A 70,358-nucleotide genomic window follows, 5' to 3' on the forward strand; every position below is an offset into this window, starting at 1 on the left:
GGAGTAATGACAGTGGACATCTTTGCATTGGACCTGTTAGGAAGACATTCACCATGATGTCTGCTGGAGATTTTTTTGTAGAGGTGGCTTCTCAAACTGAGGAAATTCCCTTTATTTGTTTTAATGTTTATTTTGAGAGAGAGAGAGAGAGAGACAGACAGACAGACATCGAGCAAGCAGGGGAGGGACAGAGAGAGAGAGAGGGGGAGACACAGAATCTGAAGCAGGCTCCAGGCTCTGAGCTGTCAGCACAGAGCCTGATGAGGGGCTCAAACTCACAAACCACTAGATCATGACCTGAACGGAAGTCGGATGCTTAACCAACTGAGCCACCCCATTACCCCAAATTCAACTTTAAATTCTAATTTGCACGTGTTATAATTCATTCACTCATCCATGTTTGGAACTACTTATGTAGGTCATATTATTGGTCATACTTAGGCTTAATGAGAGCGAGAGAGGTAGAGTTGAAGATGAGACAAAAAAAATTCTAATTTGCTTAGAACTTTTATTGTGAATTAGTGTTGAATTGTCAATGTACTTTCTGCATCCATTAATCACATGGTTTCCTCCTGTATTAATATGAAAATTACATTAGTTGACTTTCGAATGTTAAACCTACATTATATTCTTGGGGTAAACCCTATTTGGCTAAGATGTATTATCCTTTTTACATAACTTGTTGGATTTGTTATGAGTTTGCTAAGATTTTGTATTGAGGTTCATGACAGATAATTGTCTAATTGTCCTTTCTTGCAGTGGGTTTGTTTGGTTTGGGGTCAGGGCAATGTTTGTCTCGTAGATGCAGTGGAAAAGTATTCTTTCCTCTTTAATTTCCTGCGAGAGGTTACATAGAATTGGTATTATGTCTTTCTTGAATATGTGGTTGCATTTACCACTAACGTGATCTAGGCCTAGAGTATTCGTGAGATTTAAACTACAAACTCAATTTCTTTCAACAATAAATAGGGCTATTTACGTTTTCTGTTTCTTGTTGAGTGAACTGCAAGAAGTTGGATCTTCCAAGGAATTTGTGTTCATGTCAATTGTCCAATTTATTACCAGAAGTTGCTCATAATAATCTTACTCTTTTCTTAATGCCAGTAGGATCTATAGTGGCATTACCTCTTTCATTCCTGACACTGGCCATTTGTTTCTTCTTTTTCTCCTTATCAAGCTAGAGATGAATTTTTTGAGCTTCCCAAAGAATCAGCTTTTGGTTTAAATTTTCCCTATTATTTTTCTCTCTCCAAAGTCATTGATTCCTGCTCTGTTTTGGTCATTTCCCTTCTTCTGCTCGTACTTTTATTTGCTCTTCTTTTTCCAGTTTTTAATGTTTGTTTATTTATTTATTTATTTATTTACTTCATTTTGTGAGAGGAAGACAGAGCAGGAGTGGGGGAGGAGCAGAGCAAGAGAGGGAGACGCAGAATCCGAAGCAGGCTCCAGGTTGAGCCATCAGCACTGAGGCCAACGTAGGGCTCGAACCCATGAACTGCGAGATCATGACCTGAGCCAAAGGTGGACGTTCAACTGACTGAGCCACCCAGGCGCCCCTCTAGTTTCTTCAAGTGGAAGCTGAAGCCATTGATTTAACACCTTTTATCAAACACAGGCATTTTAGTCTCTAAATTTCCCTCTACGTACTGCTTTAGTTGCAGCACAAGATACAAGGTCAACGCACAAAAATCAACTGTGTTTCTACATACCAGCAATGAACTACTGGAAACCAAAATTAGAAAAACAATAGTATTTACAATAGCTCCAAGAAAATAAATGCTTAGCTATAAATCCAACAAAACCTGTACAGGATGTGTATGCTGAGACGTATGTGAAGAACTTAGCTATAGATTTAAAGCAATCCCCCAAACTTATCTATACATTTAACACAATCCCAATCAAAATCCCAGCAAGGTTTTTGTATAAACAAGCTGGTTCTGAAATTTATATGGAGAGGCAAATTGATAGAAAAGTCAGAATGATTTTGAAAAAGAAGACTAAAGTTGGAGGAATCACACTAACAGATTTTTCAGATGGATACAAACTACAGTAACCTTGATGATGTGGTATTGGTAAAAGGAGAGACTCACAGATCAATGGAAGAGAACACAAAGTCCAGACATAGGGGTGCCGGAATGGCTCAGTCTGTTAAGCTGCTGACTCTTGATTTTAGCTCAGGTCATGATCTCATGGTTGTGAGATAGAGCCCCTGCTTAAGAGTCTCTCTCCCACTCCCTCTGCCCTCCCCCACTCACTCACTCTCTCTCGAAGACAACAACAACAAAAAAACAAAGTCCAGATGTAGACCCATACAAATATGGCTGACTGATGGACAGAGTTGCCAAGGAAACCCACTGCAAAACAGCTTTTTCAACAAATGGTCCTGGAACAATTGGATATATATCCATATGCCCCCCCAAACCAAACAGACGAAAAACAGAAATCTCACACTTTAAAAAAATTAACTCAAGTAGATCACAAACATAAATGTAGTATTTATAAGACTCTAAAACATTTCGCAGAAAATATAAGAGAAAAGCTTTGAGAACCAGGGCTAGACAAAGGTTTCTTAGATGTGACACCAAAGAGTACAATCCATAAAAAAAAAAAAAGAATGATAAATTGGGACTCCACCAAAATTAAATTTTTTGCTCTATGAAAAACACCATTAAGTGAATGAAAAGGAAAGCTGCGGACCAAGAAAAAAAATACTGCCAAGCACATATTGACAGCAGATTTGCACCCGTAATACATAAGATGATAAACTCAACGGTAAGAAAACAACCCAATTGACAAATGAACAAAAGCCTTGAACAGACACTTCAACCGAGATACGCAGATGGCAAATAAGCACGTGGAAAAATGTTCACCACCATCAACCATTAGCAGAATGTGAATTAAAACAACGACGAGGGGCGCCTGGGGTGGCTCAGTCCATTGAGCGAGCGACTCTTGATGTTTGGCTCAGGTGGGCTCAAGCCTCCTGCCCCCCCTCCCCTGTCAGGCTCAGCATGGAGTGTGGGGCATGCTTGGGATTCTCTCTCTCCCTCTCCCTCTGCCCATCCCCCACTGTCTCTCTCAAAAAACAAAAACCAAAAAACAAAACCCTTTAAAACCATGATGAGATTTCACTACATATCAGAATGGCTAAAATAAGAAAATACTGCCAACACCAAGTGCTGGTGAAGGTCGCGGCAACTGTAACTACCTTTTGGCTGAACAACTTCCTCTCAAACACAAAAATGCTCAGAAAAAGTAGTATTTTGACAATGTGATTTTAGGTGGAGACACACTCACCAATGAACTCACCACAACAGATTCCAGGGCATACAGAACAAATTGGGATCGTGCACCATATATGAATGAACTGTCAAAGGTTTCGTTTTTATTTTGAGATTGTGGGGGAGGGGCAGAGAGAGAGGGAATGACAGAGAATCCTAATCAGTGAAAAGCCCCTGCGGGGCTTGAACTCCCAAACCGTGAGATCATGACCTGAGCCGATGTCAGACTTAACTGACAGAGGCACCCAGAACTCCAGATGGTTTTTTTTTTTTTATGGGTAGACTCCTCTGAACTTCAGTCTATTGTCTGTGTTCACCAGTTCCTCATTTTCAGACACTCTTGAACTTAGGCTTTATTTTGTCCTAAAGCTGGGGTCAGCAAACTTTCTGTAGGGGGTCCTAGTAAATCTTTTCAGCTCTGTGCGCCGTCAGGCTTTGCTTGCAACTACTTACTCTGCCCTCGGCAGAGCAGCCAGAGACGAGGCATTTGCTGCAATTGGGAAGGTTCCAATAAAACTTTATAAAAACACACTGAGGTTTGATTTGGCCCCTGAGGCCACGGTTCACCAACTTTCGCTCTGGGGGCTGGAGCGGATGATAAGCAACTAGCCACCGCACACTGAGAGCACAGCATGCAGCCATGGGACGGGCCCTGGGCCAGCTTCCACGGACACTAAGCATTTACTTAGCAGCTACATGGTTTTGTCGGAGAAACATTCCAACTGCTTGCAAGCACTGGTCCCAAGGTGGTTTCAGGAGACATCTTTGTAATCAGAGCTCCTGCTTCAGCAGCGTGCACGCGTTCTCAGGTCCTTTGACCGTCCATGCGGCAAGCGTGGAGCCTGCAGGGCCGAGGGACTGTCTTAGGTGGCAGAGCTGTGTCAAGAGCCCAGTCCTCCTGACCTCGACCCCACGTCTTTCCCATTGGGCAAGCTCCCTTTTACAAACAGGGAGCTCCCCCGAAAATCAGAAGTATCTTCGCTTGCCCCATCGCGCGAGCAACTCAAGTGTTTCTCAGCGTGGCCCAAAGACGGCATCACAGTCACCCGCTGCGTCAGCCAGAAGCATACTCCAGGGAGAGGAACAGCGCCTTGGTCCCCGGCCCATCGGTGGCCTGAGACACACGGCTGCGGGGCCGGGGGCCAGGGGCATCCTGCCAAGGCCCCCACCTCTACAATACCCACAGCAGGCTTAAAGGAACAGACTTTATTAATCTAGCTCTCAAACACTAGAGGCTAAAATTCAGCTGAATTCTAACAGTCTATTTACAGAGCGCTGTCTGCAGGCCAGGTGGGGCTGGGCAGGTTCTCCCCAACCACCCGCCAAGTGCAGCTTCCAAACAGGCCTGCGCGACTTGCAACCCCCGGCGCACAGAGGACATTTATATACACACAGCCAAACCCCTGGAGACGGAACACCAGGCAGGATGGCCCCAGACCAACAGAGAGGCGGACACACAGACACACGCAGGGGTGGAGACTGCTGGGAACGCCTGGGGGCCTCAGTACTTCTTCAGGCCATAGGCCAGGCTGCTGGGGACCCTGGGGCCCAGCAGGGGTGGCGAGTTCCAGACGGCAGAGCTGGTGCGCTTGTGGTAGCGAGGCTTGCTCTTCTTGAAGATGTCCTCCAAGTCCAGCGGGAGGATGGTTCCAAAGAGCTCAAGCAGGTTTGGGGGGTGGTGGTACTGGTGGATGATGGCCTGGCTTAGCTGAGTGCCTGCAGGGGACACGGAGGGTCAAGTCACTGCCTTTGGGCTCCTCAGGAGCCTCCCCATCCCCTGACCCCTTGTCCCCTTCCCCACCGCAGCCACATCAGCTCCTCTCTCAGAGCCCTCTTCCTCTCCCCATTTCCCTGAAAAGCCCTTTTTTTTTTTTGATGTTTGTTTATTTTTGAGAGAAAGAGAGAGAGAGAGCACGTATGCAGGGGAAGGGCAGAGAGAGACAGGATAGAGGATCCAAAGCAGGCTCAGCGCGGACAGCAGCAAACCTGATGCGGGGCTGAAACTCACAACCCGTGAGACTATGACCTGAGCCCAAGTCGGACGCTTAACCGAGCCGCCCAGGCGCCCTCGTGAAAATGCTCTCATTGCCTGTTCCCACTGCCATGTTCCAGCAGCTTAGGCTGAACACAGGTCCTCAAGTGCTCACCTGGGCCAGGCAACCACAACCCCACAACCACGAGGGAGGCAGCTCCTTTATTCTCCCCATTTCAGAAGGCGGGGCGGGGCGGGGGGGACTTGCTCAAAGGCACGTAGCTCGTGACTGGGGGAGCTGGGGTCTGGAGACCGTCCAGCTCCGAAACTTCATACGCTGCCATCCTTGACTGCTGGGGTTGGCTACTTCTCTCACCGGCTCCCAGGTCCCACGGCACAGGGTGCAGGCTGAGGGGATCCCTGGACCGAGGCACACAGCCCTGGCGACAAGGCCTCAGGAGGACCCTGGAGGTCAGGACGTAGGACAGGTGCCCAGCATTGCTCTGCACCAGGCCTTAGGAACGAGCACCAACTCTCTTCATCCTAAACTCTCTTCATCCTAAATAACCCTTCTCAGCTGGGTCCTAGTAACACCCCCATTTCACAGATGAGAACGCAGGGAGTTTAGGGAAGCTGGTGACGGTCAACCACCACTAGGTGGCTCTGGCCATACTGACCCCTGCCTGCTGCTACCTCCCAAATGCCCTGATGTCAATAGTTAAGGGGACTAAGATTCTGCCTAGCGTGGAGTTCAAGTGAGGTGACACCAAAGTAGCTGTCTTCTGCAGAGTGCTGCCCCCCAATGGGCCTCTGGGCCCTTCCGTCTGGGGAGTGAGTGGGCACCAAGCTGACCCCCAGCTCTGTAAACTCTATGAAGTGCCCACCGTATACGTACTGGCCCCGCTTCCTTGTCACCAGGTCTGTGGTGGCCTGCTCACACACACCCACGCTCCCGTTTAAATGCTGGGGCTTGTAAACTGGGGTCAAATCTTGCTCAAGTGGCCCTGCCTCAGGGCTTTCCTCCCCAGCTGCTGGAACCCCCAGGTCCAGCTCTCGGCGCACTGCCTAAAACCGGTGACTACTCTTGGCGGTATTCCTACTCCAAGCTGCTTACTTGGGTCCAACTCTCATCTGGCCCACTGGGTGAGGCTCCAAGGGGCGGCGTAGAGTCTGAGCTGGAACACCCAGCCCCATGCCTGTCGGCAGCCAGCCACAATTTAACACTTTTGTTGAGAACAGAGGCACCCAATACCGTAGTTCTGGTCCCCAGTTCAACCCACTGGCCACAGAGGGCCCACCCTTCCCTGGGTGCATCCCAAGGCCTAATACAAGCCCAATACAAGCTGCCAGCCCATGACGACAACAGCCTCCTGATACCCACAGCTGCCGACCCACCACCTCCAGGGTCCCAGATGTTGCAAGTGAGGAGCCAGGTCTCCCGGGGAATTCCGGGCCCTGCTTACCTCTGGCCCAGGTGGGGATGGGCTTCCGGGGATGGGCCTCGTCATCGGTGGAATCATCGCTATTCAGATCCATCCCGTAGTTATCCGGGTTGATCTTGGGGGGCGGCCTGTGCCCCTGTGGAGTCATCTGATAGGAGGTACAAGCTGGAGACTGGAGAAGATAAACATGGCTGTCAGCACAGAGCCTGACGTGGGGCTCGAACTCACAAACCGTGAGATCATAACCCATGCCAAAGTCGCTTAAATGACTGAGCCACCAAGGTGCCCCTCTTTTCTCTTTTTTTTTTTTTTTTTTTTTTTTTTTTATTTTTATTTTTAAAAAAATTTTTTTTTTTTCAACGTTTATTTATTTTTGGGACAGAGAGAGACAGAGCATGAACGGGGGAGGGGCAGAGAGAGAGGGAGACACAGAATCGGAAACAGGCTCCAGGCTCTGAGCCATCAGCCCAGAGCCCGACGCGGGGCTCGAACTCACAGACCGCGAGAGCGTGACCTGGCTGAAGTCGGACGCTTAACCGACTGCGCCACCCAGGCGCCCCCCCTCTTTTCTCTTAAATGTTTATTTACTTTTAAGAGAGAGAGACAGAGAGAAAGAGAGCACAAGCTGGGGAGGGGCAGAGAGAGAAGAAGACGCACAATCCCAAGGAGGCTCCAGGCTCTGAGCTGTCAGCACAGAGCCCAACTCAGAGCATGAACTCACAAACCGTGAGACTGTAACCCAATCCGAAGTTGGACGCTTAAATGACTAGCCACCCAGGCGCCCCTGTATCTTCCTTTTTCAAGTTAAAGTATGCTGCAAACATTCCTTCAGGTCAGTGTTTCTCCTTCAAACAGCTCCAGGGTACTCCCCTGGGCACCCCATGATTCGTACTTTAACCATCCGTTAGAGATGAACGTTCGGCTCCCTTCCGAGTTCTCAACGTCATAAACTACGTTGCCCTGAAAACTCTCCTGCATACGTTTTGTTAACAAGCGTTAAGCTGGCAGTAGCCTAAATGTTCACCAGTAAGGGCTTGTTAAAGAAATTCTGGTGTAAGTAACTGCCATCAACTGCACGGCCATCAAATATGAGATTTACAAGTGCTGGAACAGAGAGGTCCACAACTCACTAAATGAAAAGGAAAATAGGGAGAAAAAAAATCAAAATGCCAAATGGCATATGTTATAGACTAAATGTTGTGTGGGTACCCCCCACCCCTCCCAAATTCTTCTGTTAAATCCGACCCCGCAATGTGATGGTATTAGGAGGTGGAGCCTTGGGGAGGTGATTAGGTCACAAGGCTGGAGGCCCCATGAGTGAGATTAGTGCCCTTAGAACAGAGACCCCAGAGAGCCCCCTCTACCACAGGGGACACAGGGAGAAGACTGTCACCAAACACCGAATCTGCTGCTGCCTTGACCTTGGACTTCTGGCCTCCAGAACTGCTGTTTAAGCCAGCCAGTCTGTAGCAATGTGTGATGGCAGCCTGAACAGACTAAGACAGTACGTGTAGACAGTGCCCATTTAAAACTGGGCCTGTGTGTGTACGTGCGTGTGTGTAGGTTTATATGGGTAAACATACAGAAAGATCTACACCAGATTAGATTTTTCCTCTAAGGGTACCTTTCCTTTTCTTTACACTCTTTAAAAAAGTTTAGTTTCTTTTTTTTTTTTTTTTTTTAACAACAAATTCTACTTTTACAGCAAGGAAATACACCTTTCGAAAAGGGTAAAACCACTTGGGCCAATCGTATCCTTCCTTTCGCATGGTCCTCATCTGTATCTGTGGCTCCAACCAGCAGGGAGTGAATAACCAGAGCTGGAGGGGCCCTCTCCACTTGGCTGCCCAGCCTCACCTGCACGTCCACGGTCACATTCAGGCCTTTGCTGGCCGCCGCGGCCTCCCTGGCTTTCCTCTGCTGCTCCTCCAGCAGCCGCTCCTCAGCCAGGCGTTGCTGCTCTTCCTGGGGCCCCAGGGGCGGCCGGATATTAGAGATGGTGCATGTGCGAGCCCCTCGCCTCCCCCCCCCCCTCCCCCCCCACGCCAACCCCACACGGCTGGGCAGGCAAGGCTGCTCCCGGACCGGGAGCCACCAGGCTGGCCCGGAGCTCGGAGCAGACCCCGCAGGAGCCCCAGGCCCGCTCCCCTTTACCTTTTTCTTCTTCTCCTCCAGCTCCCTCTCCAGCCGCAGGGCCTTCTCCTTCTCCTGCAGCTCCCTGAGGACCAAGCAAGAGCCTGTCAGCCCAGGGAGCCGCCTCCTGGCCCAGAGCCCAAAAAGAAAAGGGCCTGTCCTTTTGCAAACCCCCAAGTGGAGGAGGGAGCTGCCTCCTGGCGACGGCTACGTGTGCCCCTTCCACGTGCTCACAGGAAGGCGGGTGTGTGACGACAGGGTGCCGCCTCGGCCAGCTGGGCAGCGGGCCCCTCACCTCTCGGCCTGGAGCCGCTCCTGCTCCCTCCTGCGTTCGTGCTCCCGCTGCTCCGCCAGCTGCCGCTCGTGCTCCCGCTGCTCCGCCAGCTGCCGCTCCTGCTCCCGCTGCTCCGCCAGCCTCTTGGCCTCGGCCGCCCTGCGCAGCCGCTCCTGCTCCTCCTCCCTCTTCTTCTGCAGCAGCTCCTGGTGCCGCCGCTCTTCCTCATCCTGTGAACGGAGCGCCAGGTCAGGGCCCTTGAGGCCAGCCCTGGGCTGGTGAAGCCAGGGAGGAGGTCTGGGAAGGAGGGAAGAGAGGCCACAGGGCCTGCTCCCTCCCAGAAGCGATGCCTGCCCCCCCTCCCCGAGCCAGGCTCCCCAAGAATCGCCATGAAAAGGCATCTCTTGAAAATTACCTTTTTTTTTTAAGCTCATTTATTTATTTTGAGAGAGACGGAGTCAGCACGGGCAGGGGAGGGGGGTGGACAGACAGAATCCCAAGCAGGCTCTGCACTGTCAGCATAGAGCCCGACGCGGGGCTCAAACCCATGAAACCGTGAGATCATGACCTGAGCCGGAATCAAGAGTCGGACGCCCAACCCACTGAACCACCTGGGCGCCCCATGAAAGAAAACTGCTTTATATGCAGCTGCAAAGCCAGTAGTCAAGGGTAGAGACTGGAGCCAGATTTCACCAGCCGGTGTGACACCAGGCAAGTGGCTTCAGCTCTCTGGCCTCAGTTTCCTCATTGATAAAACAGGAACAACAGTAACGACTACACCTCATGAAGTTACCGAGTTCGTACACAGAACATAGAACGGTATCTGACACACAGAAAACACTACGTAAATTTTGGTTATTAGTATTATAATCCCCTAATGACACATCTGTGTTCCCTACCGTCCTGAGATAGACAACTCCCAGGGAGAGGTAGGTCCCTACTCTCACAGGCAAAACATTCAACCCTCACACTGACCCTGTCAGGTAGACGCTAAGGTTCCCCGAGGGAATCAAGGCCCAGAAAGGTCAAGGAACCCGCCCAGGGTCACCCGGCTGGGAAGTGGCAGAGCTGAGACTGAAGGTCTGGCTCTGGAGTCCATCCACTTGACCCTTGAACTGCCACCTGCAGGAGGCAGGTTACGGTCGCCATTCACATCCCCAGGGTATTTGTGGAAACTCCTCAGGACTTAAAGCAACAAGAGCCGCCACAACCAACCCAACAAAGTGGGGCGTGTCTGGCGACCCTTGGGGGGCCTTCTGCGTCCTTGATATGTGAGCCCCTCTGCCCATGAACCTGTTGTAGCCGCCTGAGCCTCCGCGCCTCCTCCTCCTGCTTGCGGCGCGCCTCCACCTCCTCCATCTTCTTGGCTGCTGCCTTCTTCTTGGCTTTCTCTTCTGCCAGCCGCTCCTCCTTAACCTACAGGGCCCATCCACATGTGCCCATTAGAGCACCCTCCTCACTCAGCCCTGCAGCGCGGGGCCCGGAACTGCACCCCCTGCCCCTGCGAGCCGGGCCTGTTCCCACAGCCCGGGGAGGAGGGGGAGAGGGGAAGGGGGGGGGACACCCAGAAACCACAGCCACCGAGTGGGACCTGCTTGGGGCCCGCCAGGGTGCAGCCTACCCCGAAACCTGGCCGCCCACAAGCCTGAGGCGCGCACCTTCTCGGTCTTCTCGTCGATCTGAGCAAACTTCTGCTCGATCTGCTTCTTCTTCTCCTCCTTCATCTGCTCCACCCGCTCCCGGGCCTGCAGCACCTTGCGGAGGCGCTCCTCCCGCTTCCTGCGGACACAGGGCGGTCGTACCCGGGGGGCGGGGCCAGGGCCTGGGGGCGGGGCCAGGAGCTGGACCACTTACAGCTTCACCTCCTCCAGACGCCGCCGCTTGTCCTCCTCCACCTTCTGCCTGCGGAGCTGCTCCGCCTCCTCCTTCCTCCGCAGGTTCTCCAGGCGCTGCCGCTCCTTCTCCTGAGGCGGGCGGGGCCGGGAGGGGGGGGGGGGGGGTGAGCGAGGCCCACAGGCCCCAGCCAGACTGTTACAGAGGCAGAGTCACCCCCAAAACATGCCTTCCTTCCCAACCAGACTGTGGCCTGGGGCTTCGGTCATTCTGGTGGGCAGCCTCCCAAGCACCCTTGACTGAGCCCTGCCAAGTCGCAGCGGCACAAAAATCAGGGTTCGAAATTGGACAGATGCTCTGATTATAACTATATTGAAGTGTACTTGAGAAGAGAAGGAAGATTGACATCATAGAGGGACAGACAGCTGTAAAAGTTGTGGTTAACATCTATAAAGGGGTGCTGGGTACATGAGCGTTAATTTATTATTTCTATGCGTTGTAACTTTTATACTTCGTGTACACACACTTTTATGTTTCTCAATATATGGAAAAAAAATATGGCCAAATGCTAACATAGATTACTATAGGCTGGTGAGATATGTTAAGGATGGTATATTTTCTCAGGGTGCCTGGGTGGCTCAGCCGGGTAAGCCTCCCACTTTGGCTCAGGTCCTGCCCTCGCAGTCTATGAGTTCGAGCCCCGTATCAGGCTCTGTGCTGACAGCTCAGAGCCTGGAGCTTGCTTTGGATTCTGTGTTTCCCTCTCTGTCTGTCCCTCCCCCGCTCATGGTCTATCTCTCTCAAAAATAAACAAACATTAAAAACAAAAGGATGGTATATTTTCCTTCATTTTCCTAACTTCCTGTGATACAGGCACCTAACGTTTCTAACAACAGCTTCTTAAAAGTACTAGTTGGTTGTTTAGCAGATCAGTGCTGGAACCCTACCCCTCTGCATGCCCAGAAAGCCCCACGGGCACGGCAGCCAGAGGGCATAGGTGGGGGCTCCAAGCTTTTCTTGGCTAAGGACAAGACTGGTACTTTCGCCCTGATGGCCAGGGCATGAGGTGGGGGCTGGGACCTGGGCCAGAGCCCCCCCCCCCCCCATCACCCTCACCTGGCTCCCATCAGACTCTCATCTCTGTGCTCTGCCACCCAGAGCACCCATCTCTGTGCTCTGCTCTGTCCCTCTCCCTGCATTAGTGACTGTCCATTTCTCCTTGGCCTCTGACCTTGACTGCAGATTTCCCACCTAGAAGTCTGGCCCCAAGGGAATACAACCCTAAAGATGGAGAGAAGGGCTCCTCTGGTTGTGAGGAAGACACATCTGCTTCTGCCACTGAAGGTGGCCATAAAACTGGACTACATAGAACAGCTGTGTGAGGCCGATGTGAGCAGGCGGAGGGGAAGACCAGGCTGCGAAGCATCACTGGGCCGGCAGAAATTTACCATTGTTTTCCCCTCTAGCCTAAACTCAATGAAGTCGGAAACCCCAAAGGGATCTGAGGGGTACAGACAGACAGAACTCTGGGAAAGTCCCTTTAAATCTCACTTAAGGAGTGGGAAGGGGGAGTCTCATGCTCGGAGTATGCAAAAACCCCAATTTTTGTTTGTTCTTTTCTTCTTCCTCTCGTGCCCCAGGCCACAAACAACCCTGTGGCAATGGGACAGCAACAGTTACAAGAACTTGCAGAGGCAAAACTCTGGGGGAGGGGGGAGCTTCCTCTCCACACTACGGAGCTGTGATCCCCGAAGGTGATGAATGCTGTTGCTTTTTTCTGTCTCCCTACCAGGTGACCCCAGATGCGGTCGTGGAAACACGCGGTAGAGCAGGGTGACAGAAGCCCCAGCTTCCTGGCTGGAGGACGGAGAGCGGGAGCCCCCGGAGAAGTGAAATGTACTAGATGCGTGGAGAAAATGACACCCTGTGGTTGTTTGTGAGCTCCCAGGCTCAGCCCCAAGCTGCAGATGCATGGATCTGACCATCTAACTATTATACCAAAAACTCTGAGAATTAAACTCACAGACCACCTGCCAGATCCCATCCTGACCACTGACCAGCACACCCAGGGCAGATCCAAGAGTACCACAAAGGCTTTGAAATCGGGACACTGGAACCATGTCCCACAGAAGGAGGGGTGGGACCTGCAGCCTGAACCAAACCAGGTGGGTCGCTGTTAGAGCAAGATACCAACATTCTCTCTCTGGCAACATGCGGCCTCATAACGCAATATGCAAAATGGCCAGGATATAATCCAAAACCACTCAGCACACAAAGAACTAGGAAAATCTCAACTCCCACGTGAAGACGATCAGCAGCCACCAACATCAAGGTGACAGATTGTTAGACATATCTGACAAAGACATCAAAGCCACTATTATAGAAATACTTCAACAGTAATACATTCTTCAGACAATTGGCGAAACAGAAAATCTCACTGCAAGCCACTTCAGCGGTCGCTATCACTACCTGGGAGGCCGTTTTGTGCCTCCTGCTCTGGAAAAGAAGTAGCAGCTGAACTTGCCACCCTACCCTGACACTGAGTGCGTCTACCGTCGGCAGTGAGGGAAGACGGGCGGGCGTCCTTCCCAATAAAGACTTAGCGCCCCCTCCCAGCGCCGTGGGGTCCTGGGAGCTGTTCTGGCAATAAAGGTTACTGGGTGGCAGGAGCTGGAGAGAAAAACAAAAAAAACAGAAAATCTCAGCAAGAAGAGCTAGAAAAAAGCAAAATGGAAATTTCAGAACTCAAAAGACAATAACGGAAATAAGAAATTCAGTGCATGGGTCCAAGGGCAGAATGGAAAAGACAGACAGATGTCGGTAAACGTACAGATCGATCAATAAAATGTATCTGATCCCAACAGAGAGAAAAGGCTATGGAAGAGAAATGAACAGAGCCCAAAGGACTGTGACGACACAGGACGATCCACCACCGGCGTGGGTGTCATCGTCACCCATGATAGAGGGGAATGAATGCAACAATGAAACAGAATTTCTTAGAAATAATGGCTGAAAACGCTCCAAGTTTGGCAGAAGGTATAACTTGACTGGTCACCCAACCAGCAGGGGGCCGACTTCCACCCACTGCTCTGCGGTGGGGAAAGCACTTTGCCTTCTCTTTCTGCCCCAAGTGCCCACCAGACTCCTGCTTCCAATTGGGCTCAGCAAAATGTGTTTTACCCCCGACGTTTGGGTGCTAAAATTTCCCAGCACAGGTCAGAGAAATGATCCTGCGCATTGGAAGTTTTGTAGAAGCAAGATTTGTTCATGTCATAGAATCCAAGTTCACCCTCTGCCCCAACCCTCCAAGGTGGGCTGGGTTGACGCTGCTCCCCAGAGGCCACCCTCAAGGCCAAGGCGGTGGATGAGAAAACCAAAAGCTTATTTAGTCCCTTCGGCCTCCAGGGGCCTCGATCGAGCAGTCTCTCTACCAATCACTAAAAACCACCTCCTACTGAGTCCTGTGCTAGGTGCTTGATGGACATGACTCTGGTTCACTCGTTTCTATGAACGGACCTCTGATCTCATTCTGTAGCCAAGGAAACTCAGCCAAAAGTTAGGAAACTAGTCCAAGGTCTCAAGGTCCCTGCGATCTACTTAGGCCCCTGTCTCCTAACTAAGAACTGTCCCACTGCCACCAGATGCCCTGTGCAGGGATCTGGGTTCCCCAAAGCAGGAAAAGGCAGCTCCCTGGACCTCTTGGTCATCCCCATAAAGCCGGCCAGGCTCCCATCAGTCTGTGTGCGACATGGGAGTTCTCTGTAGGAAGAGCAAGTCGCAGTCCAGTTCACTGCTGTGGGCCCAGGTGCCTAGCAGGGGCCTAGCACACAAGTAGGTGTGTAAGGCCACACAGCCTGCTTGCTCGCATATTGGAAGGCATGCCAGTGCCTCGTTCACACAGAGGGGACCAGCCTCCTTGCAGCACAGGCAAGTTCAAGGCCTACCTGTCTAGCGGCTGAGAAGCCCCTTGACCCGCCAAGCCCCAGGCCCTCGGCTAGAGGCAGAAGCCCTCCTAATAGGAGGCCCTTCAAAGCACCAGTGGGAACAGAGGAACCCAGGGGCTGCAGCCTTGTAACCTGGGAGACCCCGGGGAGCCAAGACTGCAGGCTGAGCAAATCCCAGCCGTGTGGGGCTCCCTCCTCAGGGCCCGTGGCCTGGCTCAGCTCTGAGGTATCTGAGAAGAGAACAGCTTCTGTGGCCTTCTCTCCAGAGGCTGCTGGTGGTAGTTCTACCGCTACCCCACAGGACCCAGCCTACAACCATGGTCTCCCCCCCGCTGCTCTGCGCCTCAAGGCAGTAGCTCAGGTCTGTGACCCAATAAACCTCAGTGGCTCTGGGGACCAGAGACCACCTGTCTGTTCTCTTCGCAGCCCCAGACCCTGAGGGGAAACCCGGGGCCGGGGAGGGAGGTGCTGTGGGGAAATCCAAGCTGTGGCCCCGGTAAACAGCAGCAGGCCGCACCCCCTCTGCCTCCTCTTGCTTCAGGGAGGCTCTGAGATCGAGACTCGGCCTCCTGGGGGCAGAGACAAGGGCAGAGAGGACCGGCCCCGCAGAGGGAGGGCAGCCAGAATGGCTGCGCGCCTCCAGGCAGCCACCCCCTTTACCGCTCCCGTTTCACCTTTGGTGTTAGTGGTTCTACAGGTGCAGGTGGGTTTGCAGGAACAGGGCTACGGCAGGTAAGTGCTAGGGGGAGCTAGGTTACAAGGACAGGAGAAGGCTTTACTTACAACGAAGCTGCACTGTGGAGGAGAGGAGACAAGGAAAAAGCCAGGAGTTAATGCCAGGCTTGGGGAAGTCCGGAAAGCAGGCCACCCTCTTGGCTACGCCAGAGTCTGCGTGGGGCCTGTGCCCTCTCATCGGCAGCCCCCCACCCCCTCCCATCTCACCAGCCCTCATCCTCAGCGAGCACAGCGTCCACGGGTGTCCCTCGCCTTAACTACTCAAGCCTCCAGAGGGGGTGTGGGGAGTGTGGGGGGTGTGGGGATGGATGGTCACGGCCATGGCCAGCCACATCATTTCTACTACCAGCTCAGGGCTCAAGACCCAGGAGTCACGCTGAGCCGGCCGAGCCTCTGAGCTGCACTGCAGAGCCCAAGAAGCCAGAACAGTCCTCAAACGTTGAGGTGGCCCAAGGCCGTAGAGGCTGGAGCTGGCCCTTGACCGGTGCCAGGTCCCAGCTGCCTTGGCCCAGATCCACACCACTCCCAGCGGCCTAGGGGACAGACCGGAGCCCTCAGCCATGCTGCCCGGCTCTAGCAAAGCACGGCCAGGGGTCCGGGCTCCCTCACCTTAGGGTCCACGCGCAGGGGAGTGTTGCGCTTAATGAAGGATTTCATGACACTGCTGCGGGGGGCCGAGGTCGGCGTCATGAGCATCTGGTTCCTCTGCACGGTGTGCAGGAAGGTCCGGAGGGGCCGCACCACCTGTAGAGGAGGTAAGGGTGCAGGGTGAGGACTCCTGGGCATGGCGGGGGCCCCAAGGGGGGGGGGGGGGGGCAGAGACCCACTCACCTTGCTGGCCGGGCAGGGTGGGGAAGGGGTCTTGCTCCTGGGGGGCTGCAGCTCCTCGTCCTCCAGCTGCGGCTCCTCGTCCAGCTCACTCACGGCCTGCTTGTAGCTGCGCTTCCTCCTGCCGCAGCAGGGTGGAAGCAGCGTCACGGGGCCGACCCCGGTACCCTCCCCAGGGCCCTGGCCACACCCCATAAAAGGTCACCCTGTGAACAGAACTGGGCCCAGCTCATAGGGCACCAGACTGAGAGGCGCTGCAGAGGTGGGGCCTTCCTGACCAAGTGACCAGTCCTAGGTCACACGGCCAGGAGGATGCAGAGGGTGGGGCCTAGGATCTGGTCACCCACTCCCAGGCCCGCTTTGTCTCATAGCGGCGAGCCACCTCCAGCACTAGGCCCCGCCCCTGACCACATTCCCACCTCCCCACCCCACCACCGAACAAGGACCTGACGTTCATCCCCCACTGGGCCCCTCAGAAGAGTCGCCTATACGCCCCTACCCGGATGCAAACCTGACACTCTGGGGTGGCTCCTTGGGGCCATCTGCTTGGTCAGTCTTGGGCTCTGTGAAGAGAGGAATTTTGGTGAGGCCGCAGGAACAGCTCGGAGGAGTCGGGGGAAAGTGTCCTCCAGCGGCAGCCATGGCGGGGGGAAGGCTCTCTTCCTGGCAGATCCCAGGGTGGCCAGCGGCAGAAGCCATCAGCCTTAGCACCAATCGGCCTTGAGAAATCTGTGGAAGTCCGGAGCCCAGCATACGATCCCCAGCCCGTGGACCCCTCACCCCCATGCCTGGCCTCTGGGATGAGAACAGGAGGACGATCCCACTGAGGTGGCCCCACCGTGTCCCGCCCCACCTCTAACACTGACAGCTAGGGGGCACATTTCAGGAGCAGAAGCCCGGAAAACTGTAGACTCTAACAGACCTCTCAACAGGCTTCAAAATCCCACCCCTCCAGGCCTATCAGCTGAGGCTGCCATGACAGGAGGAGGGGAGGGCTTCCTGTACAGGGTCCACACATGGGGCATGGGGTCAGTCTGTTTTGCTTCACTGCTCGGGGGAAGCACCAGTTCGCCCCTAGCCGTTTAACCTTGCAGGGACCTTGCAGCTCGCCCGTGGGCTACGGCGCTGGAGCGGCCCTTGTCGCTGACTCCATCCCAAAGCTGGGGAAGCTGTGGACCAAGACCTCACGGCCACAGTGCTCTTCCCACTGAGGAGACGTGAGCCAGATGCTGGGCCACCCCTGGCGGCCTGGGAGTGCCAGAGCCCGTAGCTCTCCTGCTCTCTTCACACCAGGGACCCACGAAGGTGAGAAGTGAGCCAGCGGCAGAGACATCACACGAGGCCAGGTGTTCACACCCCAGCACAGACCTCCTCCCCCTGCCCCCCCGGGGAGGGGTCCAAGTCTGCGACCTGGCGCATTCAGTCACTACCCCAGTTCAAGCGCCCCACCCTCACCTCACCCGACTTCACACACCAACCGGCCTCGGCCACTCACGTGGCACTCGGCGACAGCTCCGACCAAAAGGTGGGCAATGAAACCTGCAGACCCAAAGATCCACGCCCCCCCCCCCCCCGGGTCTCGCTTACCTCTGGCTGGAGAGCCCAGGAAATGGGCCTCCCTCTCCCCCAAAAGAAAGTCAGGTCAAGGCCACCAAGGCCAGCACGACCCTGGGTATCTGCACACGGCAGGAAGACTCACCTTGCCGCCCTTTGGAGGGCGTCTCCTGGCCACCAGCCACAGGCTGCGAGCCAGGTGTGCTAATGGCGATCTTGGTGGCACTGCGGGGCCACAGGGTACTCCTGTCTTGCTTGGGGCCCTGGGGGAAGCGGGGGGTGGGGGGGAGGAACTGAGGCTTTGGGGTCTGCACCTGGGCCTCAGGGGCCCTTGAGCCCTCCCCTCCCTGGCCTGCTCGCCTTACCTCTGGCTCAGCCGCCTGTGCAGGCTCGGCCTCCTCGCTGGGCCGCTTCTGCTCAGGGCTGAAAGCAGAGCAAGAGGTATGTGGGACCCGCCCAGCCAGCCTGAGTCCTCCTCACAGGAGCACCTCCCCACCCGTCAGACGCCCTGGTCTGGGTCACAAACCCACAGCGCCACCCGGGACAAGAGGACAGCAGCCAGAGCCAGGGGCTCCCTGGAGCGTCTGCGGCCTGGGCAGACAAGGGAGGTCAGCTTCTGAATTCGGTGGCACTCCCCCCATCAGGGCTTGGTTCGGCATGTCAGCCGTTTGCCGGCTCCACCCCGACCCCTTGCGCCCCCATGGGTCACTGTCTCTGGTCCCTTGTGAGGCCTGCTCTCCATTCGCGGGAGGGCCAGCAAAGCCAGCATGCCTACCCGGTTTCCCTGTCTCCCCACCTCAAGCTCTGACCCTCTGCCCCAAAGCAGGGGCAGGAGGACCCTAGTTTTAGTGATGGCAAGATGTGGCCTCAAGGAAAAGCGGTGCTAGGGTGTGATTGGGGAGTGGGGAGCAGGGAGCACTGCCGCCCCCTTTCCACCACAATAGGCACGTGGCTCCTCAAGTTCGCAGCAGGCCTCTGGATTGGACTCCCATGGAGCCCACACCCTAGGGTAAAGCTTGGAAGAGTCAAGGCCAGGCCAGAGCTGACGCCTGTGTCGTTTGCTGCCTGGTTAGAATGGGGGGAGGGGTGGCCGCAGGACCAGGCAGTCCCCACAAAGAGGGAATGCTGGGGCACGGGAAATGCTTCCACTCCTGGGACTCACCTAGACAGGAATCCATGTGCCCTGCCCAGCCCTGGAAAGGTTCCCCAGACCCAGGAACTGAACTCACCCAACTTTCTGGGGCACCTCAATATTCAGGAGCCTCTCCAGGTAACTGTGACCTGAGGGGAAAACAAAGGAATGGATGATGCCTCAGAAACTGGCCAGGTGTCACTGCTAGTGGTGCCGGGAGCCATGTGCTGGTTGGAGCTTGGCCACTCTTCATCTACAGCCAGACCTCTCCTCCCCAGAGACCACCCTTCCCTTCACCGGGTACAGAGACCCTGCCTGCCTGAGCAAATTCCCTCTGCTCCTAGCATCCTCGATAGAGCTGTTGGTTTTATGTCTCCTATTCCCTAGCTGGCAACCTGGGCCCATCTGAGAGCACACCTTGGCTCCTTCACCGGGCCGGGAATACCTTGGGAAGAGGAACCATGTCTGCCTCCAGATCCCCAACATCCAGCATGGGGTCCAACACAAAGCAGCTTATTCATGCAACAATTATTCTTTGAGGGCCTGCTATGTACCAGGCCCTGAGGCCCTGGGGACCCAACAGTGAGAAAGACCAAGAGAGCCACTATGTAGCCTACATAACCATCCAATAATCCTGTAAAAGACACGTGGTATGTGTGATGACAGAAAAGAGCAGAAGATTTTGAAAGGCTACGGGGAGCCGAACTGGTCTGGAGGCTGGGACGTGAAGGAAAAGACGGTCACAGACAAAGGGGGAAGAGTTGAGAGAGAGAGAAGGACCTCCAGGCCAATTGTTCCCAAAGGCTATTTTCAGACTCCTGAGAGTCAAGTGCCCAATCAGGGGATCGATGAGGTCTTAACCATTTCCACCCCAACACGAAAACGTAATTTCCCCCTCTGTGCTGTGCTTTGCCCTGAGAGCGCAAAAGCAATGAAGCAGTGCTAGGTGAGAGTCTGAGCACCAAACAGGTTGTGAAACCAGACTGGACCCCACGCTCGGCACAGAAAAGTCCAAATTCACTTAAGAATGTCCTTGATGAAAGAGTAAAAACTATGAATTTTATTAAATCTAAACTTAAGTACCCTCTGTGTGGTAGAGTGGAAAGTATGTGCGGCGCCCTCTGCTATATAGTCCTATCTCTGAACAGCGCTCATGTTTGAATTCCCAGCTCAACTAGCCGGTTTTTTCATGGAACGATTTTTAATTGAAAAGGCAACTGACAAACCATAGCTATTCAATCTTGGATATTTGGTAGACATTTTCTTTAAAAATGAACAAAGTTAGTGGTCACCTAAAAACAACGAATAAGGGGGGGCCTGGGGAGCTCAGTCAGTTAAGCATCCGGCTTCAGCTCAGGTCATGATCTCACGGTTCGGGGGTTTGAGTCCCACAATGGGCTCTCTGCTGACAGCATGGAGCCCACTTCAGACCCTCTGTCTTCCTCTCTCTCTCTCTGTCCCTCTTGCACTCACTTTCTCTCTCAAAAATAAACATTTTTAAAAAAGAACCATGAATATCTGCTATCAATAATTAAAAAATGATTTCCCGCCCCAAAATAGAATTTCGAAAACTATGTATACATGGCCAGAAGCTTCGTGGCTTCCTAATACCTACAGACTTTTCTGATGAGATGGGAAAACAAATGTGCTCCTTTTAAAAAATAGATGATGAAGGGTGTCGACATTAGGCAGATGTGCATAACTCAGTGAGATAGCATTTTCCAAACGATCAAGGCATGATGCTACAAAACTGCACGTGGAGAAAAGTTCCATTCAAAGTGCAAGAGGGGTGGCTGGGTGGCTCGGTAGGTTAAGCCTGCGCCTCTTGATTCCCACTCAGGTCGTGATCTCACAGTTTGTGAGTTTAAGCCTCACATCGGGCTCTGCACTCACAGCACGGAGCCTCCTTGGGATTCTCTCTCTCCCCCTCTTTCTGCCCCTCCCCCTGCTTTCTCTCTCTCTCTCTTCCAAAAATAAATAAGTAAACATGGAAAAACTAAAAAAAAGAAAAGTGCAAGACGGTCCCAGGTGGGACCAGTGATAGTTTCTGATTCCACCCTGCAATGAGCCTTTAAGAAGCTACCACTGGTGGTGTTGAGTAGGCACGAATTATCTGGAAAAAAAAAAAAAAAAACGAATATGCGCAATTATCCAAAAAGACGTTTAAAGTACTCCTTTCTTTTCCAACGACGTATCTGTGTGAGGCCAAGTTTTCTTCATATGCTTTAACCGAAACAACACAACGCAACACAGGGAGTGCAGAATCCGCTGTCTCTTTCAAGCCACACGTTAAAAACATCTGCAAGACGTAGAAGAGTAGCAGCCTCCTCACTACAGTTTTGTTTGGGAAAAGAAGTATTTTTGTCATAATAAAAACAAAACAAAACACACACAAAAAAGTAGGGACGCCTGGGTGGCTCAGTCAGATAAGCGTCCAACTTTGGCTCAGGTCATGATCTCATGGTCCGTGGGTTCGAGCCCCGCGTCGGGCTCTGGGCTGACAGCTCGGAGCCTGGAGCCTGTTTCGGATTCTGTGTCTCCCTCTCTCTCTGCCCCTCCCCTGCTTGTGCTCTGTCTCTATCTCTCAAAAATAAATAATAAACATTAAAAGTTTTTTAAAAATCTAACGTTGATAGATAATAGGTGTGTTGTTTTTTTATATCAGAGTATTAAATAATACTTTTAATCTTTTTTTTTGAATGTTTATTCATTTTTGAGAGAGAGACACAGACAGACAGACAGACAGTGCGAGCAGGGAAGGGCAGAGAGAGAGGGAGACACAGAATCCGAGGCAGGCTCCAGGCTCCAAGCTGTCAGCACAGAGCCCGATGTGGGGCTCGAACCCACGAACTGTGAGCTCATGACCTGAGCTGAAGTCGGACGCTTAACCGACTGAGCCACCCAGGCGCCCCAATACTCTTAATCTTTAATATCAAAATAATATTACTAGAGAAAATAAAATTAGATAATACTGAAAATTTTTATTAGTATTTTTTTAGGGGCGTCTGGGTGGCTCAGTTGGTTAAGCGTCCAACATCGGCTTAGGTCATGATCTCATGGTTTGTGAGTTTGAACCCCTGTCAGGCTCTGTGCTGACGGCTCAGAGCCTGGAGCCGGCTTAGGATTCTGTGTCTCCCTCTCTCTCTGAGCCTCCCCCACTCACTCTCTGTCTCTCAAAAATAAATTAAAAACACATTAAAAAATTTGTTTTAAATATTTTTTTAAAGTAGGCTCCTCGCTCAGGGCAGAGCCCAACACAAGGCTTGAACTCACGACCTTGAGATCGAGACCTGAGCCGAGATCGAGTGACGGATGCTTAACAAACTGAGCCGCCCGGGCGCCCCTCAGTTTTAATTTCTAATACAGTGAACTATCAGTGTCTAGAACCCTCACAATCAAGAGCTCTTTGGGGTCTTCAACAATTTTTAGGACTGGGAGCAGGTGCTGAGACAGAAGGTTGAGAGCTGGTCTAGGCAGAAGGCCATGAGGCAGGAAGGGGGGCGGGGGGAGTTTGCGAGGTGAGGCTGAGAGGCAGCTGGGGCGAGGCCGGCTGGGGCCCAAGGGTCTAAGGGAAGGAGGGAAGATGAACAAGGGGCTGGAGCAGCAAACCACGAGGCCCAGAGGGAACAGCAGCAGGACCCTGCTTCCGGGGGTCGGGGGAAGCCAGGCCTGAACCGGCGGGAGGGGGCAGTTTGGGTCCAGGCCTACAATCAAGGGAGGTGCCTGCTCCCACTGGCGGGGGGCCAATAGCCAGAAAGGCTCCCCTCACGGCCCACCCCAGCTCCGTGCTGGCCGCTGAGGGAGCAGAGGGATGAAGAGAGGCCCGTGTGACCACACAACTATTCCACTGGAATGTCAAGTGCCATCTGCGTGCCATTCGGGCCTCGGGCCCAGGGTGGGGGCAAGGGAGATGGCGTGAGGCCTGGCAGAGGGCCGGATGGGCGGCTCCCCAATGCAGAGGTGGCCGGGGAACCCCAAAGAGGAGCCCCTCCTGAACAGCAGGACCCTCCAAAAACCCTGAAGCGGCTTCCGTCTAGCCGCTTCCGGGCCCACCTGTCCTCCCACCGCGGCACCATTTCTCCGCCCAGTGGCTCCCACCGGCCAACATGCGCCAGGCCAGGAATGCGGGGGCATCAGCGCCCCTTCCCAGCAGCCCCTCGCCGCAGTGCTCCACACCGACTTCCGGAGGTTCCCCGGCAGCGCCAGGCCTTCCCGGTCTCGCTTCCCCACAACCCCGCTGCAGGCATTTCCTGCTCCTCCAAAATGAACAAGTTGCACTCAAATCCTGACATCGAGGCTGCTCCGGGGGGAACCCAAACTAAGACCCCGCTTCCGAGTTTGCCCGGCCAGCCAAGCCCTCGGAACCTGGGCGTCAGGAAGGCCTCCGGGAAGCCTCTCTCCCCCACGGTTAAACACCCTGCGGCTCGATTCAGTTCAGGGGCAGCCTGGCCACAACCAGACTGAGCTTCGGGAACACAGGCTTCTTGGGGTACCTTTTAAGACTGAGCCTGGGGGCACCTGGGTGGCGCAGTCGGTTGGGCGTCCGACTTCAGCCAGGTCACGATCTCGCGGTCCGGGAGTTCGAGCCCCGCGTCGGGCTCTGGGCTGATGGCTCGGAGCCTGGAGCCTGTTTCCGATTCTGTGTCTCCCTCTCTCTCTGCCCCTCCCCCGTTCATGCTCTGTCTCTCTCTGTCCCAAAAATAAATAAACGTTGAAAAAAAAAAAAAAATTTAAGACTGAGCCTGTGCCACATCCAAGCATTAAGATGGGCTCTCGACCCATATTCAAGGCAGGTGTTATCACCATTTAACAGATGGGAAAAACAAGGTCCAGAGAAAGGTGTGCCCAAGGTCACGGAGGCTGTGTGTGACTCCAGGGCTTAATCGCCATGTTTTACTGTTTCCCCCCGCCCCCGCAGTTTCCCTCTTCCCTCCACCTCAAGGTGGATGAGCCCTGGCCTGGGAGTGAGACAGACTTGTCTAGAGTCTCTCCCCCGCCCTCCTTCCGGAGCTCCAGGCTGACCTGCTCCGTCACACTCTCCAAGGATCAGATTCAGGCCTGAGGTAACCACCAAGGCAAGTCAGAAATATCTCAGCCATGTTGAGCATCCAAAAATGGCCCGTGTGCCAGATGCCCGGACTGCATGTCCTCAAGCCCCATGACCCAGAGCAAGCCCTTCCCCAGGTGGGGATGAAATCTGGCGAGGGGAGGTGTCCTTACCCACTGGACCAAGCCCCACTCCAGGGTTCCCCACAAGGCCTCCTCAGCAAGCAGCCGGCCACCCCGGAAAGGATGAATCGTGGGGCTCAAGCCCCGGTTTCCCAATGTTACAAATCCAGTGGCCACTGTAAGCTTCAGCTTCCTCCTCTGTCAAGTGAGGAAATGCTAACAGGCTAACAGTGTTTCGCAAGGGCCAAATGAGAACCTAGTGTTTTATAAATCTTGGAAGTGCCAGGCAGATGTTGCCTACTGTTCTAATAGCCACTAACTTAAAACCTGGACCTTCTTCTCCAACAGCCCCACTGCCTCACTGTCCTCTGGCTGGACCCTGGAGACAGCCTCCTCCCTGGTCTCCCTGCCTCCTTCTCTCCCTTCCTTTTGGCCGTTTTCCCCACAGTGCCAGGGACCTTTCAACGACCATCAAGGGGCCACATCCTCTGCATCAGTGGGGTCAAGCCCAAGCCCCTTGTACGGCACATGAGCCCAAGAGACCCTATCTCTTGCCATTTCATTCCTCTGGGTCTTCGCACAAGCTGTTCCCTCGGCCAGGGATACCTTTCCCCACAATTTTTCCACCTGCCGAAAGCCCAGCCATCCTTCTTCGAAAGCCTCCCGGCTCAGACCCCACCTCCTCCACACAGCCAGCCCTGACTCTTAGAGCTGCCTATCCTCCTCCGTGGCTCATCGCACCTGCTCCCACCGCAACCACGGTCCCCTGAGCTGGGACCAGAGGATGACAAAAATGGCTCACGTAACAGCTGAGGCCCACACAAAGAATTTTCTGTAACCTGCTCAAGGTCACAGGGCAGGCGAATTGCTGAGCTGGCACTAAATCCAGTTCTCTGTCCCTAAAGGAGCCTGCTGCCATGACAATCTACATCTCTTCCCCGCAATATCCCCAGCACAGCAGTTTGCTATCAGGAGGCCACAAACGCGGCCAATGTCCGTGAGCCTCTGCAGGAAGAAAGCCAGACACGCTGGCCCTGGGTAAAAGGCCTCGGTCTGAGCCTCAGCACGGCCATTAACCACACTGTGGCCAATCTCCCTAGACCTCGGTTTCCTAATTTGTAAAATAAGAGGGTTGGGCCAGATTTGCGCTGTCCAATACGATAGCCACTAGTTTAAATCTAAACTCAGTAAAATGTAATAACTCTAAAAAATTCAGTTCCTCCATCACGCGAGCCACATTTGGGGGCTCAACAGCCACACGCGGCTAGCGGTGGTCTTGAGATAGGGCAGCATAGATATGGCACATTTACCCCATCGCAAAAAGTTCTAGGGACAGCTCCTTGCTAGATGGTTCCCCGGAGCCACTCCAGCTAAGCCAGGCACCAAGGACCATTCACCACACCCCTACCTCCTGTTGGGCCCCCAGACTCACAGATGATACGGGCGGAGGCAGCTGGCTCTTCAGTGGCTTTCTTGCCAATCCTTCTGCTTGACCTGCGGACTGGCTTCTCCTGTTTGGCCACCAGGGAGTACTTCTGGGCCAGCGAGACCTGGCGGCCCGGGGAGGACGGGGCAATCAGGCTGCGCCGCACGGATTGCGGGTCTATGTGGGCGCCCGTGGGCGTGGAGCAGTTATCGGGCAGGATGGGAGCCAGCACCCGCTCCTGCCACGGCGAGGCCGGAGAGCCCGCCAAATCCTGCGGGCCGGGGGAGGCCTGCGCAATCCTGAGCTTGGAGGCGGACCGGCTGGCTCCGCCCCCTCGGCCCTTGGGGTCCTGGGGTGTAGCCATCAGGGAGCTCACGGTGACAGACGCCAGTCTCCCAGTCTCCGGCTTCTGGGGTGTTGATTCCTCATCGGATATCAAGATGCTGTGGGAGGCGGGAGCCGTGGCTACAAGGGACGGAGTCGGGGAAGGAGCCCGGGCCGACTTGAGCCGGCCCAGGTGCAGCTCCGCACTCTGGCGCTCGCTGACGCCGATCTCCACCACAGGCACCAGCGGGCCCTGGGCCAGGCTATTTTCAGGCTCTTTGGCCAGCACTGTGGGAGACTCGGGGGTGGGCGAAGGAGCAGCCAATGCTGCGGTGGCTGCTGCCGCCGCGGCCGCAGCACGGGTCACCCGCCGCAGGACGGAGCCGTTCTCCCCGACCACCGTGGCCAGCTTCTCCACCTTGTCCTTGCTGCGGAGGTGCCGGGAGCTCAGCTGGCTGCTCCGGGTCCTTCTGCGGGACAACCTGCTGGAGGCAGCAGAGCAGAGGCTGAGACAACCCAACGGGGCAAGGGGTACCCCCCGAAAATCCAGCAGGGGGCACCAGCTCCCCAGGAGCTTACAGGAAGTAGGAACCGGAGGGCTTGGAGGCAGAATACCAGCCGAGACCCGTGGCAGCTCCTCTCTTAGCCTGAGCCTCCTCACCTATAAACTGGGATATTACCAGACCTCACAGAACTGCTGGGAAGACTAAAGTCATTACAAACTTCCCGCTGATTGAGGTCACACTGTGCCAAGGAGGCTCTACTCCACAAGGTGGCCCTGAGAGGCAGGGACCATCCTCCTCACCTTAGAGATGAGGAAACTAAGGCTTAGAGGTAGATAATGAACCCGAGGACATCCAGCTGTGTAGGGGCAGAGCTAGAATGCGTACCCTGGACCCCCTGACCCCAAGACCCAGCCTGTTTCCTCCAGTACACGGCAGCCCACGGCCATTTCCATGGACGTTATCAAGTGCAGCAACAGGCAGAGCCCCTGGTCCATACCTCTGGCTGCTTTGACCCACACGGAAGGATGGATTCTCTTTCTTCTCCCACCTCTGAAAAATCCTTCCCAACTCCAAGGCCCAAACACACATACATGAACATGCACACACACACGCACACACACACACACACACACACACACACACACACACACACTCTGGACTCCACGGTCCTGGGTCACACTTTGTTTCCTTGGGGCATTTCACCCCTCAGCACGGCCCACAGGGTACCCACTACTGCTCCCGCCGGCCTCTGCTCCCAGTTAACCCCTGCGGATCTAAGTCTCCTGGCGGGCTCCAAGCCTCCAGACCCAACAGGCCTAGTTGACCCTCCTCCCACCTTTTCCGGATGGGGTCTCTGTTTTCATCCTGAATGTAAGAAACCCGTCTCTTCTTCCGTCGGTTCTTCTGAGAAGGTGTTTTGGGCATCAGCTCGGGCTCCTTGCTGAATTCACTGTTTGGTACGAGGCAAGTGATGTTCATGGCTGCCCAGGAACCGCCAGCCCACTTCCCCAACCCAGCCTGGCCCCAGCCCTTTCCTGGCAGTGACAAGTCAAGCTCGGATGACCAGCACCAAGGTCTCCTAGGCCACGTGGAAGCCCCGTGCCAGGCCTGCAGGGCTTCCTCCCGGAGACGCAGAGGGGAGCAAGGCTACCAGGCAAGGGTCCGCAGCGCCACCCCGAGGGCCAGCTCAGCACCTCTCCTTCCCCTTCCCATCACGTGAGGGCGGCCCCTAGCACCAGGCACTCTGGGGGAAAGCCCGGCAGCCTGTCTGTCTTGCAAGTCAGGTGGGGAAGCAGGCTGCTGTGTCCCCACCGCGCCCCCTGCCAGCTCGGCCCTGCCTTTACCTGGTGAACATGCGTTGGGCCTCCTCCTCAATCTCTTCGAGCCACACCAAGTCCTTATTGTCCACATTGCAGATAAACTCCATGAGCTTCTGGTCACACAGCTCCAGCAGGTGAATGGGCCCCGGGGCTGTGGACCCCATGGTGGCTCTGTCTGGTGAAAGCAGACAAGAGGCACAAGGGCTCAGGGCTGGGGGCTGGAACCTGGCACAGGGGAAGGGCCTGCCGGGCCGCAGCGCCCATCGCCGACGACCACAACCACCCAGTACCTGAATCAGAGCCTCTTCCTGCCCACAGCCCCTCCCCTCCACCCAGAGATGCAGAATTCCAAATGCCAACCCACCGGCAGTCAGTTTTGCAAAAAAGAAAATGCTCGTCGCCCACCCACAGCACGCTGCCCCCAGAAGTCCACACTTCCCAGCCAATTCTGGTAGCAACAGTCCTTACAAGTGGCCTTTTCGGGGGCTTAAAATGACAAGACATGGCCACCTGCTCTCCTGGATCAGGGAGAAGCTGCAGCCGGCACAGGACCCCTCTCTACCTGCCCAAACACAGGCCTGTGGGTTCTCCTCTTACTACCTGTGTGGGGTGGGCAAAGGCCAGACACAGCCACCCTGAGCTACACACAAGCTGACCCCTCGCATCAGGCCAAAGAACATGGGTTCCAACTGCTCCTTCAAGAGGCCAGTGAACACAGGGTTCTGCATTCCAAAGGAGTCGGTAAGAAAGCAGGGGTCTAGAGACACGCTCGTCTCCTAAGAGTCCCCACAACCCTCTCCCTTGAGCTGAAAGGTCTTAGAAATGGATGAGAGAGCAGAGGGAAGTAGATAAGCAATGTCTTATTTTTAAGAGAATACAAAATCTACAAACCCAACATCCTCCTTTCTTTTTTTTTTTTTTAACGTTTATGTATTCTTTTTTTTTTTTTTTTTTTAATTTTTTTTTTTCAACGTTTATTTATTTTTGGGACAGAGAGAGACAGAGCATGAACGGGGGAGGGGCAGAGAGAGAGGGAACAGAATCGGAAACAGGCTCCAGGCTCTGAGCCATCAGCCCAGAGCCTGACGCGGGGCTCGAACTCACGGACCGCGAGATCGTGACCTGGCTGAAGTCGGACGCTTAACCGACTGCGCCACCCAGGCGCCCCAACGTTTATGTATTCTTGAGAGAGAGACAAGAGGGTGAGCCAGGGAGAGGCAGAGAGAGAGAGGGAGACACAGAATCCGAAGCAGGCTCCAAGGCTCTGAGCTGTCAGCACAGAGCCTGACGATGCTCGGGCTCAATACTCATAGACAGTGAGATCATGACCCAAGCCAAAGTCGGACGCTTAACCAACTGAGCCACCCAGGGGCCCCAAAACCAATGTCCTCTGAAAAAACAAAAACACAGGGGCGCCTGGGTGGCTCAGTTGGCCGGGAGGCCGACTACAGCTCAGGTCATGATCTCGCGGTCTGTGAGTTCGAGCCCCGCATCGGGCTCTGTGCCGACAGCTCAGAGCCTGGAGCCTGCTTCGGATTCTGTGTCTCCCTCTCTCTCTGCCCCTTCCCTGCTTGCTCTCTGTCTCTGTCTCTCTCAAAAATAATAAACATGAAAAAAATAAAATAAAAACAAAAAAACCCCAAACCAGCAACTCATGCATCCTCCTTAAGGCTGTTGTTATAAAATCATCATTGAAGCCCCCACCCCACCCCCAGAGGAAGAAGTATTCATTACAGTCACAGCAGGGGCTCAGTAAATATCCCCACAGGGGAATGGATATGTGTCATCAGCCATAATAACAGATTGCATATCTTATGCCCTGGCAGTGACCCACCACCCTGGCCTACACCCTGAAAATCAAGAACCAGGCTGACAGAGCTCAGCCTCTCACCTAAGATGGAAGCTCCTGGAAGGAGGAGCTAAGTCACTGATCCCTTGCCACCTTATAGAGCTTAATACCAGGTCCTGTGGCAGCTTCACAAGACTTCTGGAGGCCTGATTTCCAGGGCACACTAGCCTTTGTTCCTCAAGCCAACGTCTGCCCTGTATCTGGAAGCTTCTGTCTCCTAATTGCACAGCTTACTCGTCACCTGGATCTCAGCAACTCACCATCCCATCCGTCAATTTCAATTCTGTGCATAGCACTTGGGGGACTGTGTATCTCTTTGCTTACAGCCTGTCTCTGCCCACTAAACATTTGCTCTCTGAGGGCAAACCCTGGTCTGTTTTGCTTGCAACTGAAAGCCCAGAGCCTGGCACAGTGCCTGGCATGAGAGGAATACTTGTTAAATGAAATCAATTCCATCTGTCAACTCTACACCTAGAAATAAACATCCTACAGGTACTTCTCCCAGGCATACACACAAGGACACCAAAAGAGTTCATTCTATACACGTTAGGGCATGCCATACACAGGTTAGATGACAGGAACAGCGCTAATTGGGGCAGGGCCAGTTGGGCAGGGCGGCAGAAGCTTTGGACAGAGACAGCTCTGAAGCCAGCCAATCACGGGCATGGCCTCTCTGCTGCCATCGCTCCCCCCACCCCACCCCACCCCGCCGCTCTGTCCCGGAGCTCAGCCCTGGCAAAGTGCGGGACCCCAGCTGGAGGCCAGGAAAGAGAAAAGTGTTTTAAGGAAGCCAAAACCCAGACCAAGGTTCACTAAAGAGCTACAACAAGCAACAACTGCTATCTTTCTTTCCTTTAAGTATTTGTTCAAAACAGCAAAGTTGATGAGAGCTTCTTTTGCAAAGTGCAAAAAAGTGTTTGGGCTTCTTCCATGGGGAAGTTTGTCCTTAGAGACCTCAGCTTGGCTATTTGAAAAGGGTCACTGGGCCACCTGGGTCAGTCTGTTGAGCGACCCACTTCGGCTCAGATCATGGTCTCATGGTTTGTGAGTTCGAGCCCCACATCAGGCTCTGTGCTGTCAGTGCCGAGCCTGCTTCAGATCCTCTGTCTCCCCCCGCCCCTCCCCTGCTCATGTGCACGGGCAGCTCTCTCTCTCAAAAATAAATAAAACATGAACAAATACAATAAAAACGATCACCGTAAGTTAGAAAAGAGGTGACTGAGAAAGGAGGGATCCGCATATCAAGGAGGCTCCTGTAAAGAACGAACAGCAAAAAAATCTCCGGCCAATCTAAGAACCTGTGTGCACAAACCAGGAACACCCAACATCCCACCAAGGGAGAAAGGAGCTCACTTTCCTCCCCAAATACTTCCCTCATACCCTACACCAGACCAGAGGCTCCACCGGCCTCCTTTGCAATGCCTGTTTTTTGAGGTGCAGGAAGTCGGAGACTTAACCGTCTACCACACCTTAGTGACAAATGGTCATGATCATAAACAGCTGTTCCACGGAGTCCTGTCTCCATACTCAGGTGGGGCATCATCCCATTTAACTCTCACTACAACCTCGAGGATACCTATGTGCAAATGAGGAAACTGAGACAAAGAGAAGTTAAGTCGAAGTCACCCAGTATGTCAGGGGCGGGGCCTGGATTTAAACTGTGCTCTTAACCACAAGGGATATCACCTCCTCGATTTCAGTCTCTGAAAGGTAAGGCCTACAGGAAAGGCCACGGCCGCCGGATGGTACTGAACCGCTGACGGTGAACGTCCCTGGGGAGGGACAAAATAAGGGGCAACACTGGCCTCCGGAAATGGTCAATTTAAAACGTTGCTCAGCTCGGGGGGGAAGTGTGGAGCGTGGGTTAACTGTACAGAAATGTCATCGGGCATAATTCCCGGTTGGTGTGCGCTCCCTGCGCGTCCAGGTCAACAAAGGGCTTCCTAGCACAAAACAGGATGCTAGGCACCCGGGAGGTGGGCGCGGGGGATTACGTTTTCGGAACCTCGTGACCTAGGTGGAGGATAAGGGGTCACCTCAGGCCCCAGGACCAAGGCAGGTCACCACTTGGAAGAGGTGACCCGTCCATTCCCAGGCCGCGGGGCAAAGGGCCGGGGGTGTCACGCCCCCAGTCCAGAGTTGGCGGGAGGGTAAAAGCTCGCCAACCACCCCCAGCCCCGCCGGCCGCCCCGCGCGCACTCACTCGACTGCACCGCGTCTCCTAAGTGCTTCTCTGATCCAAGTCCGGCGGCCACCCCAGCAGAGCCTCCCGCGGACCCAGACCCTCGGCTCCGGATCTCCAGGGCTCACCACTTCGGAGAAGCGATGGGGCGCTACAGCGCGGCGAAACCTACGAATTTCAAAACTGAAGACTCGACCAATCCCCAGTAAGTTTGTCTCGACGCTACAAAACTCTAGGCCAATCAGAGAAGAGAAAGCTCCAGCCCGGCCGCCTATTAGCTACTCGGGTTGGCAGTCTGCGGGACTAAGAGGCGGGGAAAGGAAGCGTTGAAACTTTAACCCGCTCAGCTTCCGGGAGCGGCGGCAGGCGGCAGACAGAGGAAGTCGCCCTGGGTGGGGAATGCGCGCCCAGCGCCTCTCACGCCGGAACTACAAGCCCCAGCATGCCCTGCGAGGCCCCGCCGGGCCGATACCTTAGATCCGTGCGCATCGCCGGAGCTTTCGGCTTTGCAAGTTTCTTACTTTAGCTTTCTCCTCCGTGCTGCACGACATCCTTTTGCCCTCTGACCTTTTTGAGAATTAAAAAGCAAATGCTTTGTAAATCGCACCGGACTTTGTATTTCTGTAGAGCCGTCTGCCATCTCTTGGATGGGAGCAGACTGGGTCCCATCTATAATGGCCTCAGTGTTTCTTTGGAGCAATGTTCTCAACCCGGGCACTTTTGTCCCACCCTCATTTGGCAATGTATGAATACGCTTTCTTTTTTGGGGGCGGGTGGTAGGGCTACTGGCGTCTGCTGGGTACAGGCTGGCCATGCTGCTAAACACCCTATATTGCATAGGACAGGTCACCCACCCACTCCCCGCAAAAAAAAAAAAAAAAAAAAAAAAAAAATTTGTCCAGTGGCAACATTGCCGCTGTTGTGAAGCTCTGCTTTAATCAGTCAGTCTGAGTCAGGGTTGCCATTACCTGTAAAAGAATGCAGTTAAATCTGGAAGAGGTATTTATATGCCAGTGCTCATTGCAGTATTAGCCGAGATGGAAGCAACCTAAATGTTTATCAACTGATGAATGAATGGATGAAGAAAATGTGGCATATGCATACAATGGATTATTATTCAGCCCTTAGGAAGAAAAATGCTGTCTTTGGCTACAACATGGATGAACCTTCAGGACACTTTGCCAAGTGAAATGAGCCAGTCACAAAAAGACAAATACTGCATGATTCTGATTGTAAGAGGGGTCTCATGCAGTCAAACTCTTAGACACGGAAAGTAGAGTGGTGGGTGCCAGGGGCTGGGGAGGGGAGGGAAAAGGGGAATTATTCAATAGAGATAGTTTCCGTTTTGCAAGATTAAAAAAAAAATTAGAGGAGTCTGCTGCACAATGGGCTTATAGTGATGTTGTAATGAACTTTTAAAAATGGTTGAGATGAGAACGTCTGGATGGCTCACTCAGATAAGCGTCTGACTCTTGATTTCAGCTCAGGTCATGACCTGCATCGGGCTGTGCGCTGATAGTGCAGAGCCTGCTTGGGATTCTCTCTCTGCCCCTCCTCCACTTGTGCTCCGTCTCTCAAAATAAGTAAACTCAAAAAACAATGGTTGAGATGGTACATTTTATATGTTTTGACCAAGATTGAAAAAAGAGAGAGAGAGAGAAGGGTTAAGCTGGGTCATCTTTTTCCAGTTCCTACGTTTCTGTGCATTACTTTCTTCTGAACCTTCTTCGACCCTTGATGGAATGTATTCCGTTCCAGTCTAGTTCCATTGTCTCCTTTCACAGGGGAATGATAATTACCCCCCACTCCCGGATACTTTGTTGGCTCCCATGTTTCTCTTTAGCCTCCTTCAGAGATGTGCTGCTGCCAGTGTCAAGCCCCAAATCCTGTTAAAGCAAACTGAGAGGTGTGAACATGGAAGGAAAGTGTGTGAACGGGGGAGTGAAGCCTTGTTCTGCTCTGCCCAGCCCCAGAGGCCTGTGTCTACCCTGGAACCGTGCCCGGTGGAGTTAAACCGAGGGAAGAACACCCAGGATAGTAACAGCTAAACCTTACCTCCCAGCTACCGTTTCCTGAGCGCCCACTCTGTGACAGTATTTGTTCCTGGCACTTTTCTAGGCATTAGCTCCTCCCAACAAGCTGTAGAATTTTCTATTTTAACTGATAAAACAAGAGGATAAGTAACCTGTGGAGATACCATAGCAAAAGAACTGGAATCACGGGGCACCTGGGTGGCTCAGTTGGTTAAGTGTCCGAATTGGGCTCAGGTCATGATCTCACGGTTGGTGAGTTCGAGCCCCGCATCTGCCTCTATGCTGACAGCTAGCTCAGATGCTGGAGCCTGTCTTCAAATTCTGTGTCTCCCTCTCTCTTTGTCTCCCTTCTCTCTCTCTCTCTCTCTCTCTCTCTCTCTCTCTCTCTCTCTCAAAAATAAATAAAACATTAAAAATAAAAAAAAAAAACTGGACTCAGACCTTGTGTCTCTCTGGAAAAGTTTGCCTCCTCTGTAGGAAGACTTATTTAAGGACAGATGTGAGAAAAGAGATTTATTTAAAAACCTTCAAATCACAGAAAGGCTACCCTGCAAAAAATGAATTAGTTAGACTTACTCGTGGGCTTTACCTGAATTGTTATCCCATATCTCCAATACTGCACGTCTAAAATAATAACTTTGGGGGCGGCTGGCTGGCTCAGTTAGAGGAGCACGTGACTCTTGATCTCAAGATCCGGAGTTCAAGCCTCATGTTGAATGTAGTACAGATTACTTAAATAAATGAACTTAAAAAATAAAATAAAATAAAATAAAATAAAATAAAATAAAATAAAAAAATAAAAACCTTCCCCTACAAAATCAGCTGCCCCTCTTATTTCAATTTAATAATTTTTTTGCCTGTCTGCTGTGTTCCAGGCACTGTGCGGAGGACCCAGCAGTGAGCCTAGCAGCTATAACCCTGCTCTCGTGGAGTTTACAGTATGATGGACAATATTTATATCATTAGAATGTTGGGATATTAGAGATGAATTTGACAGTGAAATAAAGAAGAAGTCATAGATTAGACTATAATCTCTACTATAGGTAGAGATTAGCATGAAGATGCCTGTGATGGAATGTTCTGGAAAGCAATGAGGAAGCCTCCACCCTGATGAGCACTGCGGCCCTCCACTGCCAGATTCTTTGGAGACAAAGGTGGGGCCTGAAATGTGGATTCTCTGTGAGATTAGGAAGCCCTCTTAACATCTGCCCCGCAAGGGAAACTGATAGTTCCAGGTCTCTAGGCCAGAGAGACAAAGTCTTTGAATAGTTTTATTCTAGCATCCACTAAGACCATTTTAAAACCTAGGTACACATTTTTTAAATTGACCTTAAGATTATTTTCACCATTAAAATGGTTGTAAAGGATATAATTTTCTAAAACTCACGCATCACCCTTTCAAATGTATCTAAGGACATCAAAATGCCATAGCAATTTAATATCCACTATGATCCATTTTTTTGGTATATCTTTGTTTCTGTATTGAGGTATAATTGAGAAATAAAACATATATATTCGAGGTGTACAACATGATATTTGATATATTTACACGTTGTGAAGTAATCACAGCCGAGCTAATTAACATATGCCTCACCCCACATGGTTATTTTCTTTTTCTTCCTTTCTTTCTTTCTTTCTTTCTTTCTTTCTTTCTTTCTTTCTTTCTTTTCTTTCTTTTCTTTCTTTCTTTCTTTCTTTCTTTCTTTCTCTCTTTCTTTCTTTCTCCCTTTCTTTCTTTCTCCCTTTCTTTCTTTCTTTCTTTCTTTCTTTCTCTCTCTTTCCCTTTCTTTCTTTCTCTTTCTTTCTTTCTCTTTCTTTCTTTCTTTCTTTCTTTCTCCCTTTCTTTCTTTCTTTCTTTCTTTCTTTCTCTCTCTTTCCCTTTCTTTCTTTCTTTCTTTCTTTCTTTCTTTTTCTTTCGTGGTGAGGACATTTAAGATCTACTCTCTTAGGAGGCACCTGGGTGGCTTAGTCAGTTGGCTCTGGTCACAATCTCCCAGTTTGTGAGTCTGAGCCTCACATCAGGCTCCCTGCTGTCAGCACAGAGCCTGCTTCAGATCCTCTGTCCCGTGCTCTCTGCCCCTCCCCCACTTGCACTCTCCCAAAAATAAATAAATATTAAAAAAAAAAAAAGATCTACCTTCTTAGCAAATTCCAAGTGCACAATATAGTAGAATTGCTAACTATGTTCCCATAACCATACATTAGCTCTCCAGAACTTAATCACTTTGCGTAACTGAAACTTTGTGCTCCTTGAACAACATCTCACCCTTTCCCCCTCCACAGCCCCAAGGAACCACCAATCCACTCTCTACTTCTATGAGTTTGCCTACTTTAGATTCCACATATAAGTGAGGTCATGCAGTGTGTGTCTTTCTGTGTCTTTCTTATTTCATTTAGTGCAGCGTCCTTCGGGTTCATCCAGGTTGTTAGAAATGCCTGGATAGCTTTCTTTTATAAAGCTAAATAATATTCCATTCTCTCTATATACCCCATTTTCTTTTTTTTTTAAATATTGTTTTTGTTTTTGTTTTTGTTTTTTTAATTTATGCTCTATGCCCAATGTGGGGCTTGAACTCACAACCCCAGGATCAAGAGTCACATGCATATGGACTGAGCCATCCAGGTGCTCCTATATATGCTACATTTTTTTTCCTTTTTTTTTTTTTAACGTTTATTTATTATTGAGAGGCAGAGCATGAACAGGGGAGGGGCAGAGAGAGGAGAAGACACAGAATCCGAAGTGGGCTCCAGGCTCTGAGTTGTTAGCACAGAGCCCAACGTGGGGCTTGAGCCCACAAACCTTGAGATCATGACCTGAGCTGAAGTCGGACGCTCAACCGACTGAGGCACCCAGGCGCCCCATATGCCACATTGTCTCATCCATTCAACCATTAACAGACATTGGGTTGTTTCCATATCTTTGTTATTACGAATAAGGCTACAGTGGACATGGGAGTGCGGATACCTCTGGAATAATAACTTCATTTCCTTTGGATATAGACCCACAAGCAGGATTGCTGGATCACAAGGTAGACCTATTTTTTTTAAGTTTTTAAATTTATTTTGAGAGAGAGAGAAAGAGCATGAGCAGAGGAGGGACAGAGAGAGGGGGAGAGAGAGAGAAACTGCTCTTGGTGCGCAGAGCCTGTTTGGGGGCTTGGTCCCTCGAACCATGAGATCATGATCTGAGCTGAAACTGAGAGTTGGATGCCTAACCGACTGAGCCACCCAGGCACCCCAAGGTAGACCTATTTTTAGTTTTTTGAGGAACCATGCTGTTTTCCACAGTGACTGCACCAGTTTACATTCCCACCAACAGCACACCAGGGTTCCCTTTTTTCCATATCCTTGCCAACACTTGTTACCTTTTGTGTTTCTTGTAATAGTCATTCTAACAGGTGTGCAGTGGTATGTCACGAATTGGATATATGTTTCCCTGATCGTGATGTAGAGTATCTTTCCATATGTTTGGTGGCTGTTTGTAGATCTTGGGAGAAATGTCCATTCAAGTCCTTTGCCTATTTTTCAAAGGTTTTTTTTTGTTTTTTTTGATGTTTACTTTTGAGAGAGGCAGACAGAGTGGAAGAGGGAGACACAGAATCCAAAGCAGGCTTCAGGCTCTGAGCTGTCAGCACAGAGCCCAATGAGGCGCTCAAACCCACGAGATGTGAGATCATGACCTGAGCCGGAGTTGGACGCTTAACCTACTGAGCCACCCAGGTGCCCCATGTCTCTCTCACAGTAAATAAACAAGCTTTAAAAAGGAAAGAAGAAAAAGAAAGAAAGAAAGAAAGAAAGAAAGAGAAAGAAAGAAAAAGAAAGAAAGAAAGAAAGAAAGAAAGAAAGAAGGGAGGGAGGGAGGGAGGGAAGGAAGGAAGAAAGAAAGAAAGAAAGAAAGAAAGAAAGAAAGAAAGAAAGAAAAGTACATACAGGACAAATCTAGGAGAATATAAAATGGACTTTCTTAAAAGTCTCAGAAAGTCTTGTTTTTCTTTTTACACCCTTCATGTGGGTGGTGTTTCTTAATGTGAAGACAGCTGGGCTATATGCAGCCTCTTCCCTACACTGAAAGTCTCTGGGGGTAGAAGCTGTAGGCAAAGATACAACTTGAGCTCTGAATGCCTGCCAAAATCACAACTTTGTCTGCTGCAAGGAGCATCCTGAGCGAGATGCAAGCCCATGCAAGATGGCAACATTGGAACTGTGTCCACCTCGGCCTGGGCTTGGTTTAACTGTGCTGTCTGGCTACAGGATCTCGGACTTTCAGGACCAGAAATAATAATTGGGTAACATGTAACCACAGTCTCAGGAATGGGGGCTACACAGCCAGCCCCTTCTTTAAGTTAGGGAGTCCTTCCTACAGCCTATAGACTTGGAGTGTCCCATCAACGTCACAGGCAAGAATCCAGCCGGGGTCCCTATCGTATTATTATTGCCATTTTAAAAGAATAATCTGTGCATCAATTAGTGCAAGAACTTGAAAGGTTTAAGAGAAATCAGCCGATTTCGGTAGCCGATCCTGATTTAAAACGTACACTTGATGAATTAATGTAGATTTGTATTTCTAAGCTGGAATCCTCCAAAATGCATATAGCAGAACTAGATTATCTAAGAGAATTTAAGATTCACCATCAACCAAGATGGCCTTAAATATTCCCCTTCAGCTTGAGTCAACTTGAGGCTTCTTCCTGACTTTAGATCCCCATCTCCCTTTCCACAGAACACTTTCTTTTTTTTCTTTTTTTTTATTTTTAATTTTTTTTTAAATTTTTTTTTTCAACGTTTATTTATTTTTGGGACAGAGAGAGACAGAGCATGAACGGGGGAGGGGCAGAGAGAGAGGGAGACACAGAATCAGAAACAGGCTCCAGGCTCTGAGCCATCAGCCCAGAGCCCGACGCGGGGCTCGAACTCACAGACCGCGAGATCGTGACCTGGCTGAAGTCGGACGCTTAACCGACTGCGCCACCCAGGCGCCCCCACAGAACACTTTCTTTAGACAGCTTGGAAGGGTAAATTGTTTCTTTGCCCCTTTGAAGTGGATGGAAATCTCTTTAAAAAGGCTTTTGCCAGGTTTACAACCTAGGAATGTCTTTCTCAAGGACCTAGGAGGCATTCCTTTGAAATATAACCATCATGAAAGAAAGCGCTCCCCTTTCCCAGTCTCTGGAAGGGGACAGATGTCTAACTTCAGTGGGTCTCAGCAAACACAGATGGCCTAACCACGGAGAAAAACCTTCGCAAACTCAGGAGTAACTCAATGTGCCACACATGACCCATGGATCAACCACCCTGCTAATGTCCTTGGGTCCTTTTCCACCAGCTCACCCCAGCACTTACACACCCTCCCGACTTGTGTTTAATTGTATGATAGCCTCTCTCTTTTTTCAGTAGCCTTAAATAAAGTCTTCCTTGCCTGTTTAGCCTCGTGCAAATTTCACTTCGACTCCCTATTTATAAATTACATGCATTGTACGTGGAAGAATACACATTGGTTTGAATCACATAAAATCACTACTATTCAACTGTGTTTTGCCCTGCGAAAAAGGCAGTTCCATATGGTTCAACCGAATGCCTGGGATGGTTTCTTCAAGCAGACTATCGAAGTTCTTTAAAAAACTAAAATGAATAGAAATGTAAATGCAACTGAAAACATTAGAACGAGTATAGCCGAGGTTGTAAATGAGATCTTAAAAGGAATTATTAAAATTTGCTAGCTAAAAAAACTATATTTTTTCAAAAAATTTTTAATGTTTATTTATTTTTGAAGGAGAGAGAGAGAGACAGAGGTGAGTGGGGGAAGGGTAGAGAGAACCCAAAGGGGCTGCAGGCCGTGAGCTGTCAGCACAGAGCCTGATGCAGGTCTCGAACCTGCGAACTGAACTGTGAGATCATGACCCGAGCTGAAGTCAGACGCTTAATGGACTGAGCCACCCAGGCACCCCTAAAAAAAAATGTTTAAAAAAAAGGGGCACCTGGCAGGCTCAGTCAGTAGAGCATGAAACTCTTCACTCGGGGTTGTGAGTTTGAGCCCCACATTGGGTGTAGAGATTACTTAAAAATAAATAAATTGGGGTGCCTGGGTGGCTCAGTCAGTTAAGCGTCAGCTCTCTTGATTTCGGCTCAGGTCGTGATCCCAGGGTTATATGATCAAGCCCATGTTGGGCTCCGTGCTGAGCATGGAGCCTGCTTGAGATTTTCTCTCTCTCTCTCTCTCTCTCTCTCTCTCTCTCTCTTTCAAATATAATAAAATAAAACAAAGAGGCAAACTTAAAAATATTTGTAAAACACCTAAAATTTGCTAGCTTTATACGTGTAAAATGAACTTCAAAACTTTAAGAAGAATGAAGGTTTTAACATCGAACTTGAATAAACCAAATATTTTTTTAAAAAACACAGTCACTCTTGGGGTGCCTGGGTGGCTCAGTCGGTTAAGCGTCCGACTTCAGCTCAGGTCATGATCTCACCGTCCGTGAGCTCGAGCCCCTGTGCTGACAGCTCAGAGCCAGGAGCCTGCTTCGGATTCTGTGTCCCCCTCTCTGCCCCTCCCTCGCTCACACCTTGTCTCCCCCTCTGTTTCTCAAAAAAAAGAGGTGCCTTATATTTGGCGGTCCCGTTCTACTCTTGTTTAAGATGGGAAGGCAAATTCTGCCCTGTTCCTCCCTCATGGCTGGTAGAGGAAGTCCTCTGGGCTGTGTGTTTTATCTGGGGAGCCTCTGCATTGAGGTCTCAGATGCTCGCTCTTTTTTGTTGCTGCCCTAAGATGATGATGGCTGGCGGACTCACTCGTTCTAAAAACAATGTGCAGAAGGAAGATTCATAGAAGAGTGCCTGCTGATTCCCTTGCAGTGAAGAATAAACCCCATCAGACTAAAATCCTTGTGTGTTATCTGTGCAGTCGCCCGAATAAGCGAGGCGCAGAGTGAAATACCTGGACACTCTTTCCGGAAGGATTTAGGATGAGGAACCACGGTCTTGAGCAGCCAGAATTAGCCTGGAGGTAGTCAGATGTGTTCTTTCTCTGAAGCACCGTGGAAGCCACGCGTAATCTGACGGCTGTCCTGCTAAAGGAATCAGCATGGGAGGTGGATGAGTGACTAATGGCATTCAGCTCCTGGTTTGTTACAGGGAGAGACTGGTTGATGGGCCTGGGAATGCGTGAGGTCCCGGGGCGCCTGGCCGACTCAGTCGGTAGAGTGTCTGACTCTTGATCTGGGGCTCGTGAGTTCGAACCCCATGTTGGGTGTAGAGATTACTTAAAAATAAAGCCTTAAAAAAAGGGGGTGGGTGGGCGGAAATGCATGAGGTCTGTCATACTCCCTGCATCCAACTCCACTTAAGAGAAAACCTTTCCTGTGGAACAGGACATACAGTCTTTGAAATTCGGTGACTATCGCTCATCGTCCCCTGCACAGCCCTGGGATAGGAGTTGCCAGCCTTTGCTGCCCTGACTTTCCATCTGCTGTGCATGTGTGACTTTGCGTACCTGCTCCGACAAGTATGTTTCCCTCACTTCAAGATCCATCAGGAGCACCTCTCCGTAACTCTAACTAGTGAAGGTCTCTGGTGCATTAATTCTTTGCTGCACCCCAACCTTCTTCTCTTTTACAGAGTATCTTGTCTGGCTCCAAGCTGCCTTACCTTCACTGTGCCCTGAGGGTACGGCCCTGGCTTCCGCCCCTGGCTGAAGGAGATATTCTATAAGGAATTCCGACTCACAGTGAGTCGTTGGACCACATTCCTTCCGTCTACTGATTCTGAAATGCAGAGTTCATGGATCCTTTTCACATTTTGGAATGTCGCAGTAAATGGCTACTCAGGAGAAAAAAGGCCCGTCATTTTGGTTCTGCCAATTCAAAGTGTATTTGACCGCTGGAAGGTGTTTCGCAGAGAAAGTTTTGTGAAACCCGTGTGAATTAGTTTGCTGGGGCTGCCGGGACAAAGTCCCACAAACTGAGTGGCTGCAGTGACAGCAATGTGTTGTCTCACCTTTCTGGAAGCCAGAGTCCAAGATCCAGAGCTGGTCCCTCCCGAGAGGGCTGTGAAGGAGAATCTGTTTCGTCCCGCTCTCCCAGCTGCTGGAGACCTGCTGGCAAGCTTTGGCATGCCCTAATCTCTGCCTTCACGTTCCATGACGTTCTCTCTGTGTGCCTGCCTTATGAGGTCACACGGCCGTGGCTGAGACATCCTCCCACAGCCAAAGTCCCAGGGGGAGGCAAACTGACATGGGGCGATACCTTTCCCTGCCACCTGCAACGGCGGTTCCCAGCACCCAAGAGGTCTACGGGCATGAAGCTGCCATGTGATTTAATGGGACCACAAGCCCTGGACCCCGCTGTGTGACCCTCCCCCCCCCCCCCCCCCGCCCACCCCACCCCCCCGCTGGCTGCCGTCTGCAAAGTGAAGGAAGTGAAAAACAGGCAGCTTCTCAAGGTTCCCCCAGCTTGTAAGACCAATTCTGGGAGCACCTGGGGAATCAAGTTAGAATCTCTGAATTTAGAGACAAAGTCCCTGCTGCATGCCCACTAGGAGGCAGTAACCCTCTGTGTTTTGATCCCAGCCGTTGAACGGATGCCTCACCTTACTTGGTGTCAGTTAATGAAAAAGCAAAAAGAAAAAAGGAGTGGGATGAGGAATCTTTTTTTAGTTTTCCCCTCAATAAGCTACTCTAGACTAACAACTTCTAAGTCACGGCCATGTCAAGCAATAAGGAAAACGGAGTGTTTTGTTGCTTTCTGCGTCCTCTGAATTTCCCCCGAATTGACCCCTTGCCCATAAGGGACCATCTCTTTTCCCTAATGTGTTGAACTTGGAGATGGCTGATTCGTTAAGTCACAGAATTTCGGACCTGAAAAAGAAGGACTCTTTGCAGCCGAGGAAACAGACCCGAGCAGTGAGTGGCGAGTTCAAGGTCACATGGCAAGGGAGTGGCAGGGCTGCTGTGTATTGAGACGCGATCTCTGAAGTTCCTTTAAGCCTAACAGTTGGTTATCTGACCGGTGATCTCCACTCCCCTTGGCGGTTCTAAATAAGCATGAAATTTGGCTTGGTAGGTTGACTTTTTTTTTTTTAATAGACTTTATTCTTTTAGAGTATTTTTAGATATGCAGCAAAATTTGCGTCGAAGGTAGAGAGGTTTCCGGTATACCCCCTCGCCCCACACATAGGTCACCTCCCATTGTCAGCATTCCCCAACAGTGCAATCACTTGTTATAACTGCTGACACGTCATTATCACCCGGAGTCTGTGGCTTATATTAGGGTTCACTCTTGGTGTTTTACAGTCTATGGATTTAAACACATTCCTCTTCCAGATTGTCACACAGAATGTAGCCCTTTCGGATGGCCTGGTAATATTCCTGCCTTGATAGCTCCGTTCTTTTTAGTGCTGAATGGTATTCCATCGTCTGGATGTATTACAGTTTATTTATGTATTCCCCTGCTGAAGGACATCTCAGTTGCTTCTGGTAGGTTGGCTTTGTGAATGTGCAGAGATGTGTTATTCAAAACCTTCCTCATCAGAATGAGATTCGGTTCGGTCTCCTTAAATCCGTGCTCCCAAATTAAAGCTCTGGTGAAGTCCATTAAAACAGTGGTTCTCGGGGCGCCTGGGTGGCGCAGTCGGTTAAGCCTCCGACTTCAGCCAGGTCACGATCTCGCGGTCTGTGAGTTCGAGCCCCGCGTCGGGCTCTGGGCTGATGGCTCAGAGCCTGGAGCCTGTTTCCAATTCTGTGTCTCCCTCTCTCTCTGTCCCTCCCCCGTTCATGCTCTGTCTCTCTCTGTCCCAAAAATAAATAAACGTTGAAAACAGTGGTTCTCTGGACTTACAGAGCAGTAACATTAACATAAACGTTTGGTCATCTACAGCGGGTTAAGTTTTAAAAGGTTTTTAATTATTTATTTTATTATTTTATAGTTTTTTTAGAGTTTATTTATTTTTGAGAGAGAGCATGAGGTGGAGGGGGGAGAGGAGAGGGAGAGAAGGAATCTTAAGCAGGCCCCACTCCCGGGCGCTCAGTCTCACGACCCTGAAATCATGAAATTAAGAGTCAGACACTTGGGGCGCCTGGGTGGCTCAGATCCGACTTTGGCTCAGGTCATGATCTTCCGGTTTGTAAGTTCCAGCCCTGCGTCGGGCTCTGTGCTGATAGCTGGGAGCCTGGAGTCTGCTTTGGACTCTGTCTCCCTCTCTCTCTGCCCCTCCCCTGTTTGTGCTCTGTCTCTCTCTGTCTCTCAAAAATGAATAAATGTAAAAAAGTTAAAAAAAAAAAAAAAGAGTCACTTAATCTACTGAGCCACCCAGGCAGCCCTTACATCAGGTTAATTTTCTTAAGACACAAGTTTTCATTTTAAACTCTCACTGGGATCCTACTATTATAAAAGAAAAGACATTTTAACCAAAAAAGTAGAGGGTGCACAATGTCCGAATACATCACCGTGAGATAAATAAATTCCTGTGTGAAAAACTCTAGCATTGTTCTTATCTTTCTCATTTTGCAGAAATCAGTAAAATCCTTGTCTCCCACTGAACCCAGCCTACAGACCAGCCTAGGGAACCACTGCCTTAAGGAACTGGCCAGTGTTACACAAGTTCCTCTACAAAAGAGCTCTTCTGCCTATGAATGGCTCCCTTCAAGAGAGGAAGGAGGCTGACTACATTTCCTAGCGGGGAAGAGAAAACAGTGAGGGTGGGAAAGTATGTCTTTTATTTTTAAAAATTTTTTAAAAGCCCCAACTTTCTTTCTTTCTTTCTTTCTCTCTTTCTTTCTTTCTTTCTTTCTTTCTTTTCCTTTTCTTTCTTTCTTTCTCTTTCTTTCTTTCTTTTCTTTCTTTTTTCTTCTTTCCTTCTTGCTTTCTTTTCTTTCTTTCTTCTTTCTTTCTTTCTTTCTTCTTTCTTTCTTTTTTCTTTCTTTCTTTCTTTTTCTTTTCTTTCTTTCTTTCTTTTTTTCTTTTTTCTTTCTTTCTTTCTTTCTTTTTCTTTTCTTTCTTTCTTTCTTTCTTCTTTCCTTCTTGCTTTCTTTTCTTTCTTCTTTCTTTCTTTTCTTTCTCTTTTCTTTCTTTCTTCCTTTCTTTCTTTTTTCTTCCTTTTCTTCCTTTCTTCCTTTTCTCCCCCAAGAAGGGGGAGAGGTACAGAGCGAGAAAGAGAGAGAGAGAGAGAGAGAGAGAGAGAGAGAATCCTAAGCAGGCTCCAAGTTCAGCACAGAGCCCAACACAATCCTGGAATCATGACCTGAACCGAAATCAAGAGTTGGACGCTCACCCAACGGAGCCACCTGGAAAGTATGTCTTTTAAAGCTGAACTTACAGAGAACTTTCTGGGAGAAGAGTTGTGAATTCTATATCTATATGATCAACGCTCTTGAAGCCTAAATGTAGAATGGGGAGGGGGTGGAGAAAACAATTGTCGATGCAAACACAGTGGACCAATAAGATGTGGGCTGAACGAAGGTATAGACGGCCGCGGTGCGGGCCCTTCATGCTCACTTCAGCAATAAATTGGGAAAACAGAATTCCTGCTTTTATTGCCTCAGTGGCTTTGGCACACTGTCTAATCCCAGTCCATGGTACCATAGGATTGTTAGCAAGGCCCACTTGGATAATGCTAGAACTGTTTAAACAATGGTCCAGTTTTGCAAAACACACTTTCCTCACAGCAATACGTGCACTCCACCGTCTCTGTCTCTTACATCATATTGTCTGAGAAAAGATATACTTAAAAACAACAACAACAACTTTATCCCCTTTGGGATTAACTAGGTACATACCTGGCTAGCCAGAGGCAGCGAGGATCCCTGCGTCTAAACTGAGGATCCCTACGTCTAAACTCTGGGGTCTGTGGGGCTTGTATCCCCGGTTTCACACACAGAATGTTTTCTTTCAGCTTTTCTTTCTTTTATTTTTTTAATGTTTTTAACGTTTATTCATTTTTGAGAGAAAGAAAGAGACAGAGCGTGAGCAGGGGAGGGGCAGAGAGAGAGGGCGACACAGAATCCGAAGCAGGCTCCAGGCTCTGAGCTGTCAGCACAGAGCCTGATGCGGGGCTCGAACCCAGAAACTGCGAGATCATGACCTGAGCTGAAGTCAGATGCTTAACCAACTGAGCCACCCAGCACTCTTCTTTCAGCTTTTCTGAGGAAAAGGAGATCTTTGGGCATAATTTAAGGCCAGGAGAAATGTCACGGCAAGAACCCCTCTACCTTCCAAAGCAGTTAGAGCTTCCTGTTTTCCCATAGGCAGAGAGCCTCCAGAGTTCCTACTTTTCTCAGAAACACACAGTGCCCAGCGGGCGCCCTGAATGCCCTGAGCATTCAGGAAGAGTTCTAGATTGATTTTCTCCTATTAGAAGAGGAGAGGCAGAGTATAGTAAGAGATAGCAAAATGCAGCATTACTGATAGAACATGGGCACAGTCTTGTGACCAAAAGGAACAGTAGAACTATCTATACAATTAAACATAGGGCTCCTGGCTGCCTCTGGCCAGGGGGCTAGCCCTTAGGCACTGTCAAACAAACCTGCAAAATTGCCTCAGGAAATCACATGAAGTTGCCTCCCCCGAAAGTCCGAAAGTCCGTGGGATGCTGTTCTGCCTGAGCTAGCAAACATAATGTGCGGTGTTTGCGTGGAAAAAAAAAAAAGAAAAAGAAAAAGTAATTTACAGCTTAGTAATAGCCACAGGATGGAGAATTTGTGTCTTGCAACTCTTAGAGAAGACATCACGAATGCAACCCGCCCAGAATGTTTTGCAGGTTTCCAGGCCCCCGAAGCAGAACGACCACCTCTCTCCGTCATCACACCAAAACCAGCAGGGAGCTGTCAGAGGGGACAAGATGACTCAATCCCTAATCAATTGGCTGACCCAAGACTCTTCGAGTCTTACCCTGAATTTCCCCCCTTTCAAAATCCCTGCTTGTAAGCCATTGAGGAGTTTGGGACTTGGGGGCATCAGCTCCCTATTCTCCTGGGTTGTGCCTCACCAGTAAATAACCTGTCTTTCCTCACTGCAAAAGCTTGGTGTCAGTTTCCATTGACTTGCTATGTTTGCATCAGGTGGATGAACACTTGTTTGGTTTCGCTACAGGCAGGCTGAACAAGGGGAAGAAGGCGAAATACGAAGAAACATGGTTTAGAAATGTAAAGTTTCTGCTGTTATATTAAGCTCTGGTGGGTTAGTACAGTTTTTTTCCCCAAAGGTGAGTATAGATTACTGGCAAAGCCCTTTTCACCAGGGTAAGCTCTGAGGCTCTTAGCGATGTTCTAGAATCCTTCAGAATGTTATGGATAGTTCCACCACCCCTGCAATTCAGGCTTTCATCACCATAAGAGCTGTGATGTTTCATCACCAGATGTTTCCATAATTAAAAGAGTTTTCCAAATAAAACAGGGGCGCCTGGCTGGCTCAGTCAGAGCAGTGTGCAACTCCTGATCTCAGGGTGGTGAGTTCGAGCCCCACATTAGGTGTAGAGATTACTAAAATAATAATAATAATAATAATAATAATAATAATAATAAACTTCAAAATAAAATAGAGGGGTGCCTGGGTGGCTCAGTGGGTTGAGCATCTGACTCCTGATTTCAGCTCAGATCATGATCCTGGGGTTCTGAGATTGAGCCCTGAGTCAGGTGTGGAGACTGCTTAAGATTCTCTCTCTCTCTCTCTCTCTCTCTCCCTCTCCCTCTCCCTCTCTTTCCCTCTGCCTGTCTCCTTTGCTCACACTCCATCTCTCAAAAAAAATTTTTTTAATAAATAAATAAAGTACAACATAAAAGAAAATGTCAAGACAATATATCTCCATTATAGAAACTTTGAGAAATATAGAAAATAGAGAGTGATCAGCAGACTGTTACCACCTGATGGCACCATGGCTATATTTCTTCCTGTTACTCTTCTTATGTAATCATGGTGTCCTAACAACCTCGTGTTATTTTTGTTACTTTCTTTTTAAAAAAAAATTTCATGTTTACTTATTTGAGAGAGAGAGAGAGAGAATGCACAGGGGAGAGGCAGAGAGAGAGGGAGACACAGAATCCGAAGCAGACTCCAGACTCTGAACCGTCAGCACAGAGTCCTACACGGGGTTCGAACCCACGAACATGAGATCATAACCTGAGCCACAGTCGGACACTTAACTGACTGAGCCTCCCAGGCACCCCACCTTTTTGTTACTCTTATGCGTGTGTGTTTTATCATGCAACCACTTCATGAGTCTCACTATTTTTTTTAAGTTTATTTATTTTGAGAGAGAGAGAAAGCACAAGTGGGAGAGAAACAGAGAGGGAAGGAGAGAGAGAGAGAATCCCCAGTAGGCTCTGCACTGTCAGCACAAAGCCTGATGTGGGGCTTGAACTCACGTACTGTGAGATCATGGCCTGAGCTGAAATCAAGAGTCAGACGCTTAACCAATTGAGCCACTCTGGTGTCCCATGAGTCTCACTTTTATGGGCTATGAAATTTCTTCTTGAGGGTGTCACATTTTAGTTAAATATTCTCTTTGATGAGTTTTGGGGGGACAATGAGTTCTTGTTTCGTTGTTACCAATTGGAAATCTACGAAAGTGTCCATTTTGCCAAGCCCTTGCCTATGTGAGTCATTGTTATGTTTCAAAATCTCTAATCAATCAAATGGATATAAATAACTCATCTTTATATCTATTTCTTTTGATTATAGTGAAGTCCAACACTCTCACTTATTCTTTCATTGTACGTTCTACTTTGGTGACATCCTGGTTAAGTCCTTGGAGCAGCACCAGTTAGAATGATGTTTCCCATCCATGACCATTTAGAGATTAGCAGTAAATGTTCAAAGGGAGAGCGTACCACAGAGAATGGGGGTGATAGAGCTAACATACTCCATTGTGATTATCAAATACTCTATTGTACGTATAATTACAAGTAGATGCAATGTCCTCTTAAAATGAGAGCCTAGAACTTCTTCCTCTTGGTTCTCAGGGTTCAGCCCACGTATTTGACAGTCAGCACATCTACGTGTGAATAGAACAGCTCAGTGTTTTAAATCTAATTCCTCCTATGGTCAGTGAAGACCGGAAAGCCGTTTTATACAACGTTATTGGTCAAGGGACCCTTGGAATAAAGGATTCACATAGTCAAAGACCGCAAATGTGGAAGCTTAGGTCTGTTCCTACCACTGTTGAGATGTCCTGCCTCCAGTTAGAAGGCTGCCTGACACTTTCACTGTTTTGCCACATTGTCCCCTGTCTTTGCACCTTTCCAGTTATTAGCACCGTAAATCCTTTTTCGGATCACTTACCTTTGTTTTATAGCGCCAACACCTATGCGATATATTGTGGCATTCCTCATCTTGAATCCTTACAACACCCTATTATGTAAGATCTTATGTCTCCAAATGAGGCTGTTTCTCTGCCTCTCTACAAACGACCAGCACCCTTAGCCGAGAATTTCTAGGAACATTTCTTGGGGCTGCGATGGGTTCGAGCACTTAAAAAATCTTTGGAATGACCTAGAGACACCTGGGTGGCTCAGTCAGTCAGAGTACGACCTGGGCTCAGGTCGTGATCTCGCAGCTTGTGGGTTCGTGTCCCGGGTCGGGCTCTGTGCTGACAGCTCGGAGCCCGGAGCCTGCTTCGGATTCTGTGTCTCCCTCTCTCTGCCTCTGCCCCACTTGTGCTCTGTATCTCTCTGTCTCTCTCTCTCTCTCTGTCTCTCTCTCAAAAATAAATAAACATTAAAAAATTTTTGTTTAATCTTTGGAATGACCTGAATGACATTAGTATTGTTGATCCGAAAGACTCTTTATTACTGAAAAGCTGGCAGGTGGTGGATTAACTATGTAATGGGAAATGATGTGGGTCTTCTGGACTCAGAACTGTTGCCCTATCTGGGCCTGACACGTCGGGGTCCTCTCTGTGGGTAACATGGCTTCTAAACCTTAAGGTTTAGAGGCTAGATTCAGAGTTTTCTGTCTGTTGGATTCTCCTGGTCTCTCTCGTTCTGTGCTCACCTCTCTCCGGCTTATGGTTTTGCATTTGCCTCCTTTCCGACCTCGCGGGCTCCAGTCCAGAACAGGCTCTCATTACGACAGTTGGGCACTGCTGCCTCCGTCCCTTCCCTCCCCCCCCCCCCCCCCCCGAGTGACCCAGGATGATGGCAGATCCGGGCACTGAGCCAGCAAGGTGAACGCTGGCCCTCACACCGCCCTGGGCTCGTAGCTTGTGATACGCCTTAGCCCCGACAGTGTCCGGTGGCAATGAAGTTCATTCCTCGCCCGGCCCGGCCCCGTGCACAACTTCAAGCGGGGATCCAGCTCCGTCCCTCGTCTACTGTGGGACCTTCCATTCCCATGGCCACCCGGGAATGAAAATGGGGGCTTCCGCGGACCCTCTGGGGCTGGATCTCCGCTGCCCACTCGCCACAGCGCTTTTCCCTTCTGCTTCTCATGGTGGTTCTGAGGCCGCCTGGTGTAGGAAGAATAAGGACCTCTAGTTACCTTACAGAGCAGAAGGCAGCTTGCAGAGGGGATGGGTTCAGGACTGGGGGGTGAGGAGATTGCCTTGGATTCTCTGGGTGGGCCGATGTGACCACAGGGGGGCGTTGTAAGGGAGACAAGAGAGTCAGAGCCAGAAATCTGAAGATGGCGCCCTGCTGGCTTTGAAGACAGAGCGAGAGGCCAGGTCTGAGCCAAGGCGGGCAGGCAGCCTCTAGCTGCCGCAAGGTGACAGTCTCCCCTCGGGCCTTCAGAATGGATGCAGGCCTGATGACACCTTGGTTTTTAGCTCAGGAAGACCTGTTTGTCTTATTATTATTTTTTGTTTTTGAGAGAGAGAGAGAGACAGAGTGTGAGCAGGGGAGGGGCAGAGAGAGAGGGAGACCCAGAATCCGCAGCAGGCTCCAGGCTCTGAGCTGTCAGCACAGAGCCCCGTGCGAGGCTGGAACCCACAAACCTCGACATCATGACCGCAGTGAAATCGGATGCTTAACCAACTGAGCCACCCAAGCGCCCCTCTACTGAGAATTTAAAACTGAGTCGTGTAGGGGCACCCGGGTGGGTCAGTTGGTTAAGCGTCCGACTTTGGCTCAGGTCATGATCTCACAGGTTCGTGAGTTTCAAGCCCCACATCTGGCTTTCGGCTGTCAGAGCAGAGCCCACTTTGGATCATCTGTCCCCCACCCCCTCCCACCCCCGTCCCTCTCCACTCACACGCACGCCCTCTCTCCCAAAAATAAATAAGCATTTAAAAAATACATAAAACTGAGTTGTGTAAACTTTGTCTCACTTACATTAAAATCTCAATATCTCCAAAGAGCAGAATGTGCCTCATGTTTCTAGAAACCCTTAGGACATGTTGCCTGCTTCTTGGCCCATGGTTAGGAATGCATACATTTTTGTAAACTTGACAAATCCCTGGTTGTCACTTGGCATTTGAAGGTTAACTCATTGGTGATATCCAGCCTCCCCTAAGTTGGTGTTTCTGTGTGTTTTGAAAGCCTGGGCTTTGGGGAGTGGCTTGACTCCAGAATTTGGGGAGAGGTCAGTTGTATGGTGACTCTCTCTCTTCAAGCTGAGGCTGAATTTAGAATCTGAACAGGAGCCAAACCAGGGTACATGGAACCAAAAATATCACCGGGGTCCTAGTCCAGTGACGCTAGTGAGTGAAGCATGTTCAGCAGGAGTGATATGTGTAAACAGAGAGGCAGGATGGCAGAGATGTGGAGAACACAGGAGCGATCTATGTGAGTTTAGGCAAGTCCCCGGTCACCTAAACTCTCTGAGCACCTGTTTCCTGATCACTTAACAGGGATAATAATGCCCACGTGTTTTCAAAGGTGTGAAAGAACTGGGGTACCTGGGTGGCTCGGTCGGTTAAATGTCTGACTTCGGCTCAGGTCATGATCTCATGGTTGGCGGGTTCGAGCCCCGTGTCAGGCTCTATGCTGACAGCTCAGAGCCTGGGGCCTGCTTCGGGGTCTGCATCTCCCTCTCTCCGTGCCCCTCCCCCACTTGTGCTCTGTCTCTCAAAAATAAAAATAGATGTGAACGAACTAGAACTCTCCTACTGGAAGGACCATAAATAGGTATAGTCACTTTACAGAGTGCTGGCAATATCCAGTATAACTGGTGATATAATATGCTCCCCATAATATACACAGGAGCAATTCTATTCTTTTTTTTTTTTTTTTTTTAATTTTTTTTTTTTTCAATGTTTATTTACTTTTGGGACAGAGAGAGACAGAGCATGAACGGGGGAAGGGCAGAGAGAGAGGGAGACACAGAATCGGAAACAGGCTCCAGGCTCTGAGCCATCAGCCCAGAGCCCGACGCGGGGCTCGAACTCACAGACCGCGAGATCGTGACCTGGCTGAAGTCGGACGCTTAACCGACTGCGCCACCCAGGCGCCCCAGGAGCAATTCTATTCTTGATGTGACCTTCAAACGGGGGTTCTCAGTCCCAGTCGCATGTTACAGCCACCTGGGGGACTTGGTGTTTTTTAAATCCTAACGCCTCAACACCACCCTCAGAGACAAAGACTTCATCGGTTCTGGGACGAGGCCCAGAAATTGGTTTTTTAAAAAGTGCCCAAGGCTACTCTAACGTGCACCCTGCCAGAAATTTACACACACAGACAAAGAGACATCCACCTTGTACCAATTACATAAATAAAATCAAGGGGAATTAAGCATCTGCATGTAAAAAGCGAATCTTTAAGATTCTTTGAAAATACAGAAAACTACCTTCTAACCTCAAGAGAGAGACAGATTTCCAAAGGTTCAAGATGCATAAGCCATAAACGATCAGATTGATACGTTTGGCTTTGAAGTGTAAAAATCTTGTATTTGAAAAGGCACCATACAGGAAGAGAAAAGATAAGCCACAGACTGAAAGAAGTAATTTGTGAATCATATCATCAAACAAAGGATTAGTGCTCGGAATATAAAAAGAATTCGGGAACACCTGGGTGGCTCAGTCAGGCAAGCCTCTAACTGACTTCAGGTCAGGTCATGATCTCATGGCTTGGCACCTGGGTTCAAGCTCCACATCGGGCTCTGTGCTGACAGCTCAGAGCCTAGAGTCTGCTTCGGATTCTATGTCTCCATCTCTCTCTCTCTGCCTTTCCCCCGCTAGTGCTCTGTCTCTCTCTCTCTCTCCCAAAAATAAACATTAAAAAATTCAACGTGTTAATAAGAAAAAAGATCTACTTACCATGACTTCTTTATAAGGAGAATAGATAAATAACATGGGCTTAGTTACACAAGGAACTTTTTAGCAGTAAAAAATGGATCAACTATGTATTAATGTACATACACATGTTGAGACATTTGTGTATGCATTGACATGAATAATTGTTTTTTGTTTAATGTTTGCTTATTGATTTTTAGAGAGAGACAGAGAGAGGGAGGGATCAGGGGAGGGCCAGAGAGAGAGGAGAGAGGATCCCAAGCAGGCTCTGTGCTGTCAGCACAGAGCCCGATGCCGGGCTGTAACCCACGAACTATGAGATCATGACCTGAGTAGAAACTGAGAGTCTGACGCTTAACTGACTGAGCCACCCAGGCACCCCGACATGAATAATTCTTAAACACGGTGTCGATCTATAACAGCAAGATCTTCAGGATGATATAATATGACACCAATTTTTTGAAAAATTCAAAACACACAAATCAATACGATTTGTACCCATACGGGTTGTACAAATATGAATATACACGTGGATCGCAAATGTCTATCCTGAGTTTTATTTTACCACCGAGAAGAAAGGGAAACTGAATTGGGGCTACAAATAAATCTGTAATATTTTAGGTGTTTAGCGGAGTCATCAGTACATAAATGTTGTATCATTATCTATACTTTTTTTGTATGCTTTGAATTAGTGTAAGAATTGCTGAAATATCTAAAAATTAGCTCTAGCATCTTTTGGGGACTAATCTTCTAGAACCACAGTCGACTCCTCTGTATGAAACTTTGCTGAGAATATCCTGGTTTTGTGAACTGTCACTTTAAAGAGAGGGCAAATGAACTTGTAGAGAAACCAAGGCAGAAAGTCTTTAGTTTATTCTAAGCAGTAAGCGTGGTTGTAACTTCCTGTCTGCGATTAACCCTAAGCACCCAGTAGGGGGCGCCAGAGAACAGCACAGGCAAGGGGGAGCCCTGGTTCTCCCTGGAAACAGAGCAGGCTGCGTTCACCCGCTCCACACTGGTTAATAAGTAATCAAACCACCAGTGGGTTCTTGCCTCCTGGGGTGACATGTGTTGTCTTTATTGCCCTTGGCTCGATATAGTAAGGGTTTGCAGAGCCCCTGAATTGCAGCCTATTTTGGATCTGATTACACAGAGCTTTGAGAACTGTTTTGGGTGCGATGGTTCTCGCGGTAGTGGAGGGTTACGGAAAATTAATCTGGCTGAGCTGTTGTTCTTTCTGACAACCCCAGATCCTCATTAGCATGAAATGAGGCTGCTTGATTAAATGGGTTTTTTTTTTCATCTGTCATCTATTAAAAAATAATTTGAACAAACTAAAAGGCAACCGACAGAATGGGAAAAGATATTTGCGAATGACATATCGGACAAAGGCTTAGTATCTAAAATCTATAAAGAACTCACCAAATTCCACACCCAAAAAACAATCTAGTGAAGAAATAGGCAGAAAACATGAATAGACACTTTTCTAAAGAAGACATCCAGATGGCCAACAGGCACATGAAAAGATACTCAACATCACTCCTCATCGGGGAAATACAAATCAAAACCACACTGAGATACCACCTCACGCCAGTCAGAGTGGCTAAAATGAACAGCTCAGGAGACTATAGATGCTGGTGAGGATGTGGAGAAATGGGAACCCTCTTGCACTGTTGGTGGGAATGCAAACTGGTGCAGCCGCTCTGGAAAACAAATGTGGAGGTTCCTCAAAAAATTAAAAATAGAACTATCCTATGACCAACAATAGCACTGCTAGGAATTTACCCAAGGGATACAGGAGTGCTGATGCATAGGGGCACTTGTACCCCAATGTTTATAGCAGCACTTTCAACAATAGCCAAATTATGGAAAGAGCCTCAATGTCCATCAACTGACAAATGGATAAAGAAGATGTGGTTTATATATACAATGGAATACTACTTGGCAATGAGAAAAAATGAAACCATGCCATTTGCAGCAATGTGGATGGAACTGGAAGGTATTATGCTGAGTGAAATAAGTCCATCAGAGAAGGACGGATATCATATGTTTTCACTCATATGTGGATCCTGAGAAACTTAACAGAAGACCATGGGGGAAGGGAAAAATAGTTACAGAGTGGGAGGGAGGCAAACCACAAGAAAATCTTAAACACAGAAAACAATCTGAGGGTTGATGGGGGGGTGGGGGAGAGGGGAAAATGGGTGATGGGCATTGAGGAGGGCATTTGTTGGGATGAGCACTGGGTGTTATATCTAAGCCAATTTGACAATAAATTATTTAAAAATCAAAACTATTAATTAAAAAATAATTTGAAAGAAGAAAAGGGACGATCAAAGTTGTCACCCAAATATTATAAAGCAAATTACACGTAGGTGGGTTGATGCCTGACGAACACATGAGTCAGTGGTTTGCCAACGTGCAAAAGACTTCTCTAAGAGAAGGGTCTCCTGTGAGGTTTTGCTAAAAACCCACTCCGGGTCTGTTGCGGGCAGATGTCCTCCCTTCTCCCTGCCGTTGTCCTTGTGGTTTCACCTTTTTGATCATCATGGGAGACAAGATGATGCACCATACACAAGGTCAATCTGCATCTTTGTTCACTTTTCAAAGCAGAAACTCTCCTCTGTTTTGCAAAAGTCTTTACCCAGGAATATGCACAAGGAGGATGCCCAGGACAGACTTGATGTCATTCTCTTGGGGACAGCCCCCAGGCCTGATCTCACCGGGCATTGAAGGGTGTCTGGGTGGCTCAGTAGGTTAAACATCCGACTTCGGCTCAGGTCATGATCTCGCAGTTAGTCGGTTCGAGCCCCATGTGGGGTTCTGTTCTGACAGCTCAGAGCCTGGAGCCTGCTTCGGATTCTGTGTCTCCTTCTCTCTCTGCCCTTCCCCTGCTTGCTCTCTCTCTGTCTCAAAAATAAATAAACATTTAAAAAAATTTTAAAAATTTATTTGAAACACAGACCAAATCTGAATTTCTGTACTTAGTGGCTGTTATGAACAGGGTATAAACTCTGCTTCTACTTGAAGGACTGAGTGAGTTTTCTCATCTGTAGAACAGAGATCATAGTACCTACCTGTCTGGGTAGACAGATGATGAAGAGGGTTGGGGGGGGCGGATAGAAAACTGCCTATAATCCAGTAAGCATTCAATAAGTGTTAGATATTTTTGGTTTGGGGAGGTTTTCAGTGGTTCTTCCGACAGGTTGTTCTTTTGAGTCTATTATTTTTTTCTTCTGCTTAGGGGACAAAGGAGCAGTACAGTAGATAAAACCTGAATGTCAACAAGTGATTCTGCAGACGTGCTCAGGGCTGGGCTTATGGCAAAACTCTCAGAAGTTGCCAGCTTGGTGCAATTAAAAACGCTCTTCTGATTTCTGCTTTTTATTTTATTTCACTTTTTGCTGTTGTAAATAGTGCTGCAACAAAACATAGGGGTGCATATATCTTCTCAATAGTGTTTTTGCTTTCTTTGGGTAAATACCCAGGAGTATGATTATCGGATCGTGTGGTAATTCTATTTAAAGTTTTTTGGAGGGGAGGGTGGGTGATGGGCATTGACGAGGGCACCTGTTGGGATGAGCACTGGGTGTTGCATGGAAACCAATTTGACAATAAATTTAATATTAAAAAAATAAAATGTTTTGAGGAACGTCCATACTGTTTTCCACAGTGGCTGCACCAGTTTGCATTCCCACCAACAGTGCACAAGTGTTTCTTTTTCTCCACATCCTCGCTAACACTTGTTTCTTGTGGGTTTTTGTTTTTTTTGTTTTTTTTGTTTTGCATTCTGACTGGTATAAAGTGATCTCTCATTGTGATTTTCATTTACATTCCCCTGATGATGAGTGATGTTGAGCACGTTTTCACGTGTCTGTTGGCCATCTGGATGTCTTCACAAATCCCGTATCTAAAAAAACGAAAAAAGAAAAATGCCTATTCAGCTCCTCTGCCCATTTTCTCTTTGGGCTGTTTGGTTTTTTGGTGTCGAGTTGTAGAAGTTCTTTATATACTTTGGATATTAACCCCTTATCAGAAATGCCATTGGCGAATATCTTCTCCTGTTCCAAAGTTGTCTTTTTATTTTGTTGATGGTTTCCGGGGCTGCACAGAAGCTTTTTCTTTTGGTGTAGTCCCAATAGTTTATTTTTGCCTTTGTTTTCCTTGCCTGAGGAGACATATCTAGAAAAATGTCTCTGTCTATTCATTTTATATCCTGTGACTTTACCAAATTCATTTACTGCATTGAAAACACTCTTCCAATTTCTGCTCTTCTGGTAGGAATTATGGCAGAATGCTTTCCCCACCCCTAAAGATGTTTCTGTCCCTGGAACCTGTCAATACGTTGCCTTACATGGCAAGGGAGGATTAAGGCTACAGATGAAATTGAGGTTGTTCTTCAGCTGACCTTAAAACAGGAAGATTATCCTGGAGTCTCCAGTGGGCCCACGAAATCACGGGGGCTATTAAATTTGGAAGAGGGAGGCAGAAGAGGAAGTAGGAGTTCCAGGACTCAACCCACTATTGCTGGCATGGAACAGCACGAACCAAGGAACGTGGGCGGCCTCTGGAAGCTGGAAAAGGCAAGGAAATAGATTCTCCTCTGGGGCCTCCGGAAAGGAACACAGCCTTGGTGACACCCAATGACACTTCTGACCTCCAGAACTATATCTATATCTATCTATCTATCTATCTATCTATATATATATATATTACACCTCTGCACTATATATATATATATACACAAAATATATGTATAGATATATATACACATTTTTTGTACTGTTTTAAGCCACCAAGTATGTGGTAATTTGTTACAGCAGTCAAAGAAATCTGATATAGAAATTAAATCATTTAAGCTCCTTAGGGCAGAAGGATGGTAAGGTTAGTTGACTTTCCCCTGTGCCAGTCTCTTAACTAGTTTGCCAACTTACCTACATGATGCTTCTCTCCAGGAGTAGCTCTAAGATACCCCATTAGGCTCCTTTCCAGAGCGTCATAAGAATGCTGCCATTTAGGAAATAAGAGATCTGCACGGTCTTAATCCTGAGTTAAACTCTAGAGGAAATCGTTACTGCTTCGCAGACATAACTCTGTGGAGCTCGGTCCTGGGGATGGGGGGTGGGGGTGGCGGGGGTGGCGGGGGTGGCGGGGGTGGCGGGGGTGGCGGGGGAGGGGGGCAGTCTCATTGCACATTCCCAAGCGAGGGTTCTCCATAGGTGGTCTTAGCTTTTTTAATTGTTAGAGACCTCTCTAAAGTCAGGGGTTAGAGGCCAAGGTGTCTTTGCAATCCAGGCCCTCAGCTCCCCACCTCTCCCTCCCTCTCTGCAGCAGTCCTGTTTTCCCTCCTCTAGGGTTTCAGTTGGAGACATCTGCCCTCTTTGTCCTTCGGCCTACCTTTCTGTAACCGATCCCCCCAGCCCCCCCCCCCCCCCCGCCCCGCCCCTGCTGTGGACAAGAGGGACCAACGCTTTGGGTTAAGGTCAAAAGGACTTTAACCCACACTCCACTCAGCACCCTCCTGTGTGTGTCTGGGAGGCAGGAAGGATAGAATACCGGGGAGTCTGTCTTCATCAAGGTTAAGAGGAAGTTCTTACTCAGCACCATGCCCAGGGTTGTTTCTAGGATTTGCTGAGGCAAAATCAGGAGAAAAATAAAACATGACATCATGTTCCTGGTGCCCAGGGGCCCACTAGACACAATCAGAGGAAATATCAGAGACGGGTCTTTGTATGCAGTAGCACTGACTGCCAAGAAACTCCCCAGCTCTCCACTTGCCATAGAATCTGATGAGTACCCAGATTGTTCGGGCCACAAAAATACACCCAAGAAAATTCTAGAAGCAGATAATGGTGATGGTTACACAACATCGTGCATGTACCTAATGCCTCTGATCATACATTTACAACTGGATTAAGTGGTGGGGCGCCTGGGTGGCTCAGTCGGTTGAGTGTCTAACTTCAGCTCAGGTCGTGATCTCACGGTTCGTGAGTTCGAGCCCCATATCGGGCTCTCTGCTGTCAGCACAGAGCCCGCTTCAGATCCTTTGTCCCCCCCCCCCCCCCACCGCACCTCTCCAGCTCACTCTCTCTCTCTCTCTCTCTCTCTCTCTCTCAAAAATAAATAAATAAATAAATAAAACATTGAAAAAATGGATCGAGTGGGAACTTTTATGTTATGCGTATTTTACTGACACACAAAACAGTGAGCTGTTTCCTTCTAAAACCCAAGGCACATTCTTGATTCTCTCCTTTCCTCACCCCACATGACCAATCTGTGGGAAGTCTGGTCACCTGTACCTCCAGGAGACTTCTGGAACCTTCCTCTCCATCTCCACAACCATGCCCTGGTCCAAGTTACCTTTGCCCAGCTTTGACTACCATAGTAGGAACGTCCTAACTCATAACTTCCCTCTTCCGTAGACTGTTCCCCTTCTGCAGCCCATTTCCCCCGCTCATGCTTGCTTGCTCACTCCTTCTCTCTCAAAAATTTTGAGAGAGAGAGAGAAAGAGAGTGCGCTCGATTGAGCAGGGGAGGGGCAGAGAGAGAGGGAGAGAGAGAATCCCAAGCAGGCTCTGTGCTGTTAGCACAGAGCCTGATGTGGGGCTCCATCTAGCAAACCGTGGAATCATGACCGGAGCCCAAATCAAGAGTCGGACGCTTGACCGACTGAGCCACCCAGACACCCCAAGAATCAGTGCTTTTTTGTTGCGTGGTTAAAATTACATGCCTTTAAAAAGACATCCCAGTAAGTCAAAATACGTGTCTGCTTTCCTTCTTCCTGCAAGACTTCTTCTCTATTTGCTTTGGCATTTGAACGTGTTTCAGACAAGTCGGCCAGTTGAGAGGAGGTTGTTCATTTGCTTGAACCAGACGTGTGTCAGCCTTCCTCTGGCAGGGAGGTGCTCATTTCATATTCTGCCAAGAACACGCTGAGTGAAATAACCATAAAACGTGCCCCGACTTCCCCATGGGTCTGTGTGGATGGTCAAACAAGACGATAACGGTCTTCAAATCCCTTTGAAAGCGAGCGCGCTGGCAAGGGCTAAGGGAGTTTTTATGAATTTCCCTCTTACAGACCCGGAGACCGGCAGTGGTTCATCCTTATAGCTCACTGGCGGCTGTGCTGGGACCAGAACCCGGGTCCTGACCCCCAGCCCTGGGGGAAAGCGTGCTGGGCAGAGGGCTTGACTGCGCATCCCGTGTCTTGAAACTCCTTCAACTGAGAGCAGTTTAAACCATCGTCTAGAAGGAGGAGCCCCTGCCGCCCTCTTCCTTCGGTGTTGAGGGAAGAGGGAAGGACAGTCACTCAATCGGAGGTTGACTGGGAGGGGGAGGGGGGCTGGGGGCTGAGCTGAGCAAAGGCAGGAGGCGTGGAGATAGTCAAGGGGTGATGAGCATCTGGGCCCTGAAATAACAGAGCGGAAGGGACCAATTCGAGAAATTTCAACGTGACTTTCAATGTGAAACGTGACTTTCTGTTTGGAGACCTCCAGACTCACACACGCACGCACGGAGAACAGTACCCATCAGTTGTCATGTTTCGCATTCGACAGGTGGAGCCGGTGAGGCGGAGAGGGCACGGTGATTGGCTAGATGGTGAGGGATGGGGGACGGTGACGAGGAGAGGGAGACCAAAAGACAAAGAAGAATCCAAGAGAACCCCAGACCTCTGGCCTCAGTTGAGCAGAGAACCGAGGAGCCGGGCCGGAGTGGAGGAACCCAACAGGCCGGGTGAGCAGAGGCTCTCTGGAGTGTGGGGGCTGTGCTATTTGCACCCCCACCTCCCAGATCCTTGCACAAATGAATAGGCAAAGGATAGTGGATAGTGGGGTCCGGCAGGGGCTCCCAAGCCTCCTGCAGGATTGGCCCGGTCTGAGTGCTTCGCAAGCGGGAGCCGGTGGATCATCTGGTTAGTTTCCCCGCTGGTCCTTATACGTTGGTTTTGCCTCTTGAGGATTTCTGAAAATGCAAAACAACCAGCTTGCCTTTTCCCCAGAAAAAGAGAGGTTTCGCTTAGGAGCAGAAGGACGCGAGAGAATGTTCTGGAAAGAGACCAGGTGGTGTAACATGTGATGGTCCCACCTTGCCAGAAGCTGCCCAGGAGGTGCTCCAGGGACGTCTCTGCTGGGCACAAGGATCGGGCTCGACCTCGCAGCCCACCCCCTTCTCTGCCATGGGTCTGGGAGCACACCCGAGGGCACGCGGTGCGGGAGAGGAGAGGTACCCGCGGCAGACCACACGGACGTAGGGAGGGGCTGGGATGGGAGCAGTAGACCCCTGCTCACACCCCAGACGTTCATGCTCACGTTCATTTCACGTCAGGGTGACACTGACCGTGCTCCTCGCCTATTCGGAGTTTCCTGCTTCTCCTCCGCTCTTTATTTATTTACTTACTTTAATTTTTTTTTTTCTTTTTAACATTTCTTCATTTTTCAGAGACAGGGAGAGAAAGAGCGTGGGCAGGGGAGGGGCAGAGAGAGAGGGAGACACAGAATCCGAAGCAGGCCCCAGGCTCCGAGCAGTCCGCACAGAGCCCAACGAAGCGGGGCTCGAACCCACAAACCGCGGGATCATCACCCGAGCCGAGGTCGGACGCTCAACCTACTGAACCACCCAGGCGCCCTCCCCCCCCCCACCATGCCTCTGGTTTTATAACCCTCTGGGGTGCAACTAACCCTGAGATACAGCCCTGAGTCACTTAAAGTGGCCCCTGGCCACTCCTACGTTGCCGCATTCTTTCCTTTGTCTGTTAGCCAAAAAGCAAACGAATCGCTCCCTCTCTATTAAACTTCTACCAGCCTTTTAGACCCAGGACACCATCAAAGGTGACCCAGGCCACCGCAAAGACGCCTCTCTTCACACAGTAATTTCTCTCATTAATTTGAACTCAGAGTGTGTGCTGCTTTGAGAGATCTGTTACGCCGTATTTGTACCCATAGTCACGTTGCCATTTGGCACGTTCAGTGCTGTGTCACCTTCCCAAGGACACAGCGTTCCTTGAAGACCTTCTCCTTTTCCTCCCCTCCGGAGATGGATGCCTAGGGGTCACCAGATTTGATTCATGCAGAGATATGCTTAGCCAGAGTTTCAGTTCAGGCAGGCTCCTGCCCAAAATATTGCGATAGAAGCCGAAGGCAGCAGCATTTCCTCAGCACGATATAGAACATTCTGAATTGTCTTCGACAGCTCTGACACCTGTGGAGATCTTGAGAGTGGTCTGAAGGGCATGTGCTGCCTGGGGTAGTTGTGGCTCCAGGGCGAACTGGGTTCTGACAGGTGCATTTTGGTTACTGAGACTTTTGATAATATCTCTTATCATCAAGGGCAGGGAGTTGAAGTTGAGGAAGTTCTGGGAGAACAGACTTTGTTAAAATAATCTCTTCGTTTAGCCTCCCCTATGTTTTAGTTACTTTTCTATGATTGCATCTCTAGTCAACCCAGTTTAAAAACATGGAGGTTTTGGGTGCCTGGGTGGCTCAGTCGGTTAAGCATCCAACTTTGGCTCGAGTCATGATCTCACGGCTTGTGAGTTCAAGCCCCGCATCAGGGCTGACAGCTCAGAGCCTGCTTTGGATTCTGTGTCTCCCTCTCTCTCTGCCCCTCCTCTGCTCACGTTCTGTCTCTGTCTCTCTCAAAAATAAATAAACGTTTAAAAAAATGCTTCCCTACAAGGGAAGGGGGCATATTTGCCTCCTCTGCACTAGGGAAATAAAATTTTAAAAAAGACAAAATATAAATCCTATTGTCATTATTAGATTCAATAATCAGAAAATTATTCTGTCAAACCACCGTGAAACATTCTAAAAAATTTCGCTCAACTCCCCTGTATTTACTTCTTAACCAGTAACACACAGATCAGCCCTGTTCCTGGACAGTTTGTGAAGCAATGGTCTAGCCCACCTTGAAATAATTTGCCATGTTTTAATAAAACACACTCTCGGGGCACCTGGGTGGCTCAGTTGGACTAACTGGAGGGTTTGACCTGTTTTTACAACTTAATTTACCCCTGTGTTGCAACTTCTCCAGAGAACAGATGGGAACAGAGCCCACAACTCACAAGGAACAGAAACAGTGCCCGGGGTCGGGTCGCATCTTGAAACAGGCCTGGCTGTAACCACTTGCTAACGAGTAGGAGGAGAGATAAGAGACTTATCCGTTGTTAAGCAACGGTAAGATGTGTTCTCAGCTTCTATTTTAAGGAGGTTCTGGCCCTGGGCGCCTCTAGCTTTGCTCCCTACGGCACAGCGTGGGTGCCGCGTTGTTCTGGAAGCCAAGCTATGGCATTTCCACCTTCCTCGATTCTTTCAAGAAGTCCACATACCCTGTGAATTCCAGTTCTGGCTCGACCGCTTTTACCAAACTGTCTCTTCCCTTGTGACCCAGCCTGCGGGCTCATTGTGTGGCCCTGTTTCCTAATCACCGTAGTCAGGCTCATATCTATCTGCCTGGTCGTCCAGATAATGGATCGGTTCCATTATTGCCTTTAATGCCCACTCGATGGCAAATATAGAGATAAAACCCCATGATTAGAGTTGTCTAAAGTCCAGTGAGAAATAGACTTATGGCATGTATCACATCTATCATTGCATCTTGTGGCCTGGGGCCACCTAATTGCCTGCTGGAGAAGTCTAGTTGGGGGGGAGGGGTCAGCCAGGGAAGGATCCACAGTGGGCAGGGTGTCTGAACAGTGCTCTCTGGGTTAGGGGAGAGGGATTGCAGAAATGGGGTGTGTGGCACAACAGGGTGACCCAGAGACCCTCTCCGGTCAGGGTGGCTCGACCTGTGGGTGCCTAAGGGGGGGGGGGGGTGCAGGTGCTGCTGGAGGAGGAGGCCGAGGCCTAGCTTAGGCAGCCTGGCCTGAGCTCCTAACACTCTCAGGAGACCCCCTACAGCAACCTTCTGTTAGGTCTCCCTACCTCCTTTCTTGTTCTCCCAAAATCCACTGACACAGCCATAGCGATCCTCTAAAACAAATTAAAAAAAAATTTTTTTTTAATGTTTATTTACTTTTGAGCGAAAGAGAGAGAGAGAGAGACAGAGGCATGAGCAGGGGAGGGGCAGGGAGAGGGAGACACAGAATCCGAAGCAGGCTCCAGGCTCTGAGCTGTTAGCACAAGCCCGACGTGGGCCTCAAACTCATAGACCGCGAGATCATGACCTGAGAGCTGAAGTCGGACGCTACACCGACTGAGCCACCAAGGTGCCCCTAAAAAATTTTTTTTTAACATTTATTTATTTTTGAGAGACAGAGAGAGAGAGAGAGAGACAGTGAGCAGAGAGAGAGGGAGACACAGAATCCAAAGCAGGCTCCTTCCAGGCTGGGAGCGGTCCGCACAGAGCCCAACACGCGGCTCGCACTCACCAACCACCAGATCGTGACCTGAGCCAAAGTCGGACGTTTAACCGACTGAGCCACCCCCAGGTGCCCCAGATCCTTTTAAAACATAGCTCAGCCGTGTCACCACCCCGCTTCACCTCCTCCACTGGTTTTCTGTTACAGGTAGAATTACGTCCAAGCCTAGCCTCCATGCCGGGCGTGACTCCCTTGTTCTGGCCTGCCTGGTGCCAGCCTCCATGGCCCATTGTGAAGAGCGTCCAGCTTGACAGTGGGCTATTCACCGCCATCTGGAACAGAAGGGAGAAGACATGGCAGTAGCAGAGGGCTCAGGTCCCATCGGGACCACAGGACTCTCACGTTTATCATGAAGCAGGTGTATCCGCAGGCTCATTTGCTCGAGAAGATGAAAGTTCCATCTTCCACATGCCGAATTTAAGAGTGGGCATTAACCTAGAGAGGCCGAACAAGTGTGAGTCCTCCGGCCAACCATTACGCTCCTGGAGAAACATTTGTGCATGTGTACCACAGAGCTCAAATAGCAGAGGTCAGCAAACTCTAGCCCGTGGGCCAGAGCCTGCTCCTAATCTCTTAGCTTTGCATCCCCGTGGGCTATTTTTACGTGTTTTATTAAAAAAATTTTTTTTCAATGTTTATGTATTTTTTGAGACAGAGAGAGACAGAACATGAATGGGGGTGGGGCAGAGAGAGAGGGAGACGCAGAATCCGAAGCAGGCTCCGGGCTCTGAGCTGTCAGCACAGAGCCCGACGCGGGGCTCAAACTCACGCACCGTGAGATCATGACCTGAGCCGAAGTCAGACTCTTAACCGACCGGTCACCCTGGTGTTCCGAAATTGTATTTTTTAAAAAAGTCAAAACTGTGATTACCTCAAGGGCTGAGGGAGGGGGTGGGGATCAGGAAGAGGTACATGGAGATTTCTGATGTATTGAGGGATGTTTCGCTTCCTGACCTTGGTGGCGGTTACGTAGATTTTCCCTACAAAATGAATCTTCACTTGTGTATCTATATTTTACACATTCATCTCTATGTAAGATTGTATTGGTTAGCTATTGCTACAGCAATGCTGTGTAACGAAACAGCCAACATCAGGGGCTTAAAACCACTGTCCTTTATTCTCACAGCTCTGGGGGTCAGCAGGGCCCATGGCTCTGATCCGTCCATAGGGGTGGGGGCAGATGTGCTCCTTACAATGTGTTTGCACATGGACTGGGGCAGCTTTGTCCCACGTGTGTTCATTCTGGCCCAGACTCAGGAGACAGCAGCCACCCAGAGAAAGCTCCTCTCGTGACAATGCCAGAAGCTCATCTAGGGCACGGTGTGACCTCTATTAGCCAAAGGAAGTCATATGGCCAAGGCCAAAATCAAGGGGTAGGGGAATATATTCTGCCCACCATGAGGAAATAAGGTCAATAATGCAAGTTTATCCCTCCCAGTGAAAGCATTAGCTGATTAGGAGGGAAATTGAGGTTGCTTTGGGGCATCCAGTTAGGAGTCAGAAATTTTGATCTGGATCTCTGAAAGATCTCTCGGGGCGCCTGGGTGGCCCAGTCAGTTAAGCGTCCGACTTCAGCTCAGGTCATGATCTCCCGGTTCGTGGGTTTGAGCCCCGCGTCGGGCTCTGTGCTGACAGCTCGGAGCCCGGAGCCTGCTTCGGATTCTATGTCTCCCTCTCTCTCTGCCCCTCCCCTGCTCACGCTCTGTCACTCTCTCTCAAAAACAAATCAACATTAAAAAAATTAAAAGGGAAAAAAAAAAAGAAAGCTCTTGAACGTAGAGCAAGGTTTGACTCTTCTGCAGTTAAGTAACAGCCAATGCCCTGCAAGTGACCGCATAGTCTGGGGGCAGTAAACCCACTCGAAGCAAGAGCCTCGCTAATGGGAGTGGTTCCCGAGAGGACAATCCGGTCTGGAGGATTGAGACAGGGACCAGCAGGACGAGAGGAGAGGACTAAGGAAGGAGCTTGACACTGAACAAGGCAAATGCTACTGGAGGCCTAAAGTAGAGTGTGTTGGACCTTTGCTCTTGGGGGATCTGTAGGGACCCCATCCCACCTATGATGGGCTGAGACAATAGGAGACAAAACAGGGCTGTTCTTTCAGGTTATTTGTGGCTCTGTGCTGCCCTAGGTCAGTTCCAGGCAGGAACAGGGTGCACGGGCGAAGGGCTTAGAAGAGTATCTGGCATGTAGGAGGTGCTCAAAATATTAATCATTGTGTAACCAAAAGGTAAACAGACCACATGCCTATCACTGATGAATGGATGAACAAAATGTGGTCTATCCAAACAATGGAGTGTTATTCAGCCTTCAAAAGGAAGGAAATTCTGGGGTGCCCCGGGCGGCTCAACCCGTTAGGCGTCTGCCTCCGGGTTTCGGCTCAGGTCACGATCTCATGGTTTCATGGGTTCGAGCCCCCCGTCGGGCTCTGTGCTGACGGCGAGGAGCCTGCTTGGAATTCTCTCTCTTTCTCCCTCTCTCTCTCTCTCTCTCTTTCAAAGTAAATGAATAAACTTAAAATAAAAAGAAAGTATTAGCTATTGTCATCTCTAGTCTCAGCTGTCCAGAGGGTTTCTCTACAGAGGAGAGCCCAAGCGGTTATCACAGTCACTGCCTGCCCCTCCCTCTGGCCGACAGGATCAGGACAGAGTCAAATCTTCTCATACCTTCTCAGGTACGGTCTGTTATCTTACCCCCTTACATCCAATCCCATCTTTGTTTCAGGCCGGGGCAAGGATGGAACAGAGAGCCCCGAGGTTAGTGGAGGAAAGCTGAGGATAAGGATCGGGGCCCCAGAGAGCCCCGCCCTTGTCACCCTCACCCTGTCTGCGACCATGCTGGAAGTTTCTCCAGAAGCTGGAAGTGGGTTCGCGTGGTGTCCCCTCCGATTAGCACCAGGCAAACGGCAGATCTGAGAGGAGCCATGCTAAGGGCCCGGTGATCGCGAAGGGTCTCAGCAAAGCCATGTCCCCTGGAAGCCACAGAGTGAAGGCCAGCAGGCTGTGCCTGGGATGGGTGATTCTCACTCACAACCTGGCCCAGTGAATGCCCAGGACTAAAGCCCTGGCACTGGGCCTCGCAGACAGAATCGGTCTTCACACTTTATTTAATAGATCTGTACTGAAAGTGCCCTATAAGCAAGACTCAAAAGCGATGCTGCTCAGCCCTGACAGTGAGCCGGGATGACCTTGAGGAGTTTAGGTAACACCAATGCCCACACCCAGCGCCCACAGATTCCAGCTTAATTGGTCCGGGTGCGGCCTGAGTGCTGGGATTTTAAAAAGCTCTCTGCAGAAGTCCAATGTGCAGGCCAGCATTGCACACCGCTGCTCTGGGGTTCACAGAGGAAGCCGACGGCCTCCGTGAGCAAAGTGGGGGGCAGCGGCAGATGTATGTTACAAGTTGTTAAGGAAGGGGGCGCCTGAGTGGCTCAGTCCGTTAAGCGTCCGACTTCGGCTCAGGTCATGATCTCACGGTTCGTAGGTTCAAGCTGCATCGGGCTCTGGCCTGATGGCTCAGAGCCCGGAGCCTCCTTCCGATTCTGTGTCTCCCTCTCTCTCTGCCCCTCCCCCACTTACTCTCTCTCAAAAATAAATAAACATTAAAAAAAAGAGTTGCTAAGGAAGCCAGGCGCCTCAAGGCGATGGTTTCACATGGGAGGATTGCAGACTAGCTGATACCCTGCTGTTCTTGCGGTCAGGAGCCATTATCCTGAGGCGTTTTGGTCTAGGCGCACACAGCCACGCGAAGGCCCTGCCTTATCTGTTGAAAACGTGATTTCATAACATATAGACTGGTTGCCCAAATGGCCACTTTTCTGCCAGTCATGGTGTCTGGGCTTTTCCCCTTTGGCTTGCCCTGGAAGTGCTGAGAGGGGTGTGGTCAAAACAGACCCCGTCCCGTCCTGCGGGTGTCTGCTGACCGCGGAGTGCTCCCGCTGACATCAGCTCTCTCGATGTAACAACCAACTTGTCAGATGTGTTTCCTCATGCCCTGAAGTCTGCTGTCCCTTCTGTGTGGATCCCTGTGTGTGTGGCAAGAGGCTGACTCACTTCCCTCAGCTCCGGCGGCAGGGTTACGGATCAACAAACCCTGGGGGCGGCTCCTCCACCAGAGTTCACGGAAAGGTGTGGAAGCCACCGGAGTTAACCGCAAGGACCTTGAGTTCTAACTCGGGGGAGGTGGGTTTTGTGTGGACAGCTATCGGACATTCCTGGGCGCTGAGATCGGGATAGAAGAGATGTATAAATACAACACGTGGCTGACTCGAACTCAGACCTTTGAGGAGAGAACCGAACGTTCCTCTGGGTTGCGTAGACTTGACCGTTCTGCTGAGCAACTCTGACGCTAACCAGTTTTTGTTCATTCAAGGCATACCTATTGCCGGACACTGACTGTTCTAGGCTCCTGAAAAATGACTGAGGCAGATCCAGCCTCTTTTTTCTTTCTGTTAAAGACTTCATTTATTTTATTTTATTGATTTGAGAGAGAGAGAGAGAGAGAGAGAGGGAGCAGGGGAGGGGCAGAAAGAGAGGGAGACACAGAATCCGAAGCAGGCTCCAGGCTCGGAGCCATCAGCACAGAGCCCGACGCGGGGCTCGAACTCACGAACTTCGAGATCCTGACCTGAGCTGAAGTCGGACGCTCAACCGACTGAGCCTCCCAGGTGCCCCGTGGCTCATCTTTTTATTTACTTTATGGTGTCAGTTGATGAAAAGAAGTTCTCAGTTTTAATGTAGTTGGAGTTATCAGTCTTCCTTTGTGGTTAGCACTTTTTATGTCTTATTTTTTTCACTAAAAATTTTTTTTAATGTTTATTTTTGAGAGAGAGAGAGAGAGAGGAAGGGGCAGAAAGAGAGGGAGACAGAGAATCAGAAGCAGGCTCCAGGCTCTGAGCTGTCAGTACAGAGCCCGATGCGGGCTCATTTTTTAAAAAGCAGTTTTAGGTTTCCCACAAGATTGAGAAGAAGGTACAGAGATTTCCCACACATACCCTGCTCCCTCCCCATGCATAGTCTTCCCCATTCTCAACATCACTCACCAGAATGGCACTTTTTTGTTTTGTTTTGTTTTTAAACCAAGGAACCTACATTGATTGACACATTGTGATCACCCAACGTCCACAGTTTACCTTAGGGTTCATTCTAGGGGAGCGGGTTTGTACAAATATACCCGTCATTACAAAACCATGCAGAGTACCTTCATTGCCCTAATGATTCTCTGTGCCCTGGCAATTAATGCCCCCTCCTCAACCCCGGGCAACCACTGATCTTTTTACCGTCTCCACAGTTTCGCCTTTTCCGGAACGTCACATAACTGAAATCACACAGTACGTAACCTTTTCAGATTGGCTTCTTTCAGTAAGTAACGTGGACTTAGGTTTCCTCCATATCTTTTCTTGGCTTAATAGCACTGAACACTCTTCCCTTGTCTGGATGCACCATAGTTTATTTATCCATTCACCTACATCTGGACTGCTTCCAAGTTTACGTAATTATGAATCAGAGTGCTATGAACATCATGTGCAGGTTTTTTTGTGAACATGCTTTCAGCTTCCTTGGGTAAAACGCCAACGAGCAGATTGCTGGATCATATGGTAAGAGGAGGTTTCGCTGTGTAAGAAACTTCCAAACTGTCTTCCAAAGTGGTGCTGCCATTTTCCATTTCCACTGGCACTAAAGGAGAGTTTCTGTTGCTCCACGCTGTCAACAGCATTTGGCGTTGTCGGTGTTCTGGGTTTTGACCATTTTAAGACGTGCGTAGTGGTATCTCACTGTTGTTTTATTTTTTTAGAAATTTTTTAAAATTCTTATTTATTTTTTAGAGAGACAAAGTGTGAGTGGGGGAGGGACAGAGACAGAGGGTGACACAGAATCTGAACCAGGCTCCAGGTTTCCAGCTGTCGGCACAGAGCCCC

General features: G+C 50.0%; 1 protein-coding gene across 5 annotated transcripts; it reads right to left on the reverse strand.

Moving 5' to 3' along the window:
- Positions 1-2,475: 2,475 nt before the first annotated feature.
- INCENP (inner centromere protein) lies at positions 2,476-32,082 on the reverse strand. 5 transcript variants are annotated; one of them, XM_047879068.1, is made up of 19 exons: positions 31,925-32,082; positions 27,897-28,047; positions 27,389-27,502; positions 25,730-26,532; positions 19,226-19,277; positions 18,362-18,419; positions 18,142-18,259; positions 16,954-17,005; positions 16,446-16,563; positions 16,224-16,358; positions 13,468-13,605; positions 10,957-11,066; positions 10,761-10,881; positions 10,396-10,518; positions 9,124-9,332; positions 8,850-8,913; positions 8,553-8,660; positions 6,717-6,867; positions 2,476-4,997 (listed from the first exon to the last, which is right to left on the reverse strand). In XM_047879068.1, exons 2-19 carry the CDS (start codon positions 28,034-28,036, stop codon positions 4,783-4,785), a joined length of 2,829 nt encoding a protein of 942 aa, XP_047735024.1. In that variant the 5' UTR covers positions 28,037-28,047; positions 31,925-32,082; the 3' UTR covers positions 2,476-4,782. The 5 variants fall into 5 exon arrangements, with proteins under 5 accessions (XP_047735024.1, XP_047735022.1, XP_047735023.1 ...); XM_047879066.1 differs by lacking the exons at positions 13,468-13,605; positions 31,925-32,082 and adding exons at positions 15,663-15,674; positions 28,473-28,541 and having other exon boundaries at positions 27,897-28,043; XM_047879067.1 differs by lacking the exons at positions 13,468-13,605; positions 31,925-32,082 and adding exons at positions 15,663-15,674; positions 28,473-28,540 and having other exon boundaries at positions 25,730-26,529; positions 27,897-28,043.
- Between the last annotated feature and the right edge of the window lie 38,276 nt (positions 32,083-70,358).

The sequence above is a fragment of the Prionailurus viverrinus genome, chromosome D1, assembly GCF_022837055.1.
Source record: "Prionailurus viverrinus isolate Anna chromosome D1, UM_Priviv_1.0, whole genome shotgun sequence".
NCBI lineage: Eukaryota > Metazoa > Chordata > Mammalia > Carnivora > Felidae > Prionailurus > Prionailurus viverrinus.

What these genes read in the sequence shown, in the direction of transcription:
- INCENP (XM_047879068.1), bottom strand. Translation starts at nt 28,036, where the DNA reads ATGGGGTCCACAGCCCCGGGGCCCATTCACCTGCTGGAGCTGTGTGAC. An exon ending in GAGGTGCCCCAGAAAGTTGG is followed by an intron (nt 18,420 to 19,225) that starts GTGAGTTCAGTT and finishes CTCTGCTTTCAG; the next exon opens with CCCTGAGCAGAAGCGGCCCA. An exon ending in GGCTCAGGCGGCTACAACAG is followed by an intron (nt 9,333 to 10,395) that starts GTTCATGGGCAG and finishes CTCCGTTCACAG; the next exon opens with GATGAGGAAGAGCGGCGGCA.